Source organism: Acipenser ruthenus, chromosome 40, assembly GCF_902713425.1.
Source record: "Acipenser ruthenus chromosome 40, fAciRut3.2 maternal haplotype, whole genome shotgun sequence".
NCBI classification, from domain to species: Eukaryota; Metazoa; Chordata; class Actinopteri; order Acipenseriformes; family Acipenseridae; genus Acipenser; species Acipenser ruthenus.
In genome coordinates this window covers 9,172,581-9,244,669 of record NC_081228.1, presented here as the reverse complement: position 1 = coordinate 9,244,669, position 72,089 = coordinate 9,172,581, and the positions used below count along the sequence as shown (strand labels likewise).

The 72,089-nt window shown below is 44.0% G+C and overlaps 2 protein-coding genes across 2 annotated transcripts; one reads left to right on the top strand and one right to left on the bottom strand.

Moving 5' to 3' along the window:
• Positions 1–39,118: 39,118 nt before the first annotated feature.
• Positions 39,119–41,284, bottom strand: LOC117415955 (serine protease 1-like). The gene is made up of 5 exons (XM_034026928.3): positions 41,159–41,284; positions 40,667–40,823; positions 40,175–40,434; positions 39,724–39,860; positions 39,119–39,421 (listed from the first exon to the last, which is right to left on the bottom strand). Exons 1-5 carry the CDS (start codon positions 41,196–41,198, stop codon positions 39,272–39,274), a joined length of 744 nt encoding a protein of 247 aa, XP_033882819.1. The 5' UTR covers positions 41,199–41,284; the 3' UTR covers positions 39,119–39,271.
• A 1,091-nt stretch (positions 41,285–42,375) lies between these two features.
• LOC117415963 (trypsin-like) lies at positions 42,376–58,444 on the top strand. The gene is made up of 5 exons (XM_059010230.1): positions 42,376–42,467; positions 50,301–50,457; positions 53,619–53,878; positions 54,090–54,226; positions 58,182–58,444. Exons 1-5 carry the CDS (start codon positions 42,428–42,430, stop codon positions 58,329–58,331), a joined length of 744 nt encoding a protein of 247 aa, XP_058866213.1. The 5' UTR covers positions 42,376–42,427; the 3' UTR covers positions 58,332–58,444.
• The last annotated feature ends 13,645 nt before the right edge of the window (positions 58,445–72,089 follow it).

Here is a 72,089-nt window from a genome sequence, read left to right as displayed (position 1 = left end):
ACCTGATCAAACAGAGCAGCGCAAGCTATTGGCAGATTGAAACTGAACTGCCCCTATCCCCACCCGGAAGTAATTTCTGTGGCTAATCCCACCCCCACTGAGTGCTGCCAGGGATGCTAGAGAAGCCGAATGCAAACATACAATTGGAAGCTCAGTGAGGGAGCGCCCTCTACAGCATCCACTGAATTACACCTAAAAGTTAACAAATAATGGAGGAAATAGAAGAGTATTTTACTTTCAATGGAAATCTCAAATAGTAAAAAAGAGTATATAATGCTAAGTCTCAACATTTAACCCTTTGCGGTCCTATGTCGGACCTGGTCCGACATTGCAATTTTCCCTTTGCGGTCCTGTGTGGGACCCGGTCCGACATCATCAAAAAGACATAAAAAACAGGTCTCTAGTCGTTTTTTCTCTGGAAAAAGCCGAGAAAACCATTCAGTGGCTGAGTGAGACTGATAGGAGCTGAGAGACGCCAAAAAAGGGGGCGTATCTCATGAATACAGATAGCCCCGGCACCACGTAGATAACATGGACATAAACAAACAAGACAGCTGCTTCTGCATCCAGTGCTCAAAGAATATCACAGACATTTGCAGAGCTTTTTTTAAATGTTATAGTAATAAAATAATGACTTGGATCACATTATTATCAGTTTGGTGATAAAACGAGTGATCAGGAGATGATTTATTGAAATGCACGACTATGAAGAGGTATGTGAAAAATACTGAGTGTCCTGTTGATATGCAGTGCCTTTTAAACCTGTTTTACTGTGAAAAAAAATACTTTTAAACAGCGCATCTAAAATAAACTGCGCGTGTGAAAATAAATTGACGCACCTGAGACGTGCTGAATAAATGGACCGCTAAGGGTTAACTTATATTCCAAAATATAATGTTTTTAACAGCACTGAAAAAAAGATACTGACAAATTGTGAAAATGTGAAATAGTAAACAGTACCACTTTGAAATGTAACTTTGTATGACTTCTGTCCGGACACTTGCACTTCTTTTCTCACACACTTGATAACAATGCTCATTACGTGTTCTAATTCTGCAACTTAATTCTAATTCTGCAACTCCACATAATGCCTGTTGATGCAGAATCCAGTGTAGAAAACAGTTACTTCTGCATTTTTTTCCAGCACTCTGCTGCAGTGCTAGCCAATCCACTCTTTGCTCAGTCATGGTACACCCTTTCCTTTCGTTGAGACTCCATAGCTTCTTTAATTTCCAGTAAACTCAAAATACATTGCTTTGTGCAGAGTATCATAGTAACATTGTATGGTGGTATAATCTTTCATAACTGCAACAGTTGCACTGCAAATCAGACATGTTGCCTTGTCATCAGAATTATTCAGTGAAAAAATAACCATCTGGCTAATGATTTTGGAATCTTCTGTGTTCCTCCACCACCTTTTGCTTCCATGACATCTTCAATTACTCTTTCGCTGCTGATTTTGAATTTTACACAAAGTAAAATAAATAGTTTAAATAGGTGGTTAGGTGGAAGTCAGCCATCTATTAATCGGGCAAAGCTATGGTATAAGAACTCAATGAGCCGGATGGGAAATGTGTGGCATCCACGGATTGGAGGAGCAGATGCGCTCATTGACCAAGGGGTCATGGGTGACGTTATAAAAAGGGGTCGTAGTGATGTGATCTGTTCCTTTGTGAATGGTTAAAATAAATGACCAGAAGGAGAACCTGTGCTGTGAAACGTGAGTGTTTTGTTTATTTTTGTTTGTCTTTAATAATACTGTTTGTAATTATTTGGATGGCTAACACGATCCGGAGCTGTCGCCAAAGGCCAGCACTAAACCCGGATCAACAGCACTGCACTTTGTTTTCACTAAAAAACTGTATTCTACACGAGCACAAGAGCACGCACTGTGACTGGTATTTGTATTTGTGTCTGTGTTACGTGTTACGTGACTGTTATTATTTATTATTTATTATTTCGGGGCCAACCGGCGAATTACAAATAAGCAATACATGCTGCTGTATTGCTTCATTACCATTGTTATTAATTACTGTTGTTTTGCCATCAGACTGGTTCTCGCTTGCCTTTTTCAATTAATATAATTTAATTAATAGAGAATAAAAACATACTAAGATAACAACTACCTAGCCTAAATTTAATGAATCGTTTTTGTAATCTACCAGCGGTTTCTGTTGTATACACATCGCTGATAATAGTGCAGACCGTGGGTTAAACCAATGTTCGTGTTGGGGTGTCGTCCTTCTGGAGTCCCTCTGAATGCCTTTTAATTTGTTTTTTAAAACCATTTAAATGCAAAACCATAACGAGACATGTATACAGGCTTTTTTTTATTTATTATTTGTCCTGCGGTTTCCTTTAATTAATTTCTCTGCACATACTACTACTTTGTATATGATGTAGACTACGTGATTGTAAACATCTAGCAGTAGTATGTACAATACTCTTTCAAATACACGGGTTATGATTTTGAATGTGCGCTTCTTAAGGACGGTATTATTGTCATTGCTTGTGCTCCGGCACCTCTTTCTTTACAAATTAAGCACTGGTCAGAACTAATGACTCGAAGTGACTCGAACCAGTTTAGTGACTCAACTCGACTCGACTTGAGCTTGGCATGTCAAACACTCGACTCGACTCGAGTCTTTAATCCCCAATGACTCGACTCGAGTCCCAGTTTTGGTGACTCATTACAACTCACTACTTTGTGTGCGCTAACTAAAAATTTTGTGCCCTTTTGTAAATAAGGCCCATAGAGTGTTATGTTTATGGAAGTAAAAAAAGAGAGCATTCTTTTTAAATATTTGAAAAGAAAAGAATGTTGGAGAAACATATACTTTAGAGAAACTGGGTAGTTTAAAACTTAACTAGATTTCACAGACTAAGCTAATTCTGAAGGCAATTTGGGTTTAATATTAATTGAAGCAGCCAAATGGCATGGAAGTTTTCATTTTATTTTGTGTTTTAAGGGAAATGGCGCCTCTGTCTAAACATCTTCCCACAGTTTAAACTTCAAAGCTCTTCCTCTATTTTCAACTGTGGTTTTATTGCCTTGTGAGTGAGGCCCCACATGACCAGTAATATTATTGGTTGATAGGCTTGTAAAACTTGCATCAGTATATAATTGTCTTTTCTGTTTGGTTAAGAAAGAATAATTATGTCATTAAATGGGATTCGCATGGTAAGAAATGTGATTTAATACACTGCTTCAAGCAAATGCATTTAAAATGAGACCATTTAAATGCAATGTGCAAAAAATAACTTTGGTAAAAGTACAGAAAGTACAACATAAAACTAAAGACAGGAAATGCAAAAACTTACCAAGCCATGCTGCAGGAGTGCCGAATTGAAAGTGAAACCTAACTACATTGGTTTCCTATGTCAGTCTTTTTAACCAGTTCTGGTCGTTTTAGGTATAACAGTATTTTACATCCCTCATTTATGCTGCTATGCGATTCTTTCTTTGTCAGGGTTAGTACATATATTAGTACATATATTTAGGAAAAGTCAGGAAAGCACAGTTCCATATCTTAAACACATGCACTGCAATTTATGATAATAATTCCAGAAACGGTCAAAAGACCATATTGGTCGTTCTAGTGTTAAGTTCTCTCTAAATGATACAGATTCAATTTTTCAGAATTGGCATTGAGATGGGTTGAATCCTGTTTCAAGGACAAGACCCAGTTTGTTTTAGTTAACAATGTTAAATCACCTCATAGAAAATGTGTTACTGGAATCCCATAGGAGGCAGTGTTGGGACACTTACTTTTTAGTACTTTTACTCCCTTCACAATGTGTTACACTTGTGTAACTAGGGGGTATTCTTCACAGTGTTACACTTGTGTAACTAGGGGGTATTCTTCACAGTGTTACACTTGTGTAACTAGGGGGTATTCTTCACAATGTGTTACACTTGTGTAACTAGGGGGTATTCGTCACAATGTGTTACACTTGTGTAACTAGGGGGTATTCTTCACAGTGTTACACTTGTGTAACTAGGGGGTATTCGTCACAATGTGTTACACTTGTGTAACTAGGGGGTATTCGTCACAATGTGTTACACTTGTGTAACTAGGGGGTATTCTTCACAGTGTTACACTTGTGTAACTAGGGGGTATTCTTCACAATGTGTTACACTTGTGTAACTAGGGGGTATTCGTCACAATGTGTTACACTTGTGTAACTAGGGGGTATTCTTCACAATGTGTTACACTTGTGTAACTAGGGGGTATTCTTCACAATGTGTTACACTTGTGTAACTAGGGGGTATTCTTCACAATGTGTTACACTTGTGTAACTAGGGGGTATTCGTCACAATGTGTTACACTTGTGTAACTAGGGGGTATTCTTCACAATGTGTTACACTTGTGTAACTAGGGGGTATTCTTCACAATGTGTTACACTTGTGTAACTAGGGGGTATTCTTCACAATGTGTTATACTTGTGTAACTAGGGGGTATTCTTCACAATGTGTTATACTTGTGTAACTAGGGGGTATTATTCACAGTGTGTTACACTTGTGTAACTAGGGGGTATTCTTCACAATGTGTTATACTTGTGTAACTAGGGGGTATTATTCACAGTGTGTTACACTTGTGTAACTAGGGGGTATTCTTCACAATGTGTTACACTTGTGTAACTAGGGGGTATTCTTCACAATGTGTTATACTTGTGTAACTAGGGGGTATTATTCACAGTGTGTTACACTTGTGTAACTAGGGGATATTCTTCACAATGTGTTATACTTGTGTAACTAGGGGGTATTATTCACAGTGTGTTACACTTGTGTAACTAGGGGGTATTCTTCACAATGTGTTACACTTGTGTAACTAGGGGGTATTATTCACAGTGTGTTACACTTGTGTAACTAGGGGGTATTCTTCACAATGTGTTATACTTGTGTAACTAGGGGGTATTCTTCACAATGTGTTACACTTGTGTAACTAGGGGGTATTATTCACAATGTGTTACACTTGTGTAACTAGGGGGTATTCTTCACAATGATACACTTGTGTAACTAGGGGGTATTCTTCACAGTGTTACACTTGTGTAACTAGGGGGTATTCTTCACAGCTGCTTACTGCTAAGTGTTTTCAGCTCTCTTGTCCTGTATCCATTCCACTGACAACACGTGGCTTCTGAACCCTGGGATTTTTGTCTTCGATAGAGACCATTTTTGACCGGGTACATCAAATGAAACACAATAACTTTTTTGCAATGCCTGTTAAATCATGTGTGATGTATAAGATTTCCCTCAACACGTGTGGGAAGACATGACAAAAGAAAAATGAAGAAATAATTGGCAGAGCCCTGAGTTAGTCATACAGGCCATTGTGATGTCATACTGTTGAGAATTTCATTTCTTCAACAGTATTGATAAAGTGGGTTTTGTTACATTACAGGGGCTAGAATCATAAGATACCTCAATTGTGAAAAGCCTTCCTGACTTTCCTTGCCTTGAGCTGTACCCATAAGATAATTGAATATAGAACATAAGAACATAAGAACATAAGAAAGTTTACAAACGAGAGGACGCCATTCAGCCCATCTTGCTTGTTTGGTTGTTAGTAGCTTATTGATCCCAGAATCTCATCAAGCAGCTTCTTCAAGGATCCCAGGGTGTCAGCTTCAACAACATTACTGTGGACTTGGTTCCAGACCCTCACAATTCTCTGTGTAAAAAAGTGCCTCCTATTCTCTGTTCTGAATGCCCCTTTATCTAATCTCCATTTGTGACCCCTGGTCCTTGTTTCTTTTTTCAGGTCAAAGAAGTCCCCTGGGTTGACATTGTCGATACCTTTTAGGATTTTGAATGTTTGAATCAGATCGCCGCATAGTCTTCTTTGTTCAAGACTGAATAGATTCAATTCTTTTAGCCTGTCTGCATACGACATGCCTTTTAAACCTGGGATAATTCTGGTTGCTCTTCTTTGCACTCTTTCTAGAGCAGCAATATCCTTTTTGTAACGAGGTGACCAGAACTGAACACAATATTCTAGGTGAGGTCTTACTAATGCATTGTAAAGTTTTAATATTACTTCCCTTGATTTAAATTCAACACTTCACACAATATATCAGAGCATCTTGTTGGGCTTTTTTATAGCTTCCCCACATTGTCTAGATGAAGACATTTCTGAGTCAACATAAACTCCTAGGTCTTTTTCCTAGTTCCCTTCTTCAATTTCACTATCTCCCATATGATATTTATAATGCACATTTTTATTGCCCGCATGCAATACTTTACACTTTTCTCTATTAAATGTCATTTGCCATGTGTCTGCCCAGTTCTGAATGCTGTCTAGATCATTTTGAATGACCTTTGCTGCTACAACATTGTTTGCCACTCCTCCTATTTTTGTGTCGTCTGCAAATTTAACACGTTTGCTTACTATACCAGAATCTAAATCATTAATGTAGATTAGGAATAGCAGAGGACCGAATACTGATCCCTGTGGTACACCACTGGTTACCTCACTACATTTTGAGGTTTCTCCTCTAATCAGTACTTTCTGTTTTCTACCTGTTAACCACTCCCTAATCCATGTGCATGCTGGTAAGAATTGATTTATGTATTTATTTTTTCGTTTGTATAAGTAACTTATGGTACCAATCGTGTAATATTTGCTAAAAGGCTGAACAATGATACTTTAGATCAGTAAACACCTGAGAGGCAACTTGAATAAACTGACAAGCCTGAGATCTCAATCAAACTTTACTGCCAGTTATCTGCTGAGGTAGTGTATAATAATACAATGTCTAGATAAAAAGGGAGGGACACAATTTGACTTTTGGACTACAATCATCTACTATATGCTAACAAAAACAGAAGTGCAAATTAATATAGCTAGACACACCTACTACTACATGTTGTTAAAGACTGCATCAGTACAGGTTGTGTGTCAGAGTTATTGAAGACTGCATTAGTACAGGTTGTGTGTCACAGTTATTGAAGACTGCATTAGTACAGGTTGTGTGTCACAGTTATTGAAGACTGCATTAGTACAGGTTGTGTGTCAGAGTTGTTGAGGGGTCTTGAGAGACAGATTGGCTAGAACTCTATTTGCTGGTAAGTAAACTGAAATTATAAAATACTATTCAGTCAATTCTCGTTAATGCAAACTCCCATTAGACACATTTCCTGATACTATGAATTTTCTACATGGTCCAGTCAAATTTAGCAGTGGCTTATTGTAAATGACGTCTTATAATACGAATTCACTGAACAGGGAAGAAAAAAAACTTAATAAAACGAATTGAACTGGTTCGAACGGCTGAGTGTAAGGATTTGGGAAATGTTTTAACTTACATCCAGATTAGTGCCTCTGATCCCTGGTTCTGAATCCATGATTCTAATTTCCACACGGTCATTGCATTATCCAAAGGCATGTCATCTGCCGTTCACTGTGATTTTCATTGCATTGCTTTCACAGAAACTGTGTTTTTTCCAATTACGAAATTATCTGTGATCTTGCTTTGACTGTCACCGTGATCAATTTATTCAGGAGTTGTCCGTTTTGCTTTGTGTTAGATGCATTCTCTTTCATTTTGATGCAGCCATTGTAATTTCAACCTCATTTTTACAGGAATACTGTATATTCAAATGCTGTATGTTTACTGGCAGGGAACTACAGTAGCTTTACCTTTTGCAGTTAATGCAGGTTTTGCACATGTACACTTCATTTCCCAGGTAACCTCTGCAGTAACTCATCTCCGATTGGCTGAAGCTACTGTAACACGATTGCCACTCACTTGGGTTCGTGCCCCTTTAAAAATACGACCCAGCACACAGAAATGGATTTTCTTGCGCGGTTGCGCTAATTTTTTAATAAAGACAAAAATAAAACAAATACACAAAATAAACACCTAGCTCCTCTTGGAGCGCTAACTATACAGGTTATTCCCTGACTAACTCGCAGGACGTCTAAGCCGTTTACCTGACACCACAAACAAAAACCACACAGGCTTAACACCGCACTTACTTCTCAATGACTGCTCGGAAGCAGAGCACCTCTCTTCTGCTTCCTTCTACTCAGCAGCCCCGAGCAGACTGCCTGCTCTCCTTTTAAATCCCTCAATAAAGCCCAGGTGCGGTGTAATAATACACCAATTAACAAATCAATTAGAAAATTAAATAAAACAATAAAGCAATACAAAACGGTGCATTCTCACATGTTTCTTTTTGTTTTTTTCTTTGCAGGGAGGTTTTAACCCCCTCCCTGCCGTCTCTCACAACCCGCTATATTACACTACATATACAATACTACAAAATATCAACGTCACCGTTGTTCAGATTTGATCAGTTGTGATTTGAGATGTTTGGATTTGCAATGTTTTACTGTGTATATACACTGCTGTGCAAAAGTCTTAGACATTTTAGACATTGCATTGTTCTACTCTGATGCATTATGAGCATCAATAATTTATTCAAAGCCTCCACTAGTGTTTTCTACTATTCTAACAACCTTGACTTGCATAAAGAAGGAAAAACATTGAGTGAAATAGCTCGCATCACTCAATTTTCAAGGTGTGGTATCCAAAACATAATCAACAAACAGAGAAACATCATCTGTAATTGACAAACCCAGGAATGGAAGACCCAAAAAGTTGTCTAACAAGGATGAGCAATAGTTGAAGATAATATATTTATGGAATAGAAAGAAGACAAGCATTGAATTGACAACAGAACTGGCAGAAGGCACAGGTGTCGTTGTCCATCCATCAACAGTCCAAAGCACATTTGACCAGTTCTTGTGCATATTTTAGCCTTTTAGTCTTGTTCCCCTTTCTTAACACAGGTGTTCTTACTGCAACACATCCTTTAAGTCCTTATTTCAAGAGTGACCTTCGTACTGTTGATGGATGGACAACGACATCTGTGCCTTCTACCAGTTCTGTAGTCAATTAAACACTTGTCTTCTTTCTATTCCTTAAAGATATTATCTTTAAGTATTGCTCAAAAGGAGTGAGATAAAACGAGTGATCAGGAGATGATTTTTCGGTATGCACGACTATGAAGAGGTATGTGAAAAATACAGCGAACAAGGGGTGGGGCGGGGCTGGAGATGCAGTACTGAGTGTCCTGTTGATATGCAGAGCCTTTTGAACCTGTTTTACTGTGAAAAAAATACTTTTAAACAGCGCGTCTAAAATAAACTGCGCGTGTGAAAATAAATTGGACCTGACGCACCTGAGACGCGCTGAATAAATGGACCGCAAAGGGTTAAAAGCAAAATGGGAAAAGGAGAAGATGTGTGTCTGATTGTTTGGAAGGTCAAGATGAATGTGTTTAATTGATTCAATTCTGGTTGCACGTTTTTAACAATTGATTAATTGTGTTTTTAACTGAGTACAATAAGCTAACATTTAAAAGTAAAATTAAGACATGTCCAACATTGGAAATGTCTTTAGCTTTCTTCAGCTGAAGTTTTAACGCTCCTGACAGCAAACACTAACTATATACACTGTAGGTAAATCACTAAGCCAGACAAGCCGCATTTCAATATTATTTTTCTTATACTTTTTGAAATAAATATATTGAATATTACTTATAGCCACTAGCTCAGCCTATCAGGTGTCAAAACTGTGATAAAGTATATCACCATGAGCTGCATTCAGAGTATGTGGAATTAGGGAGGCTTGGTGGTCCAGTGGTTAAAGAAAAGGGCTTGATACCAAGAGGTCCCAGCTCAGCCACTGACTCACTGTGTGTGACCCTTAAAAGTGTAAAAAAGCTGTCAGGGTATGTAGGAGGGTGGTGGAATTCACTGGACACAGCACAGTTTTCAAGAGCTGAACACCCCGCAGGGGTGTACTTTAATAGTTTGACCACAAGGTGGCACTGCACAGCTGGCTCACTTGGATAGCATCAATGGTAAACAAGGAGCTAATATTTACTGCACACACATGCACACGCAGGTGCGTCAAAATCAAAATACAAACAAAAGGCGAAAGCAGAAAGGGAAAATAAAACACAGTAACCAGACTACAAATAAAAGTTGCTGCTTTTGCAGCGTTCCCCCACCATCGCTACTTGTACGGCTCGGGTCTTCAGCCTGCGCCCTGCTATTCTCTTCACTAAACATTTTGAGGTTGCCCAGGGTTTCCCCGATAACTAGTCCAGCCCATCTGGTATTTTCCCACAGCTGTCCTGCCTGTCTGTCTCTCCTTCTCGCTTCAGACACTCATGTTTCTTTTTCTTTTTGTGAGATCTGGTCCACTGTCTCCAGCCATAGCTCCCACTGTTATCCTTCCTAAAGGGGCAGAACTGAGGAATAGCAGAGCATTATTTTTATAGGTCGAACACCCCTCAAGGTCCGCCTCCCGACCACTCAGAGAGAGAGCCCTCACCCAAGCTCTCCGTGTCACTGCCATGATTGACAGGCGGACCCTTCAGTGCTCCCGAGCTCCTTCTGCAGGATCATGCATGCATCAGACAACCAGCACAGATCTCGCCCTGTTACAGGGTTTTAAAAATAAATATAGTAATACACACACCTTACTTAAACAGGTGTAGCAACACATAGGAACATGTAACAGAATAAATAAAACAAGTCCAAGTTGCACTTTAACAAACAAAAAATGAGAAAGGTCCTGGAGCAGCGCAGGAGCCCTGCACATGAAGAGGGGTTTTTTTGTGTATACATTGTAAATAGTATTGTGTAAATGTGTTTAATTGTTGTCATTAATTTATTGTGGTACCTGACGCTCCTGGGATAGCCTGCCTGCTGTGTGTGATTGCCAGCTGTGGATGATCAGCGGGTAGGTGTGTTCCAGCACGGCGTCAGGTATAAAGAGGTCCTGTTTGTTCACCTCGGGGCTGCTGCAAAGCCACGGACAACGGGCTGAAGATCGTCCACGCTACCCGAGCATAGTGAGAGAAATAAGCTGCTGAAATCCTCCGATCGCCGTGATGGTGAACCGGGATCGGAGCCAAAAGAAGCTGCCAAAACCGCCGACGGCCGGAGTCGGGGTTTGTGTTGATAGATAAAGATTAGTTCGGGTTTGTGTTGAAATATAAAGATTAGTTCGGGTTTGTGTTGAAATATAAAGATTAGTTCGGGTTTGTGTTGAAATATAAAGATTAGTTCGGGTTTGTGTTGAAATATAAAGATTAGTTCGGGTTTGTGTTGAAATATAAAGATTAGTTCGGGTTTGTGTTGAAATATAAAGATTAGTTCGGGTTTGTGTTGAAATATAAAGATTAGTTCGGGTTTGTGTTGAAATATAAAGATTAGTTCGGGTTTGTGTTGAAATATAAAGATTAGTTCGGGTTTGTGTTGAAATATAAAGATTAGTTCGGGTTTGTGTTGAAATATAAAGATTAGTTCGGGTTTGTGTTGAAATATAAAGATTAGTTCGGGTTTGTGTTGAAATATAAAGATTAGTTCGGGTTTGTGTTGATATATAAAGATTAGTTCGGGTTTGTGTTGAAATATAAAGATTAGTTCGGGTTTGTGTTGATATATAAAGATTAGTTCGGGTTTGTGTTGAAATATAAAGATTAGTTCGGGTTTGTGTTGAAATATAAAGATTAGTTCGGGTTTGTGTTGAAATATAAAGATTAGTTCGGGTTTGTGTTGAAATATAAAGATTAGTTCGGGTTTGTGTTGAAATATAAAGATTAGTTCGGGTTTGTGTTGAAATATAAAGATTAGTTCGGGTTTGTGTTGAAATATAAAGATTAGTTCGGGTTTGTGTTGAAATATAAAGATTAGTTCGGGTTTGTGTTGAAATATAAAGATTAGTTCGGGTTTGTGTTGAAATATAAAGATTAGTTCGGGTTTGTGTTGAAATATAAAGATTAGTTCGGAGGTGGTAGATCCCCATAAAGTATAGCGAGGTGAGCAAGCGGGACCTCCATGCATTAGAGAGTAGCGCACCTTTTATTTTATAGTTTTTTGTATTGTGTTTTATTTTGGTTTTTTTTTCATATGCTGGCCATATGTACTCAGTGAGCTACCATGGTTGGTAGTGTCACGTGAGCTGTTATCACTGTGTGTGTAAATCAATCCTGCAGGCCTGTTGGGTGCCAAAAATGTTCCAGTTATTAAACAACAAAGGGCAGCACACACACACACACACACACACACACACACACACACACACACACCCACATTATCCACTTATTACAACTCAGCATTGTGGTTTAAAGTGGTTTAAAGTGAGAATGTTTGCAGTCCCAGCCCACAAGAAATAAATTATGGTTGGCTGCTTTGTTACCAACCAGGAGCTGAGTCAGTGCACTCTGCTCTATCTTGGCTTGGTCCACATTTTTTTATTCAAATCTTGAATTTGGTGCAGCTCATGCTTATTCTATTATGATGTCCCCCAGCCTTCAGTATTTCAGGTTTTAAAATAGGGTTTGCTTTGCTTTCAGTATGATATCCCCAACCTTCAACCTTCAGGTTTTAAAATAGGGGTTCCTTTGCTTTCAGTATGATGCACCCAACCTTCAACCTTCAGGTTTTAAAATAGGGTTTGCTTTGCTTTCAGTATGATGCACCCAACCTTCAACCTTCAGGTTTTAAAATAGGGTTTGCTTTGCTTTCAGTATGAGGCACCCAACCTTCAACCTTCAGGTTTTAAAATAGGGTTTGCTTTGCTTTCAGTATGATGCCCCCAACCTTCAACCTTCAGGTTTTAAAATAGGGTTTGCTTTGCTTTCAGTATGATGCACCCAACCTTCAACCTTCAGGTTTTAAAATAGGGTTTGCTTTGCTTTCAGTATGATGCACCCAACCTTCAACCTTCAGGTTTTAAAATAGGGTTTGCTTTGCTTTCAGTATGAGGCACCCAACCTTCAACCTTCAGGTTTTAAAATAGGGTTTGCTTTGCTTTCAGTATGATATCCCCAACCTTCAACCTTCAGGTTTTAAAATAGGGTTTGCTTTGCTTTCAGTATGATGCACCCAACCTTCAACCTTCAGGTTTTAAAATAGGGTTTGCTTTGCTTTCAGTATGATGCACCCAACCTTCAACCTTCAGGTTTTAAAATAGGGTTTGCTTTGCTTTCAGTATGAGGCACCCAACCTTCAACCTTCAGGTTTTAAAATAGGGTTTGCTTTGCTTTCAGTATGATGCACCCAACCTTCAACCTTCAGGTTTTAAAATAGGGTTTGCTTTGCTTTCAGTATGATATCCCCAACCTTCAACCTTCAGGTTTTAAAATAGGGTTTGCTTTGCTTTCAGTATGATATCCCCAACCTTCAACCTTCAGGTTTTAAAATAGGGTTTGCTTTGCTTTCAGTATGATGCACCCAACCTTCAACCTTCAGGTTTTAAAATAGGGTTTGCTTTGCTTTCAGTATGATGTCCCCAACCTTCAACCTTCAGGTTTTAAAATAGGGTTTGCTTTGCTTTCAGTATGATGCACCCAACCTTCAACCTTCAGGTTTTAAAATAGGGTTTGCTTTGCTTTCAGTATGAGGCACCCAACCTTCAACCTTCAGGTTTTAAAATAGGGTTTGCTTTGCTTTCAGTGGAAGAAGCTAACCAACAGGAAATAAGATAGTGAGGATGGCAGAATTATTGCTTGGAGCTGCATCCACATTGGCAGGTCCCACTTCTGAACAAATTTCCAAAACCATCAATAGTTCCAGGAATGTTACTATTCAACTATCAAATAACAGCAGTTACATCTTAACAAACCCAAGGTAAGTGACCATAACCTGTAACCTAATTTTTATATTTTATACTTTCTAACCCCCAGTAAGAAACAATTGTGCTTAATGCAGTTCATAGTTACAGCTGATGAATGTTTAATACATAAGAACATAAGAAAGTTTACAAACGAGAGGAGGCCATTCAGCCCATCTTGCTCGTTTGGTTGTTAGTAGCTTATTGATCCCAGAATCTCATCAAGCAGCTTCTTGAAGGATCCCAGGGTGTCAGCTTCAACAACATTACTGTGGACTTGGTTCCAGACATTCACAATTCTCTGTGTAAAAAAGTGCCTCCTATTTTCTGTTCTGAATGCCCCTTTATCTAATCTCCATATGTGACCCCTGGTACTTGTTTATTTTTTTCAGGTCAAAAAAGTCCCCTGGGTCGACATTGTCTATACCTTTTAGGATTTTGAATGTTTGAATCAGATCGCCGCGTAGTCTTCTTTGTTCAAGACTGAATAGATTCAATTCTTTTAGCCTGTCTGCATACGACATGCCTTTTAAACCCGGGATAATTCTGGTTGCTCTTCTTTGCACTCTTTCTAGAGCAGCAATATCCTTTTTGTAACGAGGTGACCAGAACTGAACACAATATTCTAGGTGAGGTCTTACTAATGCATTGTAGAGTTTTAACATTACTTCCCTTGATTTAAATTCAACACTTCTCACAATATATCCAAGCATCTTGTTGGCCTTTTTTTTTAGCTTCGGCACATTGTTTACCACTCCTCCTATTTTTGTGTCGTCTGCAAATTTAACAGGTTTGCTTAATATACCAGAATCTAAATTATTAATGTAGATTAGGAATAGCAGAGGACCTAATACTGATGTGTGACCCTGTGGTACATCACTGGTAATGTCGCTCCATTTGAGGTTTCTCCTCTAATCAGTACTTTCTGTTTTCTACATGTTAATCACTCCCTAGCATGCATTTCCTTGAATCCCTACTGCGTTGAGTTTGAGGATTAATCTTTTATGCGGGACTTTGTCAAAAGCTTTATGGAAATCTAAATAAATAATATACAAGAGTTTAATACATGTCACTGTTTCATCAGGGTCTTCTGTTCAAGTGGATATAATGCCAATCCTCCTCCACCTACAATCAAACCAGGGAGAAGAGACACATGTGCCTTCAGCAAATCCTTTGGTATATATGGAGTTGAGGGTGTCTTAACGTATGACATTGCTGATGGAAGAAACGTTATTGCAATGATGTTTTCTGTACCTAATGATATAAATTTGTACAAAGTCTCGTTTGCTGTTGCGATGATTGACAAAACAGTTACATGCGATCAGGCTCTGTTCAAAACACTGGAGAAACAGAAAACCCCCACAACAGGATCCATGATAATGCATTCTGGGGAAACTGTTGAAATAAAGGCCACGATGTCTCCTGCCGGCTGCTCAATAATGAAAGTGGATGTGTCGGATATCCTTGAGGAGCTCAAAACCAAGTAAGACATTCGAGAAATATGAGAATTACAAATTATATTAGGGACAGATTAGGCCAGACACTGATGTGCTAAATAAAAACAAATACACATAGATCATACATGGCACAAAATAAACAGATATGTGAGTATGTTATATCACAGTTTACCTTTGTATTTACAATATCATTTTTTATATATATTTTGTTCTTAAAAACATATTTCAGTTCTAATATGTATCCTCTCAATGTGGTACTGTTAATTTGCTAGAAAATGTGATGTTAATAAATTAATACAAATATGGAAGTTGTCTTAATTGCTGTTTTCTGCTTATGCCAACTAAGGCCTCCGATATCTGACATGTGCTTCAGAGCTGTCAGCTGTACATATGCTTCTGAATGAGCTGTAAGGACAGAGAACATACTTCAGAGCTCTCAGCTGTACACATGCTCCTGAGTGAGCTCTGAGAAGGACAGAGAACACACTTCAGAGCTCTCAGCTGTACACATGCTTCTGAGTGAGCTCTGAGAAGGACAGAGAACACACTTCAGAGCTCTCAACTGTACACATGCTTCTGAATGAGCTCTGAGAAGGACAGAGAACACACTTCAGAGCTCTCAGCTGTACACATGCTTCTGAATGAGCTCTGAGAAGAACAGAGAACACACTTCAGAGCTCTCAGCTGTACACATGCTCCTGAGTGAGCTCTGAGAAGGACAGAGAACACACTTCAGAGCTCTCACCTGTACACATGCTCCTGAGTGAGCTCTGAGAAGGACAGAGAACACACTTCAGAGCTCTCAACTGTACACATGCTTCTGAATGAGCTCTGAGAAGAACAGAGAACACACTTCAGAGCTCTCAGCTGTACATATGCTTCTGAGTGAGCTCTGAGAAGGACAGAGAACACATTTCAGAGCTCTCAACTGTACACATGCTTCTGAATGAGCTCTGAGAAGGCAGAGAACACACTTCAGAGCTCTCAGCTGTACACATGCTTCTGAATGAGCTCTGAGAAGGACAGAGAACACACTTCAGAGCTCTCACCTGTACACATGCTCCTGAGTGAGCTCTGAGAAGGACAGAGAACACACTTCAGAGCTCTCAGCTGTACACATGCTCCTGAGTGAGCTCTGAGAAGGACAGAGAACACACTTCAGAGCTCTCAACTGTACACATGCTTCTGAATGAGCTCTGAGAAGGACAGAGAACACACTTCAGAGCTCTCAGCTGTACACATGCTTCTGAATGAGCTTTAAGGACAGAGAACACACTTCAGAGCTCTCAGCTGTACACATGCTTCTGAATGAGCTGTAAGGACAGAGAACACACTTCAGAGCTCTCAGCTGTACACATGCTTCTGAGTGAGCTCTGAGAAGGACAGAGAACACACTTCAGAGCTCTCAGCTGTACATATGCTTCTGAATGAGCTCTGAGAAGGACAGAGAACACACTTCAGAGCTCTCAGCTGTACACATGCTTCTGAGTGAGCTCTGAGAAGGACAGAGAACACACTTCAGAGCTCTCAGCTGTACACATGCTTCTGAATGAGCTCTGAGAAGAACAGAGAACACACTTCAGAGCTCTCAGCTGTACACATGCTCCTGAGTGAGCTCTGAGATGGACAGAGAACACACTTCAGAGCTCTCAGCTGTACATATGCTTCTGAGTGAGCTCTGAGAAGGACAGAGAACACACTTCAGAGCTCTCAGCTGTACATATGCTTCTGAATGAGCTCTGAGAAGGACAGAGAACACACTTCAGAGCTCTCAGCTGTACACATGCTTCTGAGTGAGCTCTGAGAAGGACAGAGAACACACTTCAGAGCTCTCAGCTGTACACATGCTTCTGAATGAGCTCTGAGAAGAACAGAGAACACACTTCAGAGCTCTCAGCTGTACACATGCTTCTGAATGAGCTCTGAGAAGAACAGAGAACACACTTCAGAGCTCTCAGCTGTACACATGCTCCTGAGTGAGCTCTGAGAAGGACAGAGAACACACTTCAGAGCTCTCACCTGTACACATGCTCCTGAGTGAGCTCTGAGAAGGACAGAGAACACACTTCAGAGCTCTCAGCTGTACACATGCTCCTGAATAAGCTCTGAGAAGGACAGAGAACACACTTCAGAGCTCTCAGTTGTACACATGCTTCTGAATGAGCTCTGAGATGGACAGAGAACACACTTCAGAGCTCTCAACTGTACACATGCTTCTGAATGAGCTCTAAGGACAGAGAACACACACTCCACGTGTGAAACTATCTGCTCACACAGTTAAGTGGACCTGAATGCTTAAAGAAAAAAAGTACAAAAGCTAGGTACCAGGTAAATGGATTACAGTCTATTACAGTGAAGTGGTCTTTGTCGACCAAGGTACTATCAAACTGTTCCCTAGGTACAGATCGATATATCTAAGTGTACCCTGGCTTAAACAAAGCATGTGACAAATGTACCCTGGTTTCAAGTCTCAATTGGTGTTCTGAGTCATTTACAACATCCCTTTGTTATGACATGACACACCTCCACATGGTAGAACATTTGTCAGATGCCGAGGTAGCAAACGATAGCTCCTTTAAGCCAGGATTCACTTGAATATATCGACCTGTACCCCGGTCAACAAAGACCCTGTCTGCTCTACTACAGTTGATACATCTTTAAGATCCTCATTTTCTTTTGCCATTGAGGACATTTACAGTGCAACAGTGGCATTTAGTGACAAAATATGTTCTTCAAATCAATAATAACAATCCCATGAAAAGCTTAAACTACTGATATGTAAAAAAAAATGTAGTTTTATTTATTCTTTTATTATAGTACACACAGGGGATGGGCCCAGAAATATTTTACTATTTGCAAAATACCTATTTTAGAATAGAAATAGTATTTTCTCATTTTATTTTCTGTGTCAAATACTTGTTTAGAATGGAAAACTATTTTGTAAATAGTTTTTTTTTTAATAGAACGTTTTTTATACCAATCTGACTTATACATCTCGATAAAAATACTGCATGTACGTGTGTGTTTCCTTTCATTGGGGGCCTTGGAACAGGAAACAGGTATGGTCAGGGTAGAACAATCTGAGAGAAATAACTGCTTAATAACAGGGCTGCTTTGATGGGTCAAGTATAATTTGAACCGACACCATATGTTTTACAGTCAGGGTGCTTTTGCACTTCTAAAGAAAAATACGCCAACTGGTGGTTCTTCTGGGTATTTTTGCACAAATGCAGTTGAGACACTGTGGCAAAGTAGTTTGTAGTGTGCAGGTGTAGAGGTGATGCAGTGTTCAAACAGCAGAGTTCACGGTCTAAACAGGTGTTGACTTTGCTTGATAGCAGTTTGCAACCGCTAAATAATAATACCTGGCAATACACAATGTAAAAACCACGGGGTTCAGTCCTGAAATAATAATCAGTAATAATCACAGACACGATCACTTATCCAAACAGTGAGTGCTCTCTGTGCAGGTGGTGCAAGACAACGATAGTGAAGCAGTGGTGCAGTGCAGTCCGGGTTTGGGGCTGGCCTTTAACAACAGCTCCCGGATAGTGTTAGCTGTCTAACAATTACAAAACAAGTACAATTAGAACGACAAAACAAACAAACACGAAACACTCACCATTATTTTACACTTGGTTCTCCTTTACAGGTCCTTTTGTAACCATACCAAAGGGACAGATTGCTTGGCCACATCCCCTGATATACCCTCAGTCACGGCCCCTTCGGTAGCGAGTGCAATCACATATCCTCCAATCCATGACTGACACATCACGTACCGCATTAGGGCGATGACTTCTGGCATTGTGACTCTGCCTCCTTCCTGGCTGACTGGCTTCCAGCTGACCCTGGAATGAACTGCCAAACCAGCCAGTCCGGGGCACACTGTTCCTGTTATACAGCGCCCTCACAGGATGGGAGGGAAATTGTTGACTAGGATTCATTTGCTCTCTGTCACAGGCATGATTTTAAAAAAAATAAAGAACCTGCGGCGCACTTGTTACAACTGATAACATAATAAAATATTGATAACATAATAAAATACCGATAACATAATAAAATATTGATAACATAATAGAATACGATAACATAATAGAATAACGATAACATAATAAATAACGATAACATAATAAATAACGATAACATAATAGAATACAAATAACATAATAGAATACTGATAACGTAATAACTCTACAATAACGTAATAATTTGCGGTTTATAATGTAATAATATTGAAAACGTAATAAATTTCCCGATAACGTAATAAAATTTCCCTACTGATAACGTAATAACTTTTTTACCAATAACATAATAACTTATTACGTTACTGGGATTTATTACATTATCCGCATGATTGACATTTTTTGTTAGGATAATGTAATAATTATACTGATAATGTAATATCACTCAAAACTGAGCACACAACTGCCACCCATTTACATTATTTTGGATTTTCTAATGTGCTACATGTGAAAAGAGATGATTGCGTTGGATTACAGTATGAAAGAAGTCTTTGGTCATTACATTAGATATAATTATACATTACCTGTTGTAATGCTTCAGCAATTATCATTGTTTGCCCTTGATGAAATGTCAATATGTGCAAATAATTTCAATCTGTCTTAATGATTATTATGATACTTGGAAGAAGGGAACTTCCATGATTGTGTTCAGCTTGTAAAATCCACCACTGTAAACACTTTTGATGTTACCACAGACTATGACAGACCAGTGGACTTTGACACTGTTGTCTGTTTCTTAAAGGCATGAGGTTTGGTGCTGGTCAGCTATTCCTTGTGCCTCCCATGACTGTGTGCTTGACTATATCACCTTGATTGCCTATACATTGGTATCATAAGGTGATGCAATAAGAAAAAGTTAAAATTTAGTGATTCATTCTAACAGATAATATGGTCGTTTTGCTCCGAGGGTTCAATGCTCAGAAAGGAGTCCTACAGAACTAATTTACTTTCTTGGCAGGAAAAACAATTGTCCATAATGACTAGTACATAATGACGTAACATTGTTGATTGATACTAGGTGTAATGTTATTTAGGACTAAATAGCAACATAATTTTTCCTTGTCCAATATACATTTTCAAATGAATGCACTGAATTCTTGACAGAGTGACTAAAGCAGTAAGCACTAAAATCAAATATTGTGTAGTTAACACAAAACCTTTATTGTTTCTATCAAAAGAAGAAATATATTAAAAACACAACTCAAAAGACTGGGAAAATTATCTGTAGAACCCAAAAGGATGCAGATATTGAATGCAAGCATTGCTTGTACTTACACAACCCCCACCCAAAAGTTATTTATAAATATGTCTTTCATTCCATAATGCCCTGGATGACCAAATTGTCATTCATCTATAGATATACAGTATACTCTTGTTGATGTTTCAAGGTCATCAGCCAAATTAGTACAAAATACCCTTTTCAACTTGTTTAAGAATGAAACTATGTAACAGTATGACAAATTACAAAAGTATTTTTTGAGTAACAAGAGGTCAATAACATCGAACTGGAGACCATGACATGCACCATATCAAAAGTCATTAATAGAATAATAATGTCAAATATATGTTTTTAGCATTTGTTTTTTTCTCTTCTTCATTCAAAATAATTAGCAGAAAATACAGCTGTGACTGTTGTACCTCTTAAATGTATGTTGGCAATTTCTTATTGGAATTCACAAAATAAATATAACATAGGCGAACATTGCTGTTCTGTAATGGCAATTAAAAAGTGATTGAATCAGATAAGTGAATGAGTGTTGATGAAATCAAATGAATCTGAGTAAACCAGAATTCCTCAGTAACTGACATACACATTTCTTTAGTCTGCATTTCCATAGTGGAAAAAAGAAAAAGACTTTATGACTAATCTACCTCTAAAACTGTCTGCTAAGAAATAAATAATAAAACAAGTATTTAACCTGGTAGCGGCCACAACTTAGGTGATGCAGCACCATCCAGGCTGTCATCCATCTATTGTTGTTTGAAAAAAGTTCTCTCATCAGTTGTGCAATTTTCCCCTTCCGGTCCTATGTCGGACCCTGTCCAACATCATCAAAAAGACGTAAAAAGCAGGTTAGTCATTTTTTCTCCGAAAAAAGCCGAGAAAACCATTCAATGGCCGAATGAGACTGATAGGAGCCGAGAGAAGCCGAAAAAAAGAGGCGCATCTTATGAATACTGATAGCCCCGACACCACATAGATAACACGGACATAAACAAACAAGATAGCTGCTTCCGCATCCAGCACTCAATGAATATCACAGACATTTGCAGAGCTTTTTTAGATGTTATAGTAATAAAATAATGACTTGGATCACATTATTGAGGAGTTTGGTGATAAAACGAGTGATAGGGAGATGGTTTATCGGTATGCATTACTATGTAGAGGTATGTAGAAAATACAGCGAACAAGGGGTGGGGCGGGGCTGGAGATGCAGTACTGAGTGTCCTGTTGATATGAAGTGCATTTTAAACCTGTTTTACTGTGAAAAAAAATACTTTTAAATAGCGCGTCTAAAATAAACTGCATGTGTGAAAATAAATTGGACCTGACGCGCCTGAGATGCACTGAATAAATGGACGCTAAGGGCTAAGACAGATCCAGGGCAGGTATGGTCTAGTCAGTTCTCTGAACAAGTAAGAGACTCTATTGAACGTTCTGAACATTGAAAAATCCAGATTAAGAGCAAACTTGATAATCATTGAGAGGATTTCTGTGGGCAGTGACAAGGATGCATCCTCTGAAGATGCTAAGGATCCGAGAGGCCATCAGTAGAAATTTCAGTATCCTGAAAATTATTCAAAGTAGCTCCAATTCTATCAACTTGAGATGTGGTCTCTGCATTAGTTGCTCTCATTGAATTGTTGTCATCATCCTGTGCACCTTCACAATCTGCACCATATCCAACATTTGTATCTGCTGCACCTGAGTGGGCTGCTCCAGAGGAGGATATCATTTCATTTTCAACCTGCTGAATTGCCTCGATGTAATGACTGACTGGCCCACTTAGACTTAGGTAATGCTCTCCATGCCCCTCAGCAATGTGCCCCAGAATTAAGAGTGGCAAGTCCTCATAGTGGCCATGTGATGGTGAGATAAGTGATGTTGCATCAACATCAAGGGTAGAGACAGTAAGCAGCTGCACTCGGAACAGTTCAGAGGCTCTTTGGAGTGTTATGTGGTCTCTATATGTCCCATGTTGTGCCATGCCCTGCAAGTATAGCTCCCAATTATTACCCTCCACATAATTTGCAAGTGGTGTGCCTTCCATTGCGAGTGGATTTGATCTCAAATCTGCAACAATTTATTGTCTTAGTGATGCAGCAGTCCAAAATATTCCAATGTGAGCCAACTGGTCTGCCATAGCTGCAAACTGGCAATTACCATCTGGTTGAGGATCTAGCTGTATTACTAAATCAGAGGAAGTAAATGATTCAAGGTGATCTTCATGAGTGTATGGAATCAGGTACAATCGTCTGTTTTGGTTTGATTTCTGTCTTCATGTCTGGTCACACTAGTGATATCACTGACCGAAAACCACTTTTGGGTCAAATCTAGGATCCCTGGAGGTCTAAACTGGATCTTGTATTTGGACAATTTCAAATTCCTCTGTACAATGACCCCAGGCAAAACAGCATGCCTTTTTGTGACTGGATGTTTAGTGCACCTGAATCTCACCAAAACCTCACCATTTATATTATAAATTGATGGGGGATTAGCTGCACATGCACAATGAATCATTCGCCTCATGCAATGCTCGGTTACATTTTTTGCCTGTCCTCTTACTCTGGATCTGATGCTTTTCAAATTGATCTCTTTGTCTTGAAGAGGGAAAAATGACCTCATCATTAAGTGCACATTGCTCAAAGAATTATTGAGTGGCATGGCTGGTTAGGAGATGCATGATATTATTACTTTTACAGCCATAGTATACGTGGAAAGGTGACATCCAGCGCAACTCTTCTTTGGGGTCCTCATTTAGAATTTGGGCATACTTTGGCAAATGACTGTCCCAGTTCACCCCCTGTTGCTGTACATTGACTAGGTCGTACATGATTTTTTTCCTCAGCGATCGGTGCATTCTTTCAATTTTACCCTGGCTCTGGGGATGGTATGGTGAGATTTGAATAATTTTCACCTGCAAGCATTCCATAAGCCTTTTCACTGCACCTTTAAATTCAGATCCCTGATCATGTTGTAGAACTTTAGGCGGCCCATGCTCCATGTAGATGTCTGACAGATGTTGAGCTATTTCAGAGCTACTTTTCCCCTTCAATGGCCTTAGCCACACATATCTACTACAGATATCCTGTAACAGTTAGAACATATTTGTAAGTCACTCTCCTATGTTTGACTTTCCATCTCTCTGGATCTGTCAGACACAAAGTTATGGGATGAATGTAGAAACTAAATGGTGCAATGAGTGTTGCTCATCTATAAACATCAGTTTGAAACCTATTCATTAACTAAATCATTCACTTTTTTCAGCTCAGGGCATGACAGTCAGGGCCAGATTTATAAAAGGATTGCGCTTGTTTTATGACCGTAAAACGGGCGCTAAAGGCACATTGGCATAAACACGCAATTAACACGTGATTTGCGGTCGATGTCTCTTTTTGCGCTTTAGTCATTGATGCATATGTAATTTGGGGTGTTTCTAAATGAAACTGCTAAAACTGGGAGGGGATTTTGCAAATGAGGTCTATTAAATATTACGACAAATTCCATCAAATTCATAAAAAACAGAGGAGTTCTACAGGTGCTGTCTGAAGAGGTGAGTCTTTTTTTTGCATTTTTTAACCCTTGTAAATTGTGGTCTATAATAGCCTACCGTATTGTTTAGCAAACTCCAAATTCCAATACATGTTCATAGCTTATATAACAAAAAAATAGTCTGCAATAGAGAATATATAGATTCCATGTAAAAAAAATCCTTAAAAGCACCTAAAAAAAGGGTCTCCCCAGTGGCAAAGCAAAGTTAACGAGAGCCTATACTTCGTGTAGGCATTATTAAAAGAACGGTGGAAGAGATGAAGAAAATACATTTAGAAGTGCAAGGAAGAAGTCTCATATAATTATTATTATTTATTTCTTAGCAGACGCCCTTATCCAGGGCGACTTACAATTGTTACAAGATATCACATTATTTTTACATACAATTACCCATTTATACAGTTGGGTTTTTACTGGAGCAATCTAGGTAAAGTACCTTGCTCAAGGGTACAGCACCAGTGTCCCCTACCAGGGATTGAACCCACGACCCTCCAGTCAAGAGCCCTAACCACTACTCCACACTGCTCCTCCACCATTATTTTAGTAGCCTAATGCCTACAGAATTGATTATTTTGTAATATGACATTCTGGTATTTAACAATACTGGTTCAGGCAGTATTGTTAAATTCGAGTTTGAAAGAAAATGGAAAAAAGGACAGATGGACAAATTACGCAGTTACTTTGTAGTTTTGTAGCAAATTCAGTTTTTAGACCATAAAGACCATACAGGTAGACTAGCTTTAAAATCATAGAGTCAGAAATACAGATATAACTGAAGACTGTTCATATAAAGCTGTTTGGAATTATTAATGCTGGACATATTGCTGTACAATGGAAGAATTTTCCATCTGTTTGAATGTATGTAAGTAAATAAAATGTATTGTTTCTGAAGTTAAAAAGTCTATACGCCTGGAATTATTAAGAAGTTGAATTAATATACGAAGCACAGTAGCATACTTATTATTATTGTTTATTAGCAGACGCCTTAACTCAGGGCAACTCTGCTGTATGCAATAATTACAATTAAAAGCAAGATACAAAATACAATGACTTCAGTCCGAATAAGAGCAACTGTAACATCTTTATGTGCTACAAGCACTGCTTGCACCACAATCTCCATTTCCATACTGGTAAATTACAGTTTTCGCTTCCATGCATCCTCATCACCATGGCTAGTGGTGAAGTACTTGAGTGCCATTTGTTTTCTTTTGGAATAGTGTAGCCTACACATGTTGATCCAAACACGCTATTTATTGCGGAATCGACTGTGTTTACCTCATTTGTCTTTTTAAATAGGTTGTTATTGTGGGAGGTGTGTAATTCTTAGCGGTATAGATTCTCCCATTGATGTCAAGCAAGTCAGCCCTGCTTCCAGCAGGATTCAGCTTCTCTCTCTGGTTCAGCACTGAGTGGTTCTGTGAAGGCCACGACAGGATGAGATAGCCATCTTTTCACATCACGGGTATGAGGGACAATAGCCTTCACTTGATACCTGCAAGATATCTGGACACATCAAGCAGGGATTCCTTCTTTGCATTCCAGTTTACCCGAATTTGCCCATCATACAGTATGATCAGTTTCACACCTCGCACATTCGACTCATCTTACATTATCTGGATCAACATTCAGGTGTGAGGAGTGCTATTCTAGTGTAGGGAGCGTGCTCTCTCTTTCCTCAGGAGCGAGCCTGTTTCTAGTGTGGGGAGCATGCTCTCTCTTCCCTCAGGAGTGAGCCTGTTTCTAGTGTGGGGAGCGTGCTCTCTCTTTCCTCAGGAGCGAGCCTGTTTCTAGTGTAGGGAGCGTGCTCTCTCTTCCCTCAGGAGCAAGCCTGTTTCTAGTGTAGGGAGCGTGCTCTCTCTTCCCTCAGGAGTGAGCCTGTTTCTAGTGTAGGGAGCGCGCTCTCTCTTGCTTCAGGAGTGAGCCTGTTTCTAGTGTGGGGAGCGTGCTCTCTTTTCCCTCAGGAGTGAGCCTGTTTCTAGCTGTCTTTGGAGCGCTCTATCTTACTTGGAGCGCTGTTTCTAGTGTGGAGAGCACTCTCTGTCTTGCCTGGAGCACTGTTTCTAGTGTGGGGAGCGTGCTCTCTCTGGAGCACTGTTCGTAATGTTGGGAGCACGCTCTCTCTTGCCTTGAGCACTGTTTCTAGAGTGGGGAACGCGCTCTCTCTTGCCTGGAGTGCTGTTTCTAATGTGGAGAGCACTCTCTCTCTTGCCTCAGGAGCGAGCCTGTTTCCAGTGTGGGGAGCATGCTCTCTCTTGCCTCGGGAGTGAGCCTATTTCTAGTGTGGGGAGCACGCTCTCTCTGGAGCGCTGTTTCTAGTGTGAGGAGCGTGCTCTCTCTGGAGCGCTGTTTCTAGTGTGGGGAGTGCACTCTCTCTGGAGCGCTGTTTCTAGTGTGAGGAGCGTGCTCTCTCTGGAGCGCTGTTTCTAGTGTGGGGAGTGCACTCTCTCTGGAGCGCTGTTTCTAGTGTGAGGAGCGTGCTCTCTCTGGAGCGCTGTTTCTAGTGTGGGGAGCACACTCTCTCTGGAGCGCTGTTTCTAGTGTGAGGAGCGTGCTCTCTCTGGAGCGCTGTTTCTAGTGTGGGGAGCACGCTCTCTCCGAGCACTGTTTCTAGTGTGGGGAGTGCACTCTCTCTGGAGCGCTGTTTCTAGTGTGAGGAGCGTGCTCTCTCTGGAGCGCTGTTTCTAGTGTGGGGAGCACGCTCTCTCTGGAGCGCTGTTTCTAGTGTGGGGAGCGCACTCTCTCTGGAGCGCTGTTTCTAATGTGAGGAGCGTGCTCTCTCTGGAGCGCTGTTTCTAGTGTGGGGAGCGCACTCTCTCTGGAGCGCTGTTTCTAGTGTGGGGAGCACGCTCTCTCTGGAGCGCTGTTTCTAGTGTGGGGAGCGCACTCTCTCTGGAGCGCTGTTTCTACTGTGAGGAGCGTGCTCTCTCTGGAGCGCTGTTTCTAGTGTGGGGAGCGCACTCTCTCTGGAGCGCTGTTTCTAGTGAGGGGAGCATGCTCTCTCTGGAGCGCTGGTTCTAGTGTGGGGAGCGCACTCTCTCTGGAGCACTGTTTCTAGTGTGGGGAGCACGTTCTCTCTGGAGCGCTGTTTCTAGTGTGAGGAGCGTGCTCTCTCTGGAGCGCTGTTTCTAGTGTGGGGAGCACGCTCTCTCTGGAGCGCTGGTTCTAGTGTGGGGAGAGCACTCTCTCTGGAGCGCTGTTTCTAGTGCAGGGAGCGCGCTCTCTCTTGCCTCAGGAGCGAGCCTGTTTCTAGTGTGAGGAGCACGCTCTCTCTGGAGCGCTGTCTCTAGTGTGGGGACCGCGCTCTCTCTTGCCTCAGGAGCGAGCCTGTTTCTAGTGTGAGGAGCACGCTCTCTCTGGAGCGCTGTTTCTAGTGCAGGGAGCATGCTCTCTCCTGCCTCAGGAGCGAGCCTGTTTCTAATGTGGGGAGGGCGCTCTCTCTTGCCTCAAGAGTGAGCCTGTTTCTAGTGTGAGGAGCACGCTCTCTCTGGAGCGCTGTTTCTAGTGCAGGGAGCGTGCTCTCTCCTGCCTCAAGAGTGAGCCTGTTTCTAGTGTGAGGAGCACGCTCTCTCTGGAGCGCTGTTTCTAGTGTGGGGAGCACGCTCTCTCTTGCCTGGAGCGATGTTTCTAGTGTGGGGAGCGTGCTCTCTGGAGTTCTGTTTCTAGTGTGGGGAGCGTGCTCTCTGGAGTTCTGTTTCTAGTGTGTGGAGCGTGCTCTCTCTTACTTGGAGCGCTCTTTCTAGTGTGGGGAGAGTGCTCTCTTTGGAGTGCTGTTTCCAATGTGGGGAGCTTGCTCTCTGGAGTGCTGTTTCTAGTGTGGGGAGCACTCTCTCTCTTGCCTGGAGCGCTGCTTCTAGTGTGGGGAGCGTGCTCTCTCTTACTTGGAGCGCTGTTTCTAGTGTGGGGAGCTTGCTCTCTTTGGAGTGCTGTTTCTAATGTGGGGAGCTTGCTCTCTGGAGCACTGTTTCTAGTGTGGGGAGTGCGCTCTCTCTGGAGTGCTGTTTCTAGTGTAAGGAGCGCACTCTCTCTTACTTGGAGCGCTGTTTCTAATGTGAGGAGCACGCTCTCTCTTACTTGGAGCGCTGTTTCTAGTGTAAGGAGCGTGCTGTCTTTGGAGCACTGTTTCTAGTGTGGGGAGCACGCTCTCTCTCGAGCATTGTTTCTAGTGTTGGGACTACGCTCTCTCTGGAGCGCTGTTTCTAGTGTGGGGATCGTGCTCTCTTTGGAGCGCTGTTCCTAGTGTGGGGAGCGCGCTCTCTCTGGAGGGCTGTTTCTAATCTGGAGAGCACTCTCTCTCTTGCCTGGAGCGCTGTTTCTAGTGTGGGGAGCGTGCTCTCTTTGGAGCGCTGTTTCTAATTTGGGGAGCTTGCTCTCTCTGGAGCGGTGTTTGTAATGTTGGGAGCATGCTCTCTCTTGCCTTGAGCGCTGTTTCTTGTGTGGGGAGCACGCTCTCTCTTGCCTGGAGTGCTGTTTCTAGTGTGGGGAGCAGGCTCTCTCTTGCCTGGAGTGCTGTTTTTAGTGTGGGGAGCACGCTCTCTCTTGCCTGGAGCGCTGTTTCTAGTGTGGGGAGCACTCTCTCTCTTGCCTGGAGTGCTGTTTCTAGTGTGGGGAGCGCGCTCTATCTTCCTTGGAGCGCTGTTTCTAGTGTGGGGAGCGTGCTTTCTTTGGAGTGCTGTTTCTAATGTGGAGAGCACTCTCTCTCTTGCCTCAGGAGCGAGCTTGTTTCCAGTGTGGGGAGCGTGCTCTCTCTTGCCTCGGGAGTGAGCCTATTTCTAGTGAGGGGAGCATGCTCTCTCTTGAGCGCTGTTTCTAGTGTGAGGAGCGTGCTCTCTTTGGAGTGCTGTTTCTAGTGTGGGGAGCGCGCTCTCTCTGGAGCACTGTTTCTAGTGTAAGGAGCGCACTCTCTCTTACCTGGAGCGCTGTTTCTAATGTGAGGGGCAAGCTCTCTCTGGAGCGCTGTTTCTAGTGCGGGGAGCGCGCTCTCTCTTACTTGGAGCGCTGTTTCTAGTGTAAGGAGCGTGCTGTCTTTAGAGCACTGTTTCTAGTGTGGGGAGCACGCTCTCTCTCGAGCGCTGTTTCTAGTGTTGGGAGCACGCTCTCTCGGAGTGCTGTTTCTAGTGTGGGGAGCACGCTCTCTCTCGAGCGCTGTTTCTAGTGTTGGGAGCACGCTCTCTCTGGAGCGCTGTTTCTAGTGTGGGGAGCACGCTCTCTCGGAGTGCTGTTTCTAGTGTGGGGAGTGCGCTCTCTCTTACTTGGAGCGCTGTTTCTAATGTGGGGAGCACGCTCTCTCTCGAGCGCTGTTTCTAGTGTTGGGACTACGCTCTCTCTGGAGCGCTGTTTCTAGTGTGGGGAGCACGCTCTCTTTGGAGCACTGTTTCTAGTGTGGGGAGCGCACTCTCTCTGGAGCGCTGTTTCTAGTGTGGGGATCGTGCTCTCTTTGGAGCGCTGTTCCTAGTGTGGGGAGCACGCTCTCTCTTGCCTGGAGCGCTGTTTTAGTGTGTGGAGCGCTCTCTCTCTGGAGGGCTGTTTCTAATCTGGAGAGCACTCTCTCTCTTGCCTGGAGCGCTGTTTCTAGTGTGGGGAGCGTGCTCTCTTTGGAGCGCTGTTTCTAATTTGGGGAGCGTGCTCTCTCTGGAGTGGTGTTTGTAATGTTGGGAGCTTGCTCTCTCTTGCCTTGAGCGCTGTTTCTTGTGTGGGGCGCGTGCTCTCTCTGGAGCGGTGTTTGTAATGTTGGGAGCTTGCTCTCTCTTGCCTTGAGCGCTGTTTCTTGTGTGGCGAGTGTGCTCTCTCTGGAGCGCTGCTTCTAGTGCAGGGAGCGCGCTCTCTCCTGCCTCAGGAGCGAGCCTGTTTCTAGTGTGAGGAGCATGCTCTCTCTGGAGCGCTGTTTCTAGTGCAGGGAGCGCGCTCTCTCCTGCCTCAGGAGCGAGCCTGTTTCTAATGTGGGGAGGGCGCTCTCTCTGGAGTGCTGTTTCTAGTGTGGGGAGCGTGCTCTCTGGAGTGCTGTTTCTAGTGTGGGGAGCGTGCTCTCTTTGGATTGCTGTTTCTAATGTTGGGAGCTTGCTCTCTGGAGTGCTGTTTCTAGTGTGGGGAGCACTCTCTCTCTTACATGGAGCGCTGTTTCTAGTGTGGGGAGCGTGCTCTCTCTTACTTGGAGTGCTTTTCTGGTGTGGGGAGCGTGCTCTCTTTGGAGTGCTGTTTCTAATGTTGGGAGCTTGCTCTCTGGAGTGCTGTTTCTAGTGTGGGGGCACTCTCTCTCTTACATGGAGCACTGTTTCTAGTGTGGGGAGCGTGCTGTCTTTGGAGTGCTGTTTCTAATGTGGGGAGCTTGCTCTCTGGAGTGCTGTTTCTAGTGTGGGGAGCGCGCTCTCTCTGGAGCGCTGTTTCTAGTGTGAGGAGCACGCTCTCTCTTGCCTGAGGAGCGAGCCTGTTTCTAAAGTGGGGAGGGCGCTCTCTCTTGCCTCAGGAGCGAGCCTGTTTCTAGTGTGAGGAGCATGCTCTCTCTGGAGCGCTGTTTCTAGTGCAGGGAGCGCGCTCTCTCCTGCCTCAGGAGCGAGCCTGTTTCTAGTGTGAGGAGCACGCTCTCTCTGGAGAGCTGTTTCTAGTGCAGGGAGCGCGCTCTCTCCTGCCTCAGGAGCGAGCCTGTTTCTAATGTGGGGAGGGCGCTCTCTCTGGAGTGCTGTTTCTAGTGTGGGGAGCGTGCTCTCTGGAGTGCTGTTTCTAGTGTGGGGAGCACTCTCTCTCTTACTTGGAGCGCTCTTTCTAGTGTGGGGAGCGTGCTGTCTTTGGAGTGCTGTTTCTAATGTTGGGAGCTTGCTCTCTGGAGTGCTGTTTCTAGTGTGGGGAGCACTCTCTCTCTTACATGGAGCGCTGTTTCTAGTGTGGGGAGCACGCTCTCCCTTACTTGTAGCGCTGTTTCTAGTGTGGGGAGCGTGCTCTCTCTTACTTGGAGCGCTCTTTCTAGTGTGGGGAGCGTGCTCTCTTTGGAGTGCTGTTTCTAATGTTGGGAGCTTGCTCTCTGGAGTGCTGTTACTAGTGTGGGGAGCACTCTCTCTCTTACATGGAGCGCTGTTTCTAGTGTGAGGAGCGTGCTCTCTTTGGAGTGCTGTTTCTAATGTTGGGAGCTTGCTCTCTGGAGTGCTGTTTCTAGAGTGGGGAGCACTCTCTCTCTTACATGGAGCGCTGATTCTAGTGTGGGGAGCGTGCTCTCTTTGGAGCGCTTTTTCTCGTGTTGGGAGCTTGCTCTCTCTTGCCTGGAGCGCTGTTTCTAGTGTGGGGAGCACGCTCTCTCTTGCCTGGAGCGCTGTTTCTAGTGTGGAGAACACGCTCTCTCTTGCCTGGAGCGCTGTTTCTAGTGTGGGGAGCACGCTCTCTCTGGAGCGCTGTTTCTAGTGTGGGGAGCACACTCTCTCTTGCCTGGAGTGCTGTTTCTAGTGTGGAGAACACGCTCTCTCTTACTTGGAGCGCTGTTTCTAGTGTGGGGAGCACGCTCTCTCTTGCCTGGAGCGCTGTTTCTAGTGTGGAGAACACGCTCTCTCTTGCCTGGAGCGCTGTTTCTAGTGTGGAGAACGCGCTCTCTCTTGCCTGGAGCGCTGTTTCTAGTGTGGGGAGCACGCTCTCTCTGGAGCGCTGTTTCTAGTGTGGGGAGCACACTCTCTCTTGCCTGGAGCGCTGTTTCTAGTGTGGAGAACACGCTCTCTCTTACTTGGAGCGCTGTTTCTAGTGTGGGGAGCACGCTCTCTCTTGCCTGGAGCGCTGTTTCTAGTGTGTAGAACACGCTCTCTCTTACTTGGAGCGCTGTTTCTAGTGTAAGGAGCGTGCTGTCTTTGGAGCACTGTTTCTAGTGTGGGGAGCACGCTCTCTCTCGAGCATTGTTTCTAGTGTTGGGACTACGCTCTCTCTGGAGCGCTGTTTCTAGTGTGGGGATCGTGCTCTCTTTGGAGCGCTGTTCCTAGTGTGGGGAGCGCGCTCTCTCTGGAGGGCTGTTTCTAATCTGGAGAGCACTCTCTCTCTTGCCTGGAGCGCTGTTTCTAGTGTGGGGAGCGTGCTCTCTCTGGAGCGGTGTTTGTAATGTTGGGAGCTTGCTCTCTCTTGCCTTGAGCGCTGTTTCTTGTGTGGGGCGCGTGCTCTCTCTGGAGCGGTGTATCTAGTGTCGGGTGCGTGCTCTCTCTTTTCCCTCAGGAGTGAGCCTGTTTCTAGTGTGGGGAGCACGCTCTCTCTTGCCTGGAGCGCTGTTTCTAGTGTGGGGAGCACGCTCTCTCTTACTTGGAGCGCTGTTTCTAGTGTGGGGAGCGTGCACTCTTTGGAGTGCTGTTTCTAATGTGGGGAGGTTGCTCTCTGGAGTGCTGTTTCTAGTTTGGGGAGCGCGCTCTCTCTTCCTTGGAGCGCTGTTTCTAGTGTGGGGAGCACTCTCTCTCTTGCCTGGAGCGCTGTTTCTAGTGTGGGGAGCGTGCTCTCTCTTACTTGGAGTGCTGTTTCTAGTGTGGGGAGCACGCTCTCTCTTACTTGGAGCGCTGTTTCTAGTGTGGGGAGCTAGCTCTCTTTGGAGTGCTGTTTCTAATGTGGGGAGCTTGCTCTCTGGAGCGCTGTTTCTAGTGTGGTGAGCACGCTCTCTCTTTCCTCGAGCTGTTTCTAGTGTGGAGAGCGTGCTCTCTGGAGTGCTGTTTCTAGTGTGGGGAGCGCGCTCTCTTTCCTGGAGCTGTTTCTAGTGTGGGGAGCACGCTCTCTCTTTCCTGGACTGTTTCTAGTGTGGATCTGTTTGAAAGTCGCACTGTTTTTGTTGTCCTGTCTTCACCCCTGTGGTTGTTCTCGTTCCGAGACGGCCCATTGTTCTCAACTGGTCTATGATTTCGCCCCCTGTCAGCTGTATTTATGAGGGATACTGTTCTCTCTCAATAGTGTCACAGCATACTCAAAACATCTGGTTTGTACTCTCTGCAAGACACTGCCGGCACCAAAGGATTTATTCAGAGATGGTGAAGATAAAACACTTGTCCAGCATTTAGTTATTACTATTTTTAAAAGCATTATTTGTCAGTGGGGGAGTTTGTGACCAGAACCCAAGTAGACAAAGAGAATGGCTTAGGACCCCATTCTGTTAATTTCATACACAGAATGGTATTATGACCTGCAACAGACTGTCCGTGATGAGCACACGAGGAAGGTATCAGAAACGTGGGGATTCTGATATATTGCCCCTGAGCTCACAACTGAAGAGACGTGTGTTATGGTGGGAGAGCGGTACTGCATAGTAAAGAAACTTCAACTCCCATGATCCCATCAATAGTCAGGTGACCTATCGGCGGGAACTCAGGGAGTTTTAAAAGGCAAAAGCAAAAAGACCTGGAGAGAGACAGAAGGCTCTGGGTGGTGTTTCCAGCATCAAAGGTGAAAGTGCAGTGAAAGCATTTGCTCAGCCTGAATGAACACGAGTTAAACAGCAACCATTATAGCGGTGTGTATATCAGGGGAAGAGAGTCAAGAGCAGCCGTTTTCCGTTGTGCAGAAATACGGGGACAAAAGAGATCGAAAGGGTGACAGTGTTGGTGACCAGAATGGACTTCAATTTCCAGAGCCAAAGGTACCTGTGAGGAAGGACTGTACAAATACAAAGCGAGTAGGGCTTTTATTGTGGTCTTGCCAGAGGAAGCTGCAACGTGTCTGCAGTCTGGAATGAAGCAAAGCTGGTGCCAGAACAGATCTCTACAGTGAGTAACCCAGACTGCATACTGGCGGTACACATTTGTGCTTGGTTTTTAAAAGAAAGACAGCTTTCTCTTTACACCTGTTTTAAAAAGAAAGCCACAGGATTACATTTTTATTCACCTGCTTACTTGCCTGCTGTGTGCAGCGTTCCATCTGTTTACTTCAGCTGTACGAGTTGTATGCCAAGCTGAACACGTTTAAACAGGCAATTTTTTATATCAGCGCGTATGGTGTGCACGCACTGAATTTACGAAAGCCTGTGTTATGGACTGTTTGTTTGTTTGTTCTTTTAAGCAACCACATCATTTTAATGGACTGTGTTCTATTTCGTGGTCGCAGTTTCCTCCTCTTTCACTGTTGGGATATGCGCTAGTCATATGCCGAATCACTGAGCTTTCAATACCAGAGCTGCCAAAGGCCACACCCCCGCAGAGACGCACTTCCCCTATAAGTAGCGACGCCTCGTGGAGCTCTTCCTCTTTTTGCTTTTCATAGCAGCCATCTCAAAAAGATTTCTCGTTAAGACCTGCATGTCCGGTGCATGTACTGTTTGGTTGTTTAGCATGCCTCCCGTGCCCTCACAGATCCTGACTCATGCTGAATATGTGGGGTCTTCCAGACCCAGACGCTCCATCAGAGATTGCGGCTGCTTACAGGAGTGCCTGCCACTAGCATAGGCATGTCCGCCGCGGCCACTTCAGTGGCCTCTCATGGTGCAACCACGGTCTGGGATACTCAGCTCCCTTCCTCCACCCCGCCTCCTCCTGGGAGAAAGCGGCAGCGTGTTGAGGACACAGAACTGTCGGCCCTCGCAGTGCTCCAGAATCAGATGAGTGAGGTTCTGGAGTTCATTGCCTCCCAGAAAAGCCCCTCTTTCCCCACCGGTGGGGTCAGAGCCAATAATTAAAATGGCTCCCCTGCCGGGCTCCCCCCAGTGGGATTGTTCAGATGCGCCCTCGGTAGCTGCATCTGACTCCTTGGATTCCATTCAGGGATCAGGGAGTTTTTCTACAGGGAAAGAATCACTGGAAGGATGGATGGATGGGGGTTCCTCGGACCCAACCTCATCGACCTTCCAAGGGGTCATTGGAAGGGCTGCCCAGTTCCTCAAACTCCCGTTGCAAGCGGCAGTAGAGCCGCCGGAACCGGTGCTGTATCACCATGCTCGGTCACTGCCTGTGACGGACATACAGCCATTCCCACCACACCCAGTGTTTTTGAGAGAGGTCTGCTTTTCTTGGTCTAGACCGGCCTCTACACTGCCAGTTGCCAAGAAGGATACCCCCCTTGCTCTTTTGCAGAGGGCGGCTCACCTTGGCCTACAGGACTTGGTGGCAGCCCCGCCATTAGGTGGGAACCCCAAGGATCCTGTATGCCCCAATAAACAGTGCAAGGCCACTGTGATCCATGCTAAGTGGCCGATGTTGCAAGCGCCCAGGCAACATGGTTGGCTAATTCAGCCTGCCTGTTGTCGGCATACCTGAAGAGCTTGTTGGAGCTCCCCGTTACAGAATTCACCTCCTCTGAGATCCGGTTGGTTTCTTCGGCACTGGGGGAGATAAATGGGTTTCAGGGAGCCGCCCTGGGGTGTAGCCTTGCTGCCCTGATAGTGGTACGCAGGCAGCTGTGGCTTTTGCAGGCTCGTAACCCAGACGCCCATAAGGGGTCATTTTTGGATGCACCTATTTCTCCGGGCTTCACTTTTGGTCCCGCGGTAGAGGACCTGCTCCGTCGCTCTCAGCAGTGCCGAGAAGACTCCCGCAGGGTAGCGGCTATGATCCCGGAGCCTTCCCACCCCCAGGGGGTCCAGAGGTAATGCTGCCATCAACCGGCCCCCCACCCTTTTCCGGGGTTTTAGTCACGACAGTGACACACCTGAGTCAAGCGCTAGCTCTAAAGCAGGAAGTGGTGGCTTTGCTGGCAAAGCGGGCTATTTGCTGAGTGGAACCAGACGTCCAGCTGGACGGGTTCTACTCGAAGTATTTTCTGATCCCCAAGAAGGGTGGAGGCCTCCGTCTTATCCTGGACTTACGGGGCCTCAATCTCTTCTTGAAGAAGAAATGATTTTGGATGCTCACGCATTGGCAGATTCTCCAGTCCATCTGACGAGACCACTGGTTTTCAACTGTGGACTTAAGGGATGCGTTTTTCCACGTACATATCAGGCCCGGTCACAGGAAATACCTTCGCTTTGCATTCCAGAGCAAAGTGTTCTGCCGTTCGGTCTCTCCTTGGAGCTGCGCACTTTCAGCAAGTGCATAGATGCCCTCCTGGGTCCCCCTGCAGCTAAACTATCTGGATGACTGGTTGATTTTGTCCCAGTCACAGGAGAGCACCATCACCAACATGTCGGTAGTGGTGGAGCACATAATGAGGTTGGGCCTCTCACTCAACAAGACGAAGAGCCACCTCATTCTCGAACAAGTGACACATTTTTTGGGGCTCCGATTGGATTCCCGCACCATGAGGGTGTACCTGTCGGAAGACAGAGTCACGGCCCTCTGAGCATGTGTGGGACATCGGTGCCATTGGTGCTCTGTCAGACATTGCTGGGCCTAATGTCAGTGGCTGCAGTCGCCCTTCCCCTTGGTCTCCTTCGCATGCGCCCCCTCCAGACCTGGCTAAATTCTTTCAGCCTGCACCCCGAGAGGGACAGATACCGTCAGCTGAAGGTGTCCCACAGGTGTCGGTCTGCCCTCCGCTGGTGGGACTCCCCTCTCCATCTTCGGGAGGGAGTGAGCATGGGAGCCATCAGGCGAATGTTCGTCACCACAGATGCCTCAGCCACAGGCTGGGGAGCAGTGTGGTGCGGCAGAGGAGTCCAGGGCCGTTTGACCTCCACACACATTAACACGCTGGAGCTTGGAGCTGTGTTCCTCGCCCTTCTACACTTCCTTCTGGTGCTGCGTCGCAGGCATGTCCTTATCCGATCGGACAACAGGACAGTCGTGGTGTATATCAATCACCAGGGTGGACTTCGCTCAAGACGGCTGTGCCGGATGGCTGCCTCACTACTTCTCTGGGCTCAGAGGAAGTTCCTATCTTTACGAGCAGTCCACCTTAAAGGAGTGCAGAACTCGGCTGCGGATTTGCTGTCCAGAACAGTTCCACCCCCAGGAGAATGGTGCCTCCACCCTCAGGTGATGGAGGGCATATGGGAAAGGGCATCCTCGACATGGTCATTGTACTCGTATCGATGGAAGACATTCGTCACCTGGTGTGAGCACCACGGTCACAATCCTAAGTCTTGCCCTATGGCGGTTATTTTGCAATTCAGGGCATCTTGGAAAAGGGCAGGGCTCTGTCCACCCTGAAGGTCTACCTGGCAGCGATTTCAGCATGCCACCTGCCAGTGGATTCGGTCACCCCAGGTGCTCATGTACTGGCGACACGTTTCCTTAAGGGGGTGCGGCGGTTGCGACCACCGCGGAGGGAGATGCTGCCAGACTGGCGCCTAGATGTGGTGCTTGAGGCTCTATCTAAGGTGTCAAATGAGCCTATGCCGTCAGCAGACATGAAATTCATGTCAATGAAGACGGCCTTCCTGCTAGGTATCACGTCTGCAAAGCACATCAGTGAACTGCGGGCCCTCTCGGTGGACTCTTCCTGTTGCTGCTTCCGGGACGAGGGGCATAGGGTATCCTTACGGACGAACCCAGAAAGCGATCTCTGAAGTCACCTTTAACCAGACGGTGGAGCTGGAAGCCTTCCACCCTCCTCCGTTTTCCACAGAGGAGGATCGGAAGCTTAATTTGCTCTGCCCGGTTCGGGCATTGAGAAATTACATTGATCAGCTGTTTGTCAGATCAGCTCTTTGTCGGTCATAGACCCAGGTCCCTGGGCTTTGGTCTTTTGACCCACAGACTGTCCTACTGGGTGGTTGACACAATGGTGGCGGCATACGCCGATGAGGGAGTGATGCTGCCAGCACATCTGTCAGCACACTCAGTGAGAGGCTTGGCCGCTTCGTGGGCCCTCTTTCGGGGGGCCACGTTGGCAGAGATATGTGATGCGGCTAGCTGGGCTACACCGCTCACCTTTACCTGGTTCTATCGCCTTAATGTGGCGAGTTTGGGTAGACCTACATTGGGCACGAGGGTCCTGACAGGGGCGCAGGCTTCCTTGGCTCTTATGCCATGAGGTGGTTCATGCGACCGCCGTTGCTGCCTTCCGCCTTCCCCCGTGACGGCTTGGGTATTGCTATCCCAACAGTGAAAGGGAAGGGAGCTGCGACCACGAAATAGAACGTTAGGTTACGTAGGTAACCATGGTTCCATGAGTGGGAGCATCTCCCTCCCCTTGAACTCACGGTCACACAGGATGCCGTCAGACATTCTATGCGAAAAGAGGACGAGCTCCCCAAGGCGTCTCTACTTATAGGGGAAGTGCGTTGTCGCAGGGGAGTGGCCTTTGGCAGCTTTGGTATTGAAAGCTCAGTGATTCGGCATATGACTAGCACATATCCCAACAGTGAAAGGGGAGGGAGCTGCTCCCACTCATGGAACCATGGTTACCTACGTAACCTAACATTTTATTTAATTAAGGCTGGTTGCACTAACTTTATTAACAGAGAAACACCATTTGTTTTTTACAGTTTGTGTGACCCTGAAATGGCTGCGACAGTCTGGGGTTAAAGTGAAGACCCAGACTGTATGTTCTCCAATACCAAAGTAGTAATCAAACCACACGGACAGTGGTAGTTTTGTTTTATTTTTATTTAAGTCAGTCAGGACCCAGCAAAGCAGTAGGCTGCAAGTAACAGTGTTCACCAGCAGAGGGTGACAAAGGAACCCAAAAGAACACAAAGGTGCTGTGAGAGGGTGCTAAAGGAGCATCCTCACCTGTTGTTCCTGTGTGGACCACACGGGGTGCAATCTTCCTGGTACCAAGTGAGATACGACTTGGAATACTTACCTGTTCACCTGAAAAAGGATTACAAACATCATTACCTGACAGCCCTTGTGGATTATAAAAGTAAATGAACACGTGACACTTACCTGGTGAGACTTCCTGATCCAAGACCGGATCTACACTTGCCAGCAGCAGCTGGACTGAACCTGGACTGGTCTACAATTGCTAAAGCAATACGGTTTCCCTTGCAATGAGGAAAGCTCGTGCAAGCAATAGAGAGGGTTGAAGAAGTTAGATTAGAGGGCAGGTTTTCTTTTGTTTGATTTATTTTCACAAACGTTTTGGTTGTTGTGTGTGAACTTTAATAAAAAACTGCCTCTTCTTCAACCTCATATTCTGCCTCATACTACCAGCTGGCTACCACATTCAATACGGAACAAATCATTCACAGACCCAATCTGATGTTACACTATCCATCTATCTGCCTATATATGTATTGTACACAGATGTATATATATATATATATATATATATATATATATATATATATATATATATATATATATATATATATATACAGTGCCCTCCATTGGGACAGTGAAGTCAAAATTGCTATTTTTGCTGTACAATTAAATATGAAATACAATATATACTAAAAATAAAAACAGATAGAAGTGTTTCGATAACCATCCAATGGATTTTATTAGTACATAATGTTAGTACATTATTTTTCCATTGTACTGACGGGAGGTGTGTGTGGGGAGGGGGTAGTTGTGGTAGGATCGGTGGGTGGTGTTGGGTAGGTGGGTCTCTCCTTCTCCTCCTCTCTCCTAATGTGCATACATGATGGCTTGGATCCAGGGCACCAGGGCGCAGACCTTGGTGTAGACCCCGGGGTGATTGACCTCCGCACAGCCGTACCCCCAGGACACGATGCCCTGGATCGCCCCATTACATACCAGCGGACCCCCAGAGTCACCCTGCGAGGCCAGAGAGGGGTAAGAAAACTCTTCTATCACTTTATATTATTATTATTATTATTATTTATTTAATGGCAGATGCCCTTATTCATGACGACTTACAGTTGTTACAAAAAATCACAATACAGTTCAGGGCAAATTTAGGTGCAAAACTTAATAAATACAGATATCATTTAAGAGCTGAGCAGTCTGTCTCTTCAATCGGTTAACATGCAGACTAGCCTGTCTCTATCAGTTTATATGCACAGTCCAGTCTGTCTCTCCTATCAGTTTATATGCACAGTTGCCCCCTGGTGCATTACCTGACAGGCGTCCTTGCCCCCCTCCAGGTACCCCGCACACACCATGGTGCTGGAGATCTGCCCTGGGTACGAGTTCTCACAGTCTGCATCGCTCAGGATTGGGACATCCACACACTGCAGGTTAAACGGGTTAAACACTGAGGGAGGGACAGAGAGAGGGATAGTTAATACACTGCTGTGCTTTACAATGTTGCCCTAAGCTTTACTGCCCCTATAGTGTTTTACAATGCTTCCCCATGCTTTACTGTCCCTCACTGTGCTTCACAAGACTTCCCTGTGCTTTACTGTACCTCTCTGTGGTTCTTTACAATGCTTCCCTGTGCTTAACCGCATGCTTCCCTATGCTGTGCTTTTTACTATGGGGAATCTTTAGCACAATTTCATATGCTTTCTTTGACACTTTGCTTGTCAGCTTTACCAACGCCCCACCTGCCCCCTTTCCATCACATACCCCCGTCAGTGATAATGTTGCCCCAGCCCGAGACGATGCACATGTCCCCTGCAGCAGGGCAGCCCTTGGGCAGGGGGACGGGACGCACATATTCATTGACAGTCACGGGGTGGGACAGTTTCATCAGCATGATGTCGTGGTCCAGGGTCTGGTAGTCATACCGAGGATGCCAGTAGATCTCGTCCACCGTCACAAACTGCTCCGTGCCCTCGTGCTTCCAGATGTGATGGTCACCCAGAACAGCGAACTGAGAGTAGGGGCTAGGAGAGGGAGGGAGGGTGGAGGGAGAAGGGAGAAGAACAATGGGAGAGGAGGGAGTGAAAAGGAAGGTGAAAGGGTGGCGAGGAGAGGGAGAGGAGTGGAGGTTAGAGAGAGCGATCACACACACACACACACACACACAGGGATTAGTCAGTGATTCTGCTATTGTGCAGGTAATAGCACAGCATAATGTGATAAAAGCAGTGAGAGCCCGTCGGCCTCAGTACTCACTTCTGCCAGCAGTGGGCAGCAGAGAGCACCCACTGGTCGCTGATGAGGGAGGCCCCGCAGTAGTGGTACCCGATGTTGATAGAGACCTGCCAGGGCTGGGAGTGGGGGTGACACTCGTACCCCCCGATAATCCGCTCGTCCTCCACTGGGGCTGCAGCTACAGAGAGGGAGGGGAAGGGGAGAGAGGGAGGAGGGAAATTAATGAGGGAGAGGAGGCAGGAGAGAGATGAGGAGATTGAGAGAACACATAATTAAATGAACACAATTTAAAGGCTGTTGACATTTCCATGTCTTTGCAGTATTGATCAGAAATGTGAGTAAATTTGAACATATTGATCTGAAATATGAGTAGATTATTTATTTTTTTAAATGAGTTAACATTTGCACTCCTGATCAGTTTCATCACAGGTGCGTATGAGATTGCATGTCAGAATGAAAGATGAAATACTCCCGCACGCTGTGTTTTGCCAAATCTCACTTTATTTTTTTTACCTGCAGCTCCAAGAAGGAAGAGAATGATAATCGGCTTCATGTTTCTGATAGCAGTTTCTTCTTCTTCACCCCAGCTACAGACTGGAGGTGGACCAGGCTGTATTTATAACTGCAGGAACCTTCCTAATCAGCTGGTCTCGCTGTCAAGTGCCAGGGCAGGTAGAACCTTTCCAAGAAAAACAGAAGGAGAAGGACGGGGTCCCAGGATAGCAGGGACCTTCAGCACCTTTCCTCACAAGGACAATTCTGAGGAAATTCAACCAAATGGCAACATCTCACACTTTATCATCATCAAGGATTTTAAAAAGTCGCCAAAAACAACTCCCCCACTCACAGACACAAACAGCCCAAAGTGTCCAGCGTGCTTGAGACTGGGTCGAGCAGGTGAAAATTCCCCCACAACATGTGCTTCTTTCATAAGCACCTTCAAGAGCTGTGTGCTCAGCTGTGTGGAATTGCTTTGATGTCTTCAAACACTTTCAGAAACATAACAGGGGCATCGTCTGTCTGTCCCCCCCCCCTCAATAACACTGAGAACACAAGCTTTCAGGTTCTGCACGACAGAGCTGTGTGTGTCTGTCCCTCCCCCCCCTCAATAACACTGAGAACACAAGCTTTCAGGTTCTGCACGACAGAGCTGTGTGTGTCTGTCCCTCCCCCCCCTCAATAACACTGAGAACACAAGCTTTCAGGTTCTGCACGACAGAGCTGTGTGTGTCTGTCCCTCCCCCCCCCCAATAACACTGAGAACACAAGCTTTCAGGTTCTGCACGACAGAGCTGTGTGTGTCTGTCCCTCCCCCCCCTCAATAACACTGAGAACACAAGCTTTCAGGTTCTGCACGACAGAGCTGTGTGTGTCTGTCCCTCCACCCCTCAATAACACTGAGAACACAAGCTTTCAGGTTCTGCACGACAGAGCTGTGTGTTTGTGTCTGTGTGTATGTGTGTATTTATTTAGGCAAGTTTTAATCCTTGATGATGATAAAGTGTGTGATGTTGCCATTTGGTGGAATTTACTCAAGATTGGCTTCCCCTAACTGTCAGGGAAAGGTGCTGAGTTTAACAGAAGCATTATGAACAGGTAAACAGGGAGGGGGCGAGAAGGGGGAGGGGGGCGAGTTACACATTAACTCTGTGTGGAGCTGTCCTCACTGTTACTGCAAATCTACAAATATAAATACCAGTGTGAGCGGTGTGCAGAGAGAGACGGGTCAGGCCATCTCTGAAGAAGAAAAAGGAGAAGAACGAAAAGAACAAGAGGAGGAAGATGAGATCTCTTATTGCATTGATGATTTTTGGAGTGGCCGGTGAGTATAAATATATAGTCCTTGCAACTCATATCAATTTATATGCACAGTCCAGCCTGTCTCTCCTATCAGTTTATATGCACAGTCCAGCCTGTCTCTCCTATCAGTTTATATGCACAGTCCAGCCTGTCTCTCCTATCAGTTTATATGCACAGTCCAGCCTGTCTCTCCTATCAATTTATATGCACAGTCCAGTCTGTCTCTTCTATCAGTTTATATGCACAGTCCAGCCTGTCTCTCCTATCAGTTTATATGCACAGTCCAGCCTGTCTCTCCTATCAGTTTATATGCACAGTCCAGTCTGTCTCTCCTATCAATTTATATGCACAGTCCAGTCTGTCTCTTCTATCAGTTTATATGCACAGTCCAGCCTGTCTCTCCTATCAGTTTATATGCACAGTCCAGCCTGTCTCTCCTATCAGTTTATATGCACAGTCCAGTCTGTCTCTCCTATCAATTTATATGCACAGTCCAGTCTGTCTCTTCTATCAGTTTATATGCACAGTCCAGCCTGTCTCTCCTATCAGTTTATATGCACAGTCCAGCCTGTCTCTCCTATCAGTTTATATGCACAGTCCAGTCTGTCTCTCCTATCAGTTTATATGCACAGTCCAGCCTGTCTCTCCTATCAGTTTATATGCACAGTCCAGTCTGTCTCTCCTATCAGTTTATATGCACAGTTCAGTCTCTTTTCTTGTACTGTTCGTATGTTTCACTTGAATTTGCTTCTAAATCTTTATCTGCAGTATTTTGTAGCTTAGTACTCATATCTGATCCTGTTCTTAAATGTAACTATTTACTATATATTTATCTGATCCTAATTGAACTTGCCTCAATTCAATTCTGTACTGTCTTCTTGTATTTACTCTTAGTTAAACTTGGTCTTAATTGAGGACTTGAGTTACTCTATATTGTACTTGCCCCTAACTGTACTGTGATTTTGTAATGTGATATTTTGTAACAGATATCCTGGGTAAAGGCATCTGCCAATAAATAGATTTATAAAATGGGTCTTTTAAATACTCTATCCTGATTGGTCAAAACAGTTCACATGGGGGTGTGAATATTACAGCATATTCCCATAGATTGGAACTTATTTTCAAAAAGGGGCGAATCACTGTAGATATCAATACACCAGTAGAATAAAAAAAAAACAGCAGCCATATTTAATTTATTAATAAACACATGACTAACCACATTTAATATATCATTTTGGCAAAAAAAAGGTTAACCATCTCGAAAAAGAATCTAGGAGTTAGTATGCTTCTGTCATGTCTATGTTAACGTTTGTATTAAAAAAATAATAAACATTGAGAACAACATCGTTAGGTCAATATGTACACTACAGTATACATATTTTTAAATCTTGACAATAACAAAATTGTCTTGGCTTCGCCTCGTGTCTGATAACGCACCCTGGGTGTGAGGATATTAGAGTCTATCCCACACCCTGTCGTGCCTTATTGCTTACATAAAGAACACACATCAGTCCTGAACTGTACTGAACAGGCTTCACCCTGTCGTGCCTTATTGCTTACATAAAGAACACACATCAGTCCTGAACTGTACTGAACAGGCTTCACCCTGTCGTGCCTTATTGCTTACATAAAGAACACACATCAGTCCTGAACTGTACTGAACAGGCTTCACCCTGTCGTGCCTTATTGCTTACATAAAGAACACACATCAGTCCTGAACTGTACTGAACAGGCTTCACCCTGTCGTGCCTTATTGCTTACATAAAGAACACACATCAGTCCTGAACTGTACTGAACAGGCTTCACCCTGTCGTGCCTTATTGCTTACATAAAGAACACACATCAGTCCTGAACTGTACTGAACAGGCTTCACCCTGTCGTGCCCTATTGCCTTCTGTGGGAGGGGGTGGGTGATTCACTGACACAAGAAACAGCAGGTGTACTTGAAGCACCGCACAGGTGCCCAGTTTTATTGTGCTGGGTGTACTTTTTATTTTTAGCCCGCAGAGGGCGCTGTTCACCGTGGTCTGCGTACCAACTATGGTAACACAGAACCACGGGATATACCAGTCCGGTACGGTTCAAGTGCGGGCGCACTTACAAGTGCTCAAACAATAATTCCAAAACCAAAGGTGGGAAAAAAAAAACAGGAAAATAAAACACAGTAACAAAACTACAAAAGAAAAGGTGCTGCACTTCGGCAGCGTTACCCCAGCCGTCGCTAGCCGCACGGCCCGGGTCTCCGTCCTACTCTGGCCGTCTCCTCAGCCTACCCTCACACTAGTACACACGGGGTCTGCCCACGGGTTCCCCACTACAGTTAGGATCTTTCTTTCTCGTTGTTTTCCTCGTTTTTCTTTTTGGTCCCGGTTCTCTCTCGGTCCCGGCTCCCGTACTTCCCAGTACGTCTTTTGTTTGTTTCTTTAAAAGGGCAGACCTGAGGAAACAGCAGAGTATTATTTTTATAGGGCACACAATCCCATTAGAGCCCGCCTACCAGCCACTCAGAGAGGGGGAAAGCGCACACCCCCTCCTCCCCACCTCTCCGTGTCACCGCCATGACTGACAGGCCGACCCCACGGGACTGCCGCCCCCTCCCTGCAGCATCGTGCCTGCGTCAGACGGCCAGTCCAGATCTCTCCCTGTTACACATCCTCCCCCTCAGAATGGCACCACCGGTCCATTCGAAATCCTACACCCCCATGCCTTCCCGAGAGAAAAAATCAGCATTTAGATGGAGTTTTCCTGCTCGGTGGACAACCCGGAAGGCATAGGGCTGCAGGGCCAAGTACCACCGCGTGATCCTGGCATTATTATTTTTCATCCGGTGAAGCCATGCTAAGGGGGCATGATCTGTAATCAGGGTGAAGTGTCGCCCCAGGAGGTAGTACCGGAGTGACTCGACTGCCCAGTTTACGGCGAGACACTCCTTCTCGATGGTACTATAGTTCTTTTCACGGGGAAGGAGCTTCCTGCTGATATACAGGACCGGGTGCTCGCTTCCCCGCACCTCCTGAGACAACACTGCCCCGAGACCTGTCTCTGACGCATCCGTCTGCAGGGTGAACCTCTTGCTGAAATCAGGACTGCACAGCACTGGCTTGCTACACAGCCTTCGCTTCAAAGCGAGAAAGGCCCTCTGGCACGGCTCCGTCCACTGAACCGTATTTGGGGCAGCCTTCCGGGTGAGGTCTGTCAAGGGAGCAGCGAGCGTGGCGAAGCTCGGGATGAACTTCCTATAATAGCCCGCTAGTCCCAAGAAAGAGCGCACCTGGGTTTTGGTCGTAGGGACCGGCCAGTCAGCCAAGGCCTTCACCTTAGCAATCAGCGGTCTGATCTGGCCGCTCCCTACTCGATACCCCAAATACTCCGACTCACTCTTCCCAATGGCACATTTCTTTGGGTTAGCAGTGAGCCCAGCCTCCCGCAAGGATTGCAATACCGCCGCTACCTTACACAGATGACTCGGCCAATCCTCACTGTGGATAACCACGTCATCTATGTAAGCAGCGGCGTACTGCTGATGGGGCCGCAAAATGCGATCCATCATCCGCTGGAAAGTGGCTGGTGCTCCGTGCAACCCAAAGGGCATGGTCCTAAATTGGTATAACCCGAAGGGAGTCGAAAACGCCGTCCTCTCTCGGGATTCCGGGGTCAGGGGTATCTGCCAGTACCCCTTCGTTAAATCCAGTGTCGTCATAAAATGAGCCGTGCCTAGACGCTCCAGCAACTCATCTACCCGAGGCATGGGATAAGCGTCAAACCTCGATCTCTCATTAACTCGCCTAAAGTCAATGCAAAATCGAGTTGACCCGTCCGGCTTATCCACTAAAACAATTGGACTGTTCCAGTCACTTTGGGACTCCTCTATCACCCCCAGTCTCAGCATTTCATCAATCTCCGTTTTTATTACCTGTCTTTTACGCTCAGGTATGCGGTATGGCCTCTGGCGAACTGGCGCCCCCGGCTCAACTTCAATGTGATGATGGGCTACTCGAGTCTGCCCCGGGACGGGAGAAAACGCATCAGGAAATTCCGTCACCAGCGCCCGAGCCTGACATTTCTGTGTTGGTGTCAGATTTTCTGCAATCTGTACCGACCCTGTTTTCGCCACCACAGAAAGATCAGGTCCCAGGTCGGTGACGTCATCTGCCTGCGCCACTACCAATGCCTCCGGTTGCAGCCAGGGCTTCAAGAGGTTTACATGATAAATGTGTTTCTCTCTCCGTCGCTCCGGCTGGCAGATCTCATAATCCACCGTCCCAACCCGGCGTGTAACCTCAAAGGGTCCTTGCCACTTAGCCAGAAGTTTCGACTCAGAACTGGGTAATAATAGAAGTACTTTATCCCCCGGCTGAAATGTGCGTAACCGGGCTCCTCGGTTGTACTGCGTCTCCTGTCTGTGCTGAGCCTGCTGCAAATTGTCATGCGCCCATTTTCCCACAGACTCAAGACGCTTGCGCAGGTCCAACACATACCGGACTATATTAGTCGAATTATCCTGCTGCTCCTCCCACATCTCTTTGACCAGATCAAGCACACCCCGGGGTCTTCGCCCATACAGCAGCTCGAATGGCGAAAAACCCGTGGAAGCCTGGGGTACCTCTCTGATCGCAAAGAGAAGGGGAGGAATCAGCTGGTCCCAGTAACGCACATCACTATTAATAAATCTGCGCAACATGTTCTTAAGGGTTTTATTAAAGCGCTCCACAAGACCGTCGGTCTGAGGATGAAACACCGAGGTCCTAATGGTCTTAATCCCCAAAAGTTTACATGTTCCGCGGATTAGTCGGGACATAAAGTTGGTGCCTTGGTCGGTCAGTATTTCTTTGGGGATCCCCACTCGGGAAAAGACCTTCACAAGCTCGTTGGCAATAGATTTGGCTGAGGTAGAGCGAAGGGGAATGGCCTCGGGATAACGCGTGGCGTAATCCAGAATGACCAATAGGTGTGTGTATCCCGCCGCACTCCTCTCCAGCGGCCCAACCAAATCCATTCCAATACGCTCAAACGGAGCTTCCACTAGGGGCAACGGCACCAGTGGGGCTCGTGGAACGGCTCTAGGACTAGCCTTTTGACACTCCCCACAACGTTCGCAAAAACGTCTGACGTCACCATCCAGCCCCATCCAGTAGAACCGTGACACAAGCCTTGCTTTAGTCTTATCCCTGCCCAGATGACCAGACAAAGGAATAGCGTGAGCCAGCCGCAGCAAATCCTCCTTAAAGGGGTGAGGTATCAGCAACTGGTGACGCACTTCCCCGGTCTGGGGCAATTTGTCGACACGGTACAGGAGGTCTCGAGCGATTTCAAAGTGAGGGTACGTGGCGGCGCGTCTGGGCTCGACCACCCGACCATTAACCACAGCTGCTTGGTCAAAGAGCCTGCCCAGCACGTCGTCACGCCCTTGCTCGAGTCGGAAGTCACGGGAACGAGCTAAAAAATCAGCTCCCATGGCTTCCAGCTCGGGATCAGGTCGGTCCTGAGCGGAGGCAGCCGAACCAGACCCCTGCGCTGGCTCCGCGGCCTCCCCCCCAGACTCTTCACCAATCGCCCCCACCTGAAACTTTTCAAGCCCCCTCCACTGCCAGCCCTCATTCTTCGCAGCCCGGCGCTCCCGTTTAGTTTTACGGGGTTTAAATTTATGACAAAACCACTCCGGGTCCCGAAAGGGAAAGATCTCTCCAATTACTTCCTCTTTCGTAGCCAATAGGGAGGACGGGGCCGTCAGGGCAGCCAACCAACTTTTGAATTGCCCACAGTCCCGTCCCAGAACTACCGGTACCGGCAATCGAGGACACAACCCCACCTGCACCTGTGTCATCTGCTGTCCAATTTTCACCGTTATGTTAACCTTAGGATATGAGCGTACATCCCCATGAATACATTTAATATGCACCCGTCCCAATATTTGCTTATGCCCCGGTGAGATTAGGCTATCCTGTATTAGGGACTGACCACACCCTGAATCCAGGAGCGCCTGGGTTTTTGTACCATCCACTGTCACAGGAATAACAAAACCCGTCTGCTGGAGTGACTGAGGTAATTGAACATGCTTACCTGGTCGGCTGAGGTCACACTCCATCACGGGACAGTCCCGCGCGATGTGGCCCACCTCCCTGCACGTCCAACACCTCGGTGGACTGGTTTCTTGCCTCGGAGCTCCAGCAAGAGGTGGAAAAACCGGAGCCATCAAAGGGGCTCGTCGATAAGGTGGCCGCGCGAGACCCCAGTCCGACACCGCAGCAGCCCGCGGGGAACCCCACCCCGCTCCGGTTCCCGGGCCGGGAGCTCCCGCGGTCACCCCTCGACCAAATACTTGGCTACCCCTCCCCCCCAGTCCCTTCGCCCTCTCAGGGCCCAGTAGAGGGGGTGCTTCGGTAGCCACACTCTTCCCAGGCAGTCTCGTGGGCGTTGGCTCCGCTGCCTGGTATTGTTCTGCTAACTCGACCGCCCGATCCAGTGTGGCAGGTGCCTGCCGCTGTACCCACAGCCGAGGTCCCGGGGCCAAACACTCCAGGAACCGCTCTACCACGATTACTTCCACCAACCGGGCTTTGGTGGTGGCATCCGGGTTCAGCCAACCCATGGCGTAATCCTTAAGACGGTGGGCGATGGTTCGGGGATGCTCCCCTGCAGCGAAATGCTCTCCCCGGAACTTTTTCCTATAACCCTCCGGCGTGGCCCCAACGCGATTAAGGATAGCCGTCTTCAGCACTGGGTAATCCAACATCTGCGCTGGGGACAGCGTTCTCGCCGCTGCTTGAGCCTCTCCCGTCAGCTGAGGCAACAGGTAGCTGGCCCACTGTGCCGGATCCCACCCGGCCGAGGTCGCCATGGCCTCAAACACCTCCAAATATGCCTCAGGTCGATCCTCGGCGGTCATTTTCGTGGGCCTCTGCAACCGGGGGTCTGGAGCTGCGGGTCTAGCCGCCCCCTGCACCGCAGCCATGAGGGTCTGGCGCAGGAGGTCCATCATGGCGGCGAACTGTGTGGCATCCATGATTTATTTTGTGCACTGCCTTTATGGGCAATGCCAGTGAATCCCACTTCTGACACCACGTGTGGGAGGGGGTGGGTGATTCACTGACACAAGAAACAGCAGGTGTACTTGAAGCACCGCACAGGTGCCCAGTTTTATTGTGCTGGGTGTACTTTTTATTTTTAGCCCGCAGAGGGCGCTGTTCACCGTGGTCTGCGTACCAACTATGGTAACACAGAACCACGGGATATACCAGTCCGGTACGGTTCAAGTGCGGGCGCACTTACAAGTGCTCAAACAATAATTCCAAAACCAAAGGTGGGAAAAAAAAAAACAGGAAAATAAAACACAGTAACAAAACTACAAAAGAAAAGGTGCTGCACTTCGGCAGCGTTACCCCAGCCGTCGCTAGCCGCACGGCCCGGGTCTCCGTCCTACTCTGGCCGTCTCCTCAGCCTACCCTCACACTAGTACACACGGGGTCTGCCCACGGGTTCCCCACTACAGTTAGGATCTTTCTTTCTCGTTGTTTTCCTCGTTTTTCTTTTTGGTCCCGGTTCTCTCTCGGTCCCGGCTCCCGTACTTCCCAGTACGTCTTTTGTTTGTTTCTTTAAAAGGGCAGACCTGAGGAGACAGCAGAGTATTATTTTTATAGGGCACACAATCCCATTAGAGCCCGCCTACCAGCCACTCAGAGAGGGGGAAAGCGCACACACCCTCCTCCCCACCTCTCCGTGTCACCGCCATGACTGACAGGCCGACCCCACGGGACTGCCGCCCCCTCCCTGCAGCATCGTGCCTGCGTCAGACGGCCAGTCCAGATCTCTCCCTGTTACACCTTCCAATTAATGAATAATAATAATCCTGTTTCAGTGGTGGCTGCGTTGCCCGGCGAGCGGATCGTTGGCGGGTACGAGTGCAGACCCAACTCCAAGCCCTACCAGGCCTCCCTGAACTACGGGTACCACTTCTGTGGGGGGGTCCTGATTAACGACCGCTGGGTGCTCTCCGTCGCCCACTGCTGGTACAAGTAAGTCATTGCAGTTATACATAGCAATATTTATTCAGTTCCAGCTTTCAGGTGTGTGCGTGCAGGCGTGCGGGAGTGAGCGCGTGTCTGCGTGCATACATTCGTGCGTGTGTGCGTGCATGCGTTCCTGCGTTCGTGCGTGTGTGCTTGTGTGCGTGCGAGTGTGTGCGCGTGTGTGCGTGCATGCGTTCATGCGTGTGCTTGTGTGCATGCCTGCGTGTGTGTGTGTGTGCGTGTGTGCGTGCATGCGTGTGCTTGTGTGCATGCATGCCTGCGTGTGTGTGTGTGCGCGTGTGTGCGTGCATGCGTGTGCTTGTGTGCATGCATGCGTGCGTGTGTGTGCGCGTGTGTGCGTTCATGCGTGTGCTTGTGTGCATGCATGCGTGCGTGTGTGCTTGTGTGCACGCGTGTGTGCGTGCATGCGTTCGTGCGTGTGAACGCGCGTGCTTGCATGCAGGGGAGACAGGGACTGCTGTACCCTTGAGCAAGCAAGGAAGCATTACCTCTTAGATTGCTCTGGCAAAAAAAATCCAAACCCAATTAAAAAAATAATATTATTACACCAGGCAGATTATTCTTGAGCAACATCTATGTGTAAATACACTTTAAATAGAGAAGAACTGTACTCAGTAGTTACTATCAAAATTGCTCACTTATTGCAAAGGCTTCAAATGTGAAATGCAGGATAATGCAGTTGATTTGCTGATTAAGACTGAAACTCAAGATAAAATCTGAAGGGAAGCCATAACCAAACATAAATTTGCTACTGTAATATAGAACAGGTCGTTTCATTTGGCAGTAGAGCATCACGTTTGAGATTACATAAGAACATAAGAAAGTTTACAAACAAGAGGAGGCCATTCAGCCCATCTTGCTCGTTTGGTTGTTAGTAGCTTATTTATCCCAGAATCTCATCAAACAGCTTCTTGAAGGATCCCAGGGTGTCAGCTTCAACAACATTACTGGGGAGTTGGTTCCAGACCCTCACAATTCTCAGTGTAAAAAAGTGCCACCTATTTTCTGTTCTGAATGCCCCTTTATCTAATCTGCATTTGTGACCCCTGGTCCTTGTTTCTTTTTTCAGGTCAAAAACATCCCCTGGCTCAACATTGTCTATACCTCGTACATCGCCGCGTAGTCTTCTTTGTTCAAGACTGAATAGATTTGATTCTTTTAGCCTGTCTGCATACGACATGCCTTTTAAACCCGGGATAATTCTGGTTGCTCTTCTTTGCACTCTTTCTAGAGCAGCAATATCCTTTTTGTAACAAGGTGACCAGAACTGAACACAATATTCTAGGTGAGGTCTTACTAATGCATTGTAAAGTTTTAACATTACTTCCCTTGATTTAAATTCATCACTTCTCACAATATATCCGAGCATCTTGTTGGCCTTTTTTATAGCTTCCACACATTGTCTAGATGAAGACATTTCTGAGTCAACATAAACTCCTAGGTCTTTTTCATAGTTCCCTTCTTCAATTTCACTATCTCCCATATGATATTTATAATGCACATTTTTATTGCCTGCGTGCAATACTTTACACTTTTCTCTATTAAATGTCATTTGCCGTGTGTCTGCCCAGTTCTGAATGCTGTCTAGATCATTTTGAATGACCTTTGCTGCTGCAACAGTGTTTGCCACTATGTGTCATCTGCAAATTTAACACGTTTGCTTACTATACCAGAATCTAAATCATTAATGTAGATTAGGAATAGCAGAGAACCTAATACTGATCCCTGTGGTACACCACTGGTTACCTCACTCCATTTTGAGGTTTCTCCTCTAATCAGTACTTTCTGTTTTCTACCTGTTAACCACTCCCTAATCCATGTGCATGCATTTCCTTGAATCCCTACTGCGTTCAGTTTGAGAATTAATCTTTTATGCGGGACTTTGTCAAAAGCTTTCTGGAAATCTAAATAGACCATGTTGTATGCTTTGCAGTTATCCATTTTCAATGTTGCATCCTCAAAAAAGTCAAGTAGATTATTTAGACACAATCTCCCTTTCCTAAAACCATGCTGACTGTCTCCCAGGATACTGTTACCATATATGTAATTTATAATAGAAGTCAGGCTTATTGGTCTGTAGTTACCAGGTTCGGTTTTGTCTCCCTTTTTGTGGATCGGTATTACGTTTGAAATTCTCCAGTCTGTCGGTACAGGTGCTGTGTGTGTGTGTGTGTGTGTGTGTGTGTTTCACTAGCAGTTACCTCACAAATACAGTAACAGACATTTACACCTGGAAAATCCTCAACTAAAAGGCAAGTCCCCTGCAGTTATCCATTTTCAATGTTGCATCCTCAAGTCCCCTGTTGTAGGTTGGTTTTTTTTACCGTAATGACTGATGACTAGAGAAACAACAAAATAATTATTTATGTTTGCTTGGAGTGAAAAAAGAAAGTATTTTTCTTTTTTACTTATAACCCGTATTTGAAAGGTAGCAATACTATTTTTCAATACAATTCATTTCACAATGACTCCTATTCCAATGCACACAAACTCAAGCCGAATGGAAGAAATAGAAGCCTCTATGTAGATTCCTGGGTTTGTGTTCACAGCGCCTGCGGTGTACATAAGGTAAATCAACCTAATTACATTTTTTAAAACGGTAAAAACTGAAATCAGAAAATAATAAAGCTGATTTCATAGAGCCCAACTGTTACTTATGAACCTGTTTTTACTTTAACACCCTGTCAATGTTAAAGCTAAAAATCATGTTAGAAATCACATTAAAAAATGCCCATTTCTGTAATGCTAATAATACTGAATACTGAAAAAAAATACTTTGTTTAAATGTTCAGTGTTATTGCAAATGTTATCTCTTTAAAAGAGATTGATTAAAGGGAAAAACAAATAGATACACCCCATGCTTGTGCCTCCCCTGCCTGAGAGGTCACCAGCCGCCACTGAATTTAGGGTGACCTTTAAAACTGTATAGGGGGTCTCCAGGACTGTGTTTGAGCACCCCTGATTTAGACAATATGAATTTAACCAAATCATATAATCATAGAAAATTATGCATTACAAAACAGGACCAGTTTATGCAATAAACGATTTATGCAATTATCCAGTTTGCAAATAAGCGGTCGACCGTACCTTTATATTCCTGCACTCACCCCTTCTCTCCCTTCTCTGCTCCCTTCCCACCCCACCAGCCCCTACGCCATGCAGATTGTCCTGGGGGAGCACAACCTGCGCATCGTGGAGGGCACGGAGCAGGTGATGAAGACGGATAACATCGTGTGGCACCCCAGCTACGACTACCAGACCCTGGACTACGACATCATGCTGATCAAGCTGTTCCACACCGTCACCGTCAACAGCTTTGTGCGGCCAATCAGCCTGCCCCGTGGCTGCCCCACTGCCGGGATGGACTGCTCAGTGTCCGGCTGGGGCAACACACTCTCCAGCGGGGGTAAAGAGGGGGGGGTGTGGGATACCTGGGTGAAGACACTGGGCTTCATTAAACGGTGCTGGGCTTTCACTGGGCTTTCACTCTCTGTGCTTTAAAATGCTTTACTGTGTTTTAGCTTTCTTTCTTTTGGGCTTTTATAAGGGCCAGTTTCACCCTTTTTTACATGTGCGTTACCATCCCTCTCCCCTCTCTATCCCCCTCTCTCTCTCAGTGTACCTGCCCCTCACCCTGCAGTGTCTGGACCTGCCCATCCTGAGCGATGCTGACTGCGAGGGCTCCTACCCTGGCATGATCTCTACAAATATGGTGTGTGCCGGCTTCCTGGAGGGGGGGAAGAGCCCCTGCAATGTAGGTACCACCGAGCCGTGAGCCACTTCTGCTGCTACTGCATTGCATTATATTGTGGTGTACTGCATTGTACTGTATTGTATTGCACAGTATAGTGTTGTATTGCGTTGTACTGTACTGTGTTGTACTGCATTGCATTGTTTTGTGCAGTATTGTATTGCGTTGTACTGCATTGCATCATACAGAGCTAAACCAAGTGTGTGTAAAGTGCCACACGATCCAGGACTTGCTTAAACTAGTAAGTGGGCTAGAAATGGAGCTGCAGGAAATGAGACAGCAACAGGAGCTTGAGGAGCTGGCACACCCACAATTCATGGAAGTCTGCACCCCTAGCAGACTGAAAGCCACCATGGAGTTGGACGAGTCAAAACAGCTGGGTTCAGATAGGCAGTAGCAGGGAAAAAAAGAAACTTCATCAAACACAACCACCTGAAATCCAAACATCCAACAAATTTGAGCCACTTCAACATTTAGATGATCAAAACCACTATCAAGAGAATGAAAGGAACAACACCCAGGACCTTATAAACAGTGCTGGCTAGGCAGCAAAAAGAAGGGAGGTCATGATTGTTGGGGACTCCATATTGAGAAACACAGCAAATTCAGTTTGCAGTTTGGACCCCCTTACTACAACAGTGTGCTGCCTTCCAGGAGCCTCTGTCAAGCACATCACTGAGAACGTGGACAGGCTGCTAGAACGAACAGGAGACAACCCGGTAGTTGTCAAGACCAAAACTGTGGTATTTTCTGGGATACTGCCAGGACCTCGCAAAGGAGCATACGGACAGCTGGAAATACAAAATCAAAATGCATGGCTGAAATCATGGTGCACACAGGAGGGCTTCACCTTCCATGAACATTGGACCACATTCTACAGCAACTATCTATATATGCGGGACGGACTGCACTTAAATAAAAAGGGAACCTAAAGGAGGTTCAGAAGCATTTAAACTAGAAAGGATGGGGGGAGAAATCAACAAAAAAACAAAAGGTAGACTACATCAAAACAAGGGCAACAACTCAGGTAAGATAGCCATTAAATGTGTTTATCTAAAGCTAGAAGTCTCAAAAGCAAAATGTTAGAACTTGAAGCTACTGCAGTAATAACTACGATGTGATAGGTGTTACAGAAACTCGGTTATCTGAGAGTGATGGAGACGAATATAATATTAGTGGGTACACACTGTATAGGAACTATATAGGACAGACAGGACAGAAGAGGTGGAGGGGTAGCGCTATACATAAGAAATAGTCTTGAAGCCCAGGAGTTAAATCTGGAAGAAAAAAAAACAACGCAGAATCAATATGGGTCAGAATAATGGACAAAAAAATCAAAGGGCATAATAATAGGAGCATTTTATAGACTGCCAAATTCAGACACCAAGCAAAATAATCCATTATACAATGACATTAGAAATGCATGTAGCAAAGGAGAAGCCATACTAATGGGGGATTTCAACTTCCCCCATATACAATGGGAAAACATGATGGGGGGCTCAAGCCAGTCATGTCTAACTAACCTACTTGACTTTTTTGAGGATGCAACATTGAAAATGGATAACTGCAAAGCATACGACATGGTCTATTTAGATTTCCAGAAAGCTTTTGACAAAGTCCCGCATAAAAGATTAATTCTCAAACTGAACGCAGTAGGGATTCAAGGAAATGCATGCACATGGATTAGGGAGTGGTTAACATGTAGACAACAGAAAGTACTGATTAGAGGAGAAACCTCGAAATGGAGCGAGGTAACCAGTGGAGTACCACAGGGATCAGTATTAGGTCCTCTGCTATTCCTAATCTACATTAATGATTTAGACTCTGGTATAGTAAGCAAACTCGTTAAATTTGCAGACGACACAAAAATAGGAGGAGTGGCAAACACTGTTGAAGCAGCAAAGGTCATTCAAAATGATCTAGACAGCATTCAAAATTGGGCAGATACATGGCAAATTACATTTAATAGAGAAAAGTGTAAAGTACTGCATGCAGGCAATAAAAATGTGCATTATAAATATCATATGGGAGATACTGAAATTGAAGAAGGGAATCTATGAAAAAGACCTAGGAGTTTATGTTGACTCAGAAATGTCTTCATCTAGACAATGTGTGGAAGCTATAAAAAAGGCCAACAAGATGCTCGGATATATTGTGAGAAGTGCTGAATTTAAATTAAGGGAAGTACTGTTAAAACTTTACAATGCATTAGTAAGACCTCACCTACAATACTGTGTTCAGTTCTGGTCACCTCGTTACAAAAAGGATATTGCTGCTCTAGAAAGAGTGCAAAGAAAAGCAACCAGAATTATCCCGAGTTTAAAAGGCATGTCATATGCAGAGAAGCATAAATAATTGAATCTATTCAGTCTTGAACAAAGAAGACTACACGGATGATCTGATTCAAGCATTCAGAATTCTAAAAGGTATTGACAATGTTGACCCAGAGGACTTTTTCAACCTAAAAAAAGAAACAAGGACCAGGGGTCACAAATGGAGATTAGATAAAGGGGCATTCAGAACAGAAGATAGGAGGCACTTTTTTACACAGAGAATTGTGAGGGTCTGGAACCAACTCCCCAGTAATGTTGTTGAAGCTGACACCCTGGGATCCTTCAAGAAGCTGCTTGATGAGATTCTGGCATCAATAAGCTACTAACAACCAAACAAGCAAGATGGGCCGAATGGCCTCCTCTCGTTTGTAAACTTTCTTATGTACTGCACTGCATTGTAATGTACGGTATTGCACTGCACTGCATTGTAATGTACGGTATTGCACTGCACTGCATTGTAATGTACGGTATTGTACTGCACTGCATTGTAATGTACGGTATTGTACTGCACTGCATTGTAATGTACGGTATTGCATTGCACTGCATTGTAAAGTACAGTATTGTACTGCACTGCATTGTAATGTACGGTATTGTACTGCACTGCATTGTAATGTACGGTATTGCACTGCATTGTAATGTACGGTATTGTACTGCACTGCATTGTAATGTACGGTATTGCACTGCACTGCATTGTAATGTACGGTATTGTACTGCACTGCATTGTAATGTACGGTATTGTACTGCACTGCATTGTAATGTACGGTATTGCATTGCACTGCATTGTAATGTACGGTATTGCATTGCACTGCATTGTAATGTACGGTATTGTACTGCACTGCATTGTAATGTACGGTATTGTACTGCACTGCATTGTAATGTACGGTATTGTACTGCACTGCATTGTAATGTACGGTATTGTACTGCACTGCATTGTAATGTACGGTATTGTACTGCACTGCATTGTAATGTACGGTATTGCATTGCACTGCATTGTAATGTACGGTATTGTACTGCACTGCATTGTAATGTACGGTATTGTACTGCACTGCATTGTAATGTACGGTATTGTACTGCACTGCATTGTAATGTACGGTATTGCATTGCACTGCACTATACTGTATTGTATAAAACCTACAGTAACTTCGTCAGTGTGGCGGAGTGTCCCGCCCCTATTTATTATTATTTGTATTTGTTTGCGGCGCGGATAAAAGCACCGCGTCTTTTAGCAATTGTTATTTTAAATTCTGTCTCCTCTCTATCTCCCCGTACCTCCTCTCTGTACACCCCAACCCTGCAGCACGGACAGCTGCAGTTCTTATACTCTGGCCGAGGGGTTAACTAGCAGCCACAGTCTGCACGTGTTTGGTAAGGATGCGTGACTGTCAGCTAGTTAAATAATCAGTAGCTGATCAGCCATGCATCCTCACAGGGTTTTAAAATATAAATATAAAAAACAATACCAAAAGAAGCGGTGCTTTTATCAGTGCCGCAAACAAATACAAATAATAATAAATAGGGGCGGGACACTCCGCCACACTCTGTCACAGTTAATCCGGTAGATCTTGCCCCCCTGCCCCCTGACACCCCCTGTGTTCATAAGTCTTCTCTGTGTCTCTAACTCTCAGGGTGACTCGGGGAGCCCCCTGGTCTGCAATAACGAGGTGCATGGCCTGGTCTCCTGGGGGAACGGCTGTGCCCAGAAGAACCACCCTGTGGTCCACACCAAGATCTGCTCCTTTCTGCCCTGGATCCAGAGCACCATGGAGCTGAATTGAGAAGGAGTGCGGGGTGAGGGGGGCGCAGCGTGCACGCACAGAGCCCGGCTTTCTACAAGAGGGTTATTTGAAAACTCACTCATCTGATGTGATGGTAGAGAATCAAACAAATAAACAGATCTTTTAAAAAAATATATGTAGTTTGTATATGTGTCATTCCCCTTGCTGTATGTGTGTGTGTTTTGTCAGTGTGGGAGTGTGCATGTGTTTTTGTCTGTGTGTTTGACTTGGAAACAGTTGTGTAAGTTACCGGGATGTCACCTAACACACTGTGTCAGAGCTCAAGTAGACCAGTGTTTGGGGCTCTAGTGCCTTCATCAGCAGTAGAGGGGAAGATATAGAGGTTACATGACATGACTACAAGACCAAAACTGTGCTGCATCACCACAGGGCCCATTGAAGTGCAGACCATTACAGAACGGAGGGGGTGAGGGATGGGGAGATAGGGGGAGATGGAGGGCAGACAGGGAAGGGAGAGAAGTGGGAGATTGGGGGCAGATAGGTAAGGGAGAGAAGGGGGAGATTGGGGGCAGATAGGTAAGGGAGAGAAGGGGGAGATTGGGGGCAGATAGGGAAGAGAGAGAAGGGGATAGGGAAGGGATAGGAGAAGAGGGCAGAGGAGAGGAAATTCACTGCCATTTCATTCATAACTCTTAAACACTTAATAATTAAAATAACAAATGTTTCCATTAGAAGTCTACAGAGCCTGGGAGGGGACATGGCAAGATACATATACAGTATATAAAAAACAAAAAACAATGTTTTTAAGTGACGGGAAGAGCTTACAAAGCTGAATAAGACAGGAAATTGTCAAGTAAGACCACCACTGCTATTGGGTATGCTAAATGTTGTAGCCATCAGGTTTTGCTCAAATCAAACCACGATCTGAAATATAAAACTTGTCTTTAGCTTTTGTTATTATTTATTTGGATTCTGGTCAGACTGAACAACACGGAGAAATCCTATAGGCCAGTTTGGGCAGGCTGCCACTGTTTGATTGATGTGACCATGTGACAGAGATCGAATGATTCTTGGTATTAGATCTCCCTCCCGACCTGTGAGGGCGCTGTGTAAAAGGAACAGAGCACCCTTAACTAAATGGCATGACAATTTATTCCGTCGGGTTAGATGGAAGTCGGTCATCTAGAAAAGGGGCAGAGCTACGGTACCCAAACTCAATGACCCGGATGGGAAACAGCGTGGCATCCGCGGATTGGAGGAGCGGATGCGCTCATGAACCTAGTGGTCATGAGGGAGGGTATATAAGGTGTTGCAGTGTAAGTGATCTGTTCCTTTGTAAATTGTTAGAAACAACCTAGAAGGAGTCCCTGTGTTTCATACGAGAAAACGTGACTGTTGTGTTTTGTTAGTCTAGTAACCTGTTTGTTTTTGTCTGTTTGTCTAAAGACTACTAACATCTATCTGGAGCTGTAGCCGCAGGCCAGCAACACACCCGGACACCAGCACTTCACGTGTTTCACAACATACTTTTCACCACGAGCACTAGTTTCACGCACTAAATAAACCTCTGAGAGTCAGACGTACTGCTGGGATTGCTGCATTATTGTAGATGCTTGGAAGATGGTGAGCTTGAATGATGAAATTGCGGGAAACTGATATCCAAACAATTGAAGATGAGCTGCTGGAACTTCATTCGTTGATTGTTCCACTGTTGCAGCAAGGTGTACCACATTCTGATGTCTACAGAGATGAATGCTGTCGAGATCATTTTGAATGACCTTTGCTGCTGCAGCAGTGTTTGCCGCTCCTCCTATTTTTGTGTTGTCTGCAAATTTAACAAGGTTAGTTAGACACGATCTCCCTTTCCTAAAACCATGCTGACTGTCTCCCAGGACACTGTGCGGTGTTTATTTTATAAACGCTTGGACATGTTTATGATTTGTAACACTTTTCAAACATTCATACGTGTTTATAACAGGGCTGGTGTTTAAACAATAAATTTAGCAGAAATGGCACAGATTAAACACATACCGTTTAACAATTATTTAGAGTTCCAAATGACTAAACACCAGGGTTACCCCTAATCATGTATAAACACTGCTGTTTAGGAATAGAGTACTTCTATTTTTTTTTTACTATACACACATGACATTTACATACAAACGTTTCACACGTCTGTGGTTTTACAGTGTAAATGTATGTAGATGTAGCCATAATACAGTCAAATTTATTGTCACTTCTGTTAATGTCACACTGCTTATTCTCATCAAATTAAAATGTTCCAACCCGAATATAATGCATGCTGTGACTTTGATGTTTTGTGTTTTTAAAATGTATTAATGATCAATGCAGTGATAAAATAACTGCAACTTTTATGCATGCTTTCCTGTTTAAACATGTTTACATCGATAAGGCAGTTGCATTGATATATTAACAGTATTTTCATCATGATTTTGTTTTAATACAATATATGGATTGGAACTAAATGAAATACGTATACAGTATATCAATGCCTAAAAGCGCACGTGTCAGTGTGTAGAATTGTGCACACCGTAAACTGAAAGAAAAGCTGTTTGGGGTCTTCTTCTAATTACAGAAGCAGCATAATGCCTGTAACTCTACTTTAAATGAATAACATCTGATAATGTCCCAGTTGTGCCTATTGGCAAGGTTTGCAGAAAAACATGTGTACAATGACTGAAATCTGTACATTTTTCCGTCAACAAATATTTGTGGCTTCTGCACTGCTAGATTACACTATCACAAATTCACAGTAAATATATGGCACATTAATAATACAGACTTATAATAAATGCAAAATTAGCAAAATGCTTTGCTGGTAAAATTGTCTTGTTTTACAGCAATAACCTAGCAAATATCAGAATAAAATCGAGCATAGTAAATAGTGATAAATATTTGTACTTACTGCGTGTTACTGTTCGTCATAAAATGAGCCCCTGAAGTTTTCCCAGAATCTCGACAGTTTCAATATAATTCATAAATTGTACTTCACTTCAATCCAACGAAGCTCCCAGCTTAGTGTTTTTCCACAACATACCATAGGGTGATTAACAACTTTTGTTTTCACAGTAAATCCAACAAAACAGTCCATGCATTGCAGGTGCAGGGACGGATCCAGTGGGGGGGGGGATCCTTCGGGTCTGGACCCCCCCTCTTTCATTAAAAATGTCAATGTATTGTTTACTTTAACGGTATGCTTCATATCAGGTATCCCCCCCTTCATGACAGTCTGACCCCCCTTGACGAAAGTCTAGATCTGTCCCTGAGGTGTTATGAAGAATATTTTCTGTCAGGGCCAAATGAGAGTATACCGATTCCTATAGGGGCCATGACTAATTAAAACAAATATATTATCACTAAGATATACACTGTATCGGCCTACTCTCAAAACAGCACGGCTAAATATTTAAAAGTTAATATTCAAAATAAGTAGGCAACTATTACTATTACTTATTCATTTATTTTTTTATCAAAAGAGCCACCTTCACAATATTAGGAATCTGTCATCTACCTAACATAGCCTACCTTATATAACAAATGTGTCCGTTTCATTTATTTTTTTTAACTAACGGTGGATAATTTGCTGAGTTTGTTGCGCTCACGTATCAGGTGGTGTCTGGAGTGATCCAAATGCAATTAAAACAGCGTGTGGAGGCGTGAAATAAATATATTTATAACTTCTCTTATGCAATTATTTTAATAGCGATTAATAGAAATCAGTCATAACAGTGCGTCTCATGTGCCTTATAGAAAAGTGAAAGAGCAGCACGCTGCACCGGCATGGTGTGCTGTGATGGAATCAGAGATGAAAAGTTTTGCTCGGAGAGAATAGAAGTGAGGAGCTGGCGAGCCCAGCGACCTGGGAATCTTTTTTAAGGCGAGCAAAGCGAGGTGGGAATTATTTAAGACGAGCGCAGTGAGCTGGCATCAATAAATTAAAAGTAAATCAGCTCATTTTTGCTGTTTAATCTACTATTTTTTATTGTAAACAAGTACAACTTCAAAGAAAAGTTTAAAGTACCTGGTATTGCCAGTCACTCTCCCATCCAAGTACCAACCAGACACGCATATTATTATTATTATTTTTAGCACACACACTTATCCAGGCCAACTTACAATTGTGACATACAATTACCCATTTATACAGTCAGTTTTTATTTACTGGATCAATCTAGATAAAGCAGCAATGTGTCCCCCTCCTGTGATTAACCTCACAACCTTCCAGTTAGAAGCACAGTGCTCTAACCGCTACGCCACAGATGCCGCAAGCAACAGAGCGCTAGTGTCTCGTTACACAACTAAATCTCGTCAGTTTCCGACAAGTTTTTCTAACATGAGGAACTACCGTTATATATATTTACATGAAACTTGTACTTTTTATATAGGTATATAAATGTCAATTGCTGTGGATAAACGCATCAGCCAAATCAATTAATATGACATGTATTTTTCTAGCTTGCTATTTATTAATTTATTTATACATTTATAATATAAACATGTATTAATTTCCACATTTATTTATTTAAAAAATATTAATTTCTAAATGTATTTATTATTATTATTATTATTTATTTCTTAGCAGACGCCCTTATCCAGGGCGATTTACAGTCGTAAACAAAAATACATTTCAAGAATCACAGTACAAGTATTAATACATATAAAAGCAAGATAAAATACAATGACTTCAGTTCTAGCAAGTACAAGTATATGACAAAATACAATTCAATAATGGAGCAGATAACAGTGTCAGTGATAGTTACATCAGGATATAATTAAATACAAAATACTACAGATTAAATAACACTTGACAGATTACAGTACTCTAAAGTACAGGATTAAATGCAGTAAAATAGGGAGCCGATAAGAGCAAGTAAAGCGCATTTAAGGAAGAGTAATGAAGTGTCCAGAGGGAAAAGAGGAGTTCTACAGGTGCTGTCTGAAGAGGTGAGTCTTGAGGAGGCGCCGGAAGGTGGTCAGGGACTGGGCAGTCTTGACATCTGTAGGAAGGTCATTCCACCGCTGCGGTGGTGGAGAAGGAGCGGGCTCTGGAGGAAGGGGAGCGTAGAGGAGGTACAGCCAGTCTTCTAGTGCAGGAGCAGCAGATAGGTCGGGTGGGAGTGTAGGGAGAGATGAGAGTCTGGAGGTAGCTGGAAGCATTTATTCCTCTATGCATTTGTTTAAGTCATTTATTTATTTATACCAAATAAATTATTCCTTTATTTATTTTTAATTAAACGAGGAACTACAATTTATCAGAGATTTAGTAGTTCCACTGAAACCGCCCTCCTGTCTGTCACCAACTCACTTAAGTGTGCCCGAGCTGCCTCTCTCTCCTCTGTCCTAATTCTCCTCGACCTCTCTGCTGCCTTTGACACTGTTGATCACTCTATTCTACTATCATCTCTTGCTGACCTGGGGATCTCTGGCACTGCTCTGGCCTGGTTCTCCTCCTACCTCTCCAACCGCACTTACCAGGTAACCTGGCGTGGAGCAACCTCCACACCTCACTCTCTCTTAACTGGAGTCCCCCAAGGGTCAGTCTTGGGTCCTCTCCTGTTCTCTCTCTACACCCGCTCCCTGGGCCCCCTCATCGCATCCTATGGTTTCTCATACCATTTCTATGCTGATGATGCTCAGATTTTCCTCTCCTTCCCCACCTCTGACTCCACCATCTCCTCCCGTATCTCTACCTGTCTGTCTGCTATTTCCTCCTGGATGCACTCTCATCACCTCAAACTCAACCTCTCTAAATCTGACCTCCTTTTCTTTCCCTCCTCCTCCCCCTCTTCTGATCTCTCTATCTCTGTTCCTCTGGAATCTACCACACTCTCTCCCTTTTCCTCAGCTAAGAACCTTGGAGTCACCCTGGACCCCTGCCTCTCTTATTCCCAGCACATCTCCACTCTGGCACGCACTTGCCGATTCTTCCTGAGCAACATCCGAAGAATCCGACCCTTCCTCACTAACTATGCTACCCAGCTCCTGGTCCAGGCCCTGGTACTCTCCCGCCTAGACTACTGCAACTCCCTCCTGGCTGGCCTCCCTGCGTCCGCCACCCGTCCGCTCCAGCTCATCCAGAACTCTGCTGTCCGCCTGGTGTTCTCTCTGCCTCGCTTCTCCCACGCTACTCCACTACTCCGCTCGCTCCACTGGCTCCCGATCACCGCTCACTTCCAGTTCAAGACTCTTGTACTAGCCTACAGATGCCTTGACCAGACTGCACCCAGCTACCTCCAGACCCTCATCTCTCCCTACACCCCCACTCGACCTCTCCGCTCCGCCTGCACTAGAAGACTAGCTCTACCTCTGCTACGCTCCCCTGTCTCCAGAGCCCGCTCCTTCTCCACCCTTGCTCCGCAGTGGTGGAATGACCTTCCTACAGATGTCAGGACTGCCCAGTCCCTGACCACATTCCGGCGCCTCCTTAAGACTCACCTCTTCAAACAGCACCTGTAGAACTCCTCTGTTTGTATCCTGGGACACTATCACCCTTCATGTAAATGTGCTTTATTCTGCTCTTATCTGCCCCCTATTTTACTGCATTTAATCCTGTACTTCAGAATACTGTAACCTGCCAAGTGTTTAACCTGTAGTACTTTGTATTTAATCACATCCTGATGTAACTACCACTATTTAATCATATCCTGATGTAACTATCACTATTATCTGCTGTATTATTGAATTGTGGTTTGTCACACTTGAACAAAAGTTATTGTATTTCTTGCTCTTATTGTATTACTTGTATTGTAACACTTGAAATGTATTTGCTTACGATTGTAAGTCGCCCTGGATAAGGGCGTCTGCTAAGAAATAAATAATAATAATAATAATAATAATAATTTAGACAAGGAAGCGACATGCCACTCTTGTGTAGAATTCCATTCTATGGTATCTACCAAAGAAACAGGAAACTGGATATTTTCAAACAGGAAATAGAACATTTCTAGCATCGAGCAGAGCAGAGCCTATGGAACAAAGACCCGTCTATATTCTACCAGAAAATAATATTCTTGAGAATTCTGACACAGCTACAGTAGGTTCTTTCCCTTTCCATATTACGACCCCCCACCCACACTAAATAAATAAATTAATAAATAAATGTGTATTGTCACCGGCAGCTTTGGAATATATTTCCTGTGCATAAGAAACTAGATCCTTTTGCATGGAAAGCATCTGTAGTTTTGGTGTCCGGATCCTCATTGGGTCGTGTGTCAAAGTGGCTGCTGAGTGAGAACGGGTGCAGAGGTGCTGCAGTGCAGAAATAATCACAACCAGGAAACTGGAATCTGTTTGGAAAAGGGCTCTTTAAATTTTAAATCCAGTCTCGCGACCAAACAATAAACCTCCGGCAATGCACACCAATGTGTTAAAGCACAGAGGAACAATAACAATGAGTTGCAGCCCAAGTAATAAATACACTTTATCTGCCCCACAATAATACTGAACACGGTCACCAGTCCGGGTGCGTGCAGTAGTGCTTCTGGTGGGTGATAACGATTTATAAAGTGACTGTGGTGTAGTGTTGTTCCGGGTAGTGCTGGCCCAAGGCAACAGCTCCGGATACGTGTTAGCAATTCACTGTCTCCTTTTATGCTATAATGCGTGACCCCTTGGTAAACGAGTGCAGCTGTAAATACAATCTGCAGCTGCTATGTCGTTTCCCTTCCGGGTCAATACGTTCCTGCAACGGAGTCTCGCCTTCTTCCAAACTAACCAACTTCCCGGCCCTGGGAAAGAACTGTCAGGCCAGCCCGACCTCTACTTTCGCTGCTTAGCACCCTCACAGGCTGGGAGGGAGATTTACAACCAAGATTCATTATTTTTCTGTCACAGGTCCAGATTCAGTTACTATGAATTTACCCACTGATGATATAGATGAAGGAATAGGCTGGAAATCTAGTGATATGAAAAATAGTGAGTTCTGGCTCACACCTGTGCTTTGGATGAAGGGAATCCCTCTTAAGGTGACCGTTTGTGAGCAGCGGGAAATGCATCAAGAAAATAGCTATCAATCCAGTACTATTGTTGCTGGGGACAGAATGACGAGGGACTAGGAGCAAGTCTCTGCTAAACTGTGGACGTGACGAATGTAAGGGTGAGTTATCAATGACAGGGTCTAAACCCTGCCCTGCTTGTAACCATATGGTTAAGCATTGTCAAATGCTATTCAATGTGATGACCCCGAAGGTGTGTCATTCTCGCACCTGAATATTGATCCAGATAATGTAAGACCAGTTGAATGTGTGGGGTGTGAAACTGATCATACTGAAAGATGGGCACATTTGGGTAAGCTGGAATGCAAAGAAGGTATCCCTGCTGGACGTGTCCAGATATCTTGCAGGTATCAAATAAAGGCTGATGTCCCTCATACCTGTGATGTGAAAAGATGACTATCTCGTCCTGTCGTGGCCTTCACAGAACCACTCCGAGCTGAACCAGAGAGAGAAGCTGAATCCTGCTGGAGCAGGGCTGACTTGCTTGACATCAATGTGAGAATCTAAAATTGTTGAAGTACCCTACTTATAAATGTATTATGCTATATGCTTTATGTTAGTTTACAATAATATAATATCATATACCCTCTTATTAGTCTACTGTATTATTGTTTAAAATATTACTTGTAACCAGTCACAATGTTATTAGTGGAATTGGATGGAGTTTGTGTGACGGTTCATTGCTAGAAAGTCTGGGGCCTCTCTCTCTCTCTCATCAAGAGATAAGATCTCTGAAATAAACATGGAGCCTCTTTGGCATTCTGATCCAGTGAAGCAAAGGAGAGCAAACTCTATGAAAATAGCAATTAAGTCTAGGGACAGTTGGAATTGAATTAAAAGAAATAGCGGTTTGTGATTTTTACTGTAAAGAAAGAACAATAAGAAGTTTATTAGCAAAAAGATTGTAAGAATTTGGAACTAAGAGAATATAGTGCAGAAATTAACTTAAAACAAAAACTTCAGTCAAAGCAGAATGGTACCAGTCTGTGTCAGGAATATAGGAGGATCTGCTAAAGAGAAGGTCATTAATCTTGGTAACCTTTGCTTGCTTGCTTGCAGTAGCAGAAGGGGGGTAACTGAAGGAAATAACTTTTTGGCAACTAATGCGAGTTTTAATGTTTGGGAGGGTTTGAAATCCAAGGTTTCTATAATGAGTGATCTTTTACATATAATAAATACCTCTTGGTACAGGAAAGGGGAGTCAGTGGTGAACTATATATGGCTTCATTAAATCATAGAAATTAATGAAGACCTGTTAAAAACAGGTGAAGGGGAGCCACAGCATAGGACCATGTTATGCCATATGTCTGAGAACATGCTTACAGGAGACTCTTCTATTAATGATGGATGACCGTGACAGAGAAGCCGGTGGTTTGGAACTTGCCTGAACAGGATTGTTGTAAAAAACAGAGAGGTCAAGTTTAGTTTAAAGCATTGAATAGCTAAAATGGGACTTACATATTTGACTATGTTCTTGATAGACTGGATTTAAGTGAGAATAATTGGATATATAGTTGCCTGCTTAGAAGTTTGCTATGAGCCTTCTACCAGCCCCTATCCAAAATGTTTTAGTTAATTGTTAAACCACATCTATACATGTAATAAAGCCAACCTACTAAGAAGGATGTCTTTTAATGTTACAAGGGAAATATTTTTAACCCAGGATTGAAATAATTAAACCAAAGTAGGTGTTATATATTAAACACATCTTTCTGTGTATTCTTCATATACTTGCACTGTATTCACATGCATGCTGTGTTCAGGAACTCCTTGGTACCAAGAAAGAATATCATCTGTTCACAAGCTCACCTTACATATTGTGGAGATGTAGGAGAGGTGGACTAGGGGATGATGGCTAATTAATCTAATAAAAAGGAGCTACCGGATGTTTTGAAAATGTTATTCACTTGAAGGACAGGAGCTGTTAAGGCTAATTAATGTTTGAGATTTAATTGAGACTTATGACGTAAGAAGCGAAGCCAAATCTATAAAAACCGAGGTAAAATCCTAGTCAAGTATCACTCGACTTGCTAACTACAAGTTGTGTGGTCCATCCTCCGAGGATCTCTGCTCAAGCCGATTGCTGTTTGGGTTGTGTTCAAAAGTCTTTGCCTTCGAAGACAGTTTCTGTCCTTACATTATATTCTATACTTCCATATATTTTTTGGAAGGTAAGAACTATTTTGAATCTATATCTCTTTTATATTGATGCATTGCTATAAGGTATAGGATATATGTTTTAGACTAAGAGCCTAAGAGATACATTGGATGCTCTAGGATTTAACGGTAGGCATTTTTAGCTTTATGCATGCATAGCTTAAGGGCAAAACGTGTTATAAACATAAACATATTGAAGTATTAATGCTATTTTACCTGTTAACCCTTTGTGGTCCTATGTCGGACCTGGTCCGACATTGCAATTATTCCTATCCGGTCCAATGTCGGACCCTGTCCGACATCATCAAAATGACGCATAAAACGGGTTTCTGTTCGTTTTTTCTCCGGAAAAAGCCGAGAAAACCATTCAATGGCTGAGTGGGAGCTTCAGAAGCCGAGACAGGCATTTTTTTTCCGGCTTGTCTCATGAATAGTCATACTTGCCCCTGGCATCAGATAACAGCGGCCATAAGGAAACAAGCTGGCTGTTACTGAATCTGCGCTCAGAGACTATCATGGACATTTGCAGAGCTTTTTTGAGATGTTATAGTAATAAAATAATGACTTGGATCACATTATTGAGTAGTTTGTGATAAAACGAGTGATCAGGAGATGATTGATTGGTATGTACGACTATTATTATTATTATTATATTAGACAGGCTTCCCAGCGACAGCATGTGGAAGTGACATCGTGCGAGAAGTACGAGTGGACAAGTACAAAGCAGTTTAGAAGCAGTTTAAAAGCAGGCTGACAGTTGCAGAAGCTACACATTGGCAAACTCAGACCACAACATGGTCTCATTTGAAATATTTAAAACCCCAAAATTAAATGACTAAAGCTAAGGTTTACAATTTTAGAAAAGCAAACTACGAAGGTATGAAACAGAGACTAATAGAAGTAGATTGGAGTAAAATAGAGAAAACATCCACAGAAAAAGGATGGCTGTTTTTTAAAAAATGTAGTACTAGGAGGCGCAAAACAATTACATCCCAAAAGTAGACAAATCTAAATCTAAAACAAAATGGTTTAATAGATCAATTAAATATTCAGCAAAAAGGCACTTTACAGAGCATTTAAAAGGGACCAAAAACAAAGTACACAGAAAGAGTACTTGGAACTGCAAACACAAGTCAAAAAGGAGGTTAGAAAGGCCAAGAGATAGAAATCAATATTGCTAAGGGGGCTAAAATCAATTCCACATTTTTTTTTCCCAATATTATAACAGTAAGAGAACATTCAAAAAGAGGTTAAATGTCTAAGAGACTGTCACGGGTGACCTCGAACCAGTTATTATGTGTAGTAAGAAATTGGATTCCTTTGCATGGAGAATTTCAGTGGCTAGAGTTCACGGCTCCTCGATTGATTCAGATTCAGTTGTATTAAGTCTGCCCACTAATAATGTAGAGCAAAATAGGTATTGTGGTGTTTGCAGAGCCGACCCGAGCTGAACCCAAGACAGAAGTGGAGTCCTGCTGGGAACGAGCTGAAACATTGGACATGGACTGGATGATTTAAAAATGAAATGTATTAATGAGATGAAATGTGTTGTAACCATTTGTAATGTTTGAATAATCTTTAGTCTGTAACGAATACTGTAAAGTGCTCTCTCTCTCTCTGTAAGACCGTATAACAGAATCTGGTACAACTTGATACACTGGCCGGCCTTGAGCAGTCTCTTATCAAGATAGGCACAGCTCCAGAATTGAGGGCTGGAATTTTTAATACTTTTTCAGCTTAAATATAGAATAATGCTGTACTAATAGATGTATGTTAATATGCTTGTTTTAAATGGTATAGATTGCTGTGGTAACATATAATCATAGGTAGTGATAATTATTGTTAGTATGAAATACTATGAACAATTTTTATGTATAAGATCATATGATTCACTTTGCTTAATATGATAGCATACCTGAAGCTGTTTTCTATCAAGATGAGCATAGTTAAAAACTGAGTCCTAATTCAATGAAAAGAATTACTGTGTGCTTACATTCAAGAATTATAACTTCTGAATATAAAGGGAAAAGGAGTTAGGAGTATTCTTAAGGGAAAGAGAAAAACAGAAAAGGATTAAAAGACCTCGCTTTGAGTAGGTTTCTGCTTGTAATTCAGTTTTAAAATAAGTAGGTGAGTAAGAACAACCTACAGTAAAAGCAGACTATAACTTAAGAAAAATAAGCATTGTCAGAAGATACACCACAAATAGAGAGCAGAAAAATTGAATAAAATCCTATTGTAATATTGCGGATATACTGCTGCTAGCAGAAAGTAATAAGGTTAGCAGCCATACGCTATAAGAAGTAATGTACTAGTTTGACTCTGAAGTTAAAAGACGCAGCATAAAAAGATGTTGTGTTTAAAATACAAAATAAAAGGATTGAATAAATAATGAAGAATAAAAGCAGGAGGTTTTAGGAGAGTAAACTCTATGTGACCTGTCTTCTTGAACTCTCTATCAGCCTGCCCTTGGAGAAATTAATATTAGCTGCTGGAAGGCCTCTTTGGTGGGAAGAAGCCGGAATTTTTTTTATCAGAAGGCTTATAGTATCGGGCCGGACTGCAAAAATAGGGAGTTAGAACGGATGGTCTTAGCACCTAAGATAGTTAGTTGCCGGGCGGAACAAGCACGTAAGATACAGGTGTAAGGAAAGTTCTAGGGAACATTAAATCACTATTAAACTTGGCAAGAAAAGAGGTGTCTCCAGCAAGCTGGTTTTAGCCAGTATGTGTATAGCTGAAAAATACAGGGTCATCTGAGTGTCAATTAAGTTCAAGCTACCAGGGGCCCATAGGAGAAAAACATTACAGCTTTACAGCTCAGTAAAATAGTTAGGTTTTCCATAAGGAGAAAACTCTACATTAAAAAGATATAAGATGGAAGTTCCCTATAATACCTGCTAAACACACACCTGTAAGGAAAGAATGAAATTAATTTGAGAGTGAGATGACATGTGGGAATATATTTTTGAAAGCCAAGTTCATGTAATCAATTATAATCATTATAACTATAACTGCTATATTATGATATAACTATTGGTGTTGCATATATTCAAAAAACACCACTTTTCTTATATTGGTGTTGCATATATTTAAAACACCACTCCTTTTTATAATGCACCCATATTAAGTAGTGAATCAAGGTTGCAGGGATTTTGTGAACTCTGCTTCACCTAACTTTTCAGATGAAGGAGGGGGGCCAAGAATGAGTGGATGAACATGGGCTAGTGTTGATTTGTTGACATATGACTCTAATTGAGTCTGAAGAGTTGGTTAACTTCTTTAGAGATTACTGTTTGCCAAGAGATAGGGAGTGTCCATATAGATTGATGACTGGATCTAATTGGGGCTTCCCATTGCTTTCAATGGGATGAAAATTGTATAAAAACCCTGGGCCGATCACACTGAGACCACCACAATCAAGCTTGGCAGAGCCACGTGGTCCATCCTTTGCAGATCTCCACAGAACAGTCCTTCTCTTTTGTTCACGCTACTCTTCCTTATAATAGGAGGTAAGCATATTAATGGTATTATTGTATCTCACATTTATTGGTTGTATTGCTATGAGGTTTTGAAACTATGTTTTGGTATTGAGGGTGTTATATTGAATGTGCTAAAACATAGC

What these genes read in the sequence shown, in the direction of transcription:
- LOC117415955 (XM_034026928.3), bottom strand. Translation starts at nt 41,198, where the DNA reads ATGAAGCCGATTATCATTCTCTTCCTTCTTGGAGCTGCAG. An exon ending in CAACATTATCACTGACGGGG is followed by an intron (nt 39,861 to 40,174) that starts GTATGTGATGGA and finishes TCCCTCCCTCAG; the next exon opens with TGTTTAACCCGTTTAACCTG. An exon ending in GGGGCAAGGACGCCTGTCAG is followed by an intron (nt 39,422 to 39,723) that starts GTAATGCACCAG and finishes CTGGCCTCGCAG; the next exon opens with GGTGACTCTGGGGGTCCGCT.
- LOC117415963 (XM_059010230.1), top strand. Translation starts at nt 42,428, where the DNA reads ATGAGATCTCTTATTGCATTGATGATTTTTGGAGTGGCCG. An exon ending in CAACACACTCTCCAGCGGGG is followed by an intron (nt 53,879 to 54,089) that starts GTAAAGAGGGGG and finishes TCTCTCTCTCAG; the next exon opens with TGTACCTGCCCCTCACCCTG. An exon ending in GGGGGAAGAGCCCCTGCAAT is followed by an intron (nt 54,227 to 58,181) that starts GTAGGTACCACC and finishes TCTAACTCTCAG; the next exon opens with GGTGACTCGGGGAGCCCCCT.